The 55,751-nt window shown below is 35.1% G+C and overlaps 2 protein-coding genes across 8 annotated transcripts in view; one reads left to right on the forward strand and one right to left on the reverse strand.

The window, feature by feature from the left end:
• Positions 1–2,303, forward strand: part of LOC125658594 (uncharacterized) — a 2,613-nt gene extending 310 nt beyond the window's left edge. Inside the window, exons 2-4 of the mRNA XM_048889885.2 lie at positions 600–735; positions 964–1,040; positions 1,761–2,303. Coding sequence (XP_048745842.1) covers positions 600–735; positions 964–1,040; positions 1,761–2,047 — 500 coding nt within the window. The 3' untranslated portion in view covers positions 2,048–2,303. The remainder of the gene's footprint in view (positions 1–599; positions 736–963; positions 1,041–1,760) is intronic.
• Positions 2,304–15,802: 13,499 nt separating this feature from the next.
• On the reverse strand, positions 15,803–45,109 carry LOC125658584 (uncharacterized). Of its 7 annotated transcripts, none has more exons than XM_048889865.2 (16): positions 44,986–45,103; positions 36,923–37,031; positions 35,647–35,743; positions 29,482–29,642; positions 24,344–24,491; positions 24,085–24,239; positions 22,476–22,611; positions 20,887–20,982; positions 20,677–20,804; positions 19,919–20,001; positions 19,731–19,803; positions 19,253–19,324; positions 18,881–18,979; positions 18,596–18,757; positions 16,263–16,358; positions 15,803–16,080 (listed from the first exon to the last, which is right to left on the reverse strand). In XM_048889865.2, exons 2-16 carry the CDS (start codon positions 36,962–36,964, stop codon positions 16,021–16,023), a joined length of 1,608 nt encoding a protein of 535 aa, XP_048745822.2. In that variant the 5' UTR covers positions 36,965–37,031; positions 44,986–45,103; the 3' UTR covers positions 15,803–16,020. The 7 variants fall into 7 exon arrangements, with proteins under 7 accessions (XP_048745822.2, XP_056005226.1, XP_056005225.1 ...); XM_056149251.1 differs by having other exon boundaries at positions 36,923–36,973; positions 44,986–45,053; XM_056149250.1 differs by lacking the exon at positions 44,986–45,103 and adding an exon at positions 43,587–43,679 and having other exon boundaries at positions 36,923–36,973.
• Positions 45,110–55,751: the final 10,642 nt, after the last annotated feature.

Consider the following 55,751-nt stretch of genomic DNA (forward strand, 5'->3'; position numbering starts at 1 on the left):
AACCCACTTCACTCTATCATGGTAGAGAGAGAGAGAGAGAGAGATTTATATTTTTCCTGGAACATCATTATTGCATTGATTGTCGGATAAAAATATAAATTCAGATAGTTAGAGAGAGAGGGGGGGGGTGTTTAAAACTCCTGTAAGTTTAAAAATTGTCACCTGATATCGATTTTCACACACTGCATGATTATCATTATATTCAACATTCATAAAATTAATTAGTTTTAAGGGGGAGGGGGTGTTGATGAAAACTATGAGAATTTAGTTTTTTGATCCAGCAATAAACGTTGTTAATTCGTTTGTCATTTTAAATTCTTTTTAAAAGAGCACTTTTGATTGGTAGCTTAATCCTCTGGTTCACCCCCCCCCCCTTCGAAAAATTTCTAGATTCGCGCCTGTCGCCTGATACTGATAATAATAAAGGAAATATTCGCCTGTAGTATACCAACTCACAATTTAATCAATCGATTTTTGCAAATTTTTTAAATATAATTATGTTTCTCAATAAGTTTATATAAACCCGCGGCTTGTATCAATGTTTTAGCTTGCTTTGAAATGTGTTCTTGTGTAAAATCGAAATTCGTTTATCAATCTAGGAGTCGGGGAAATGTGTTTGAAAGAGGGGAAAGAACTCTACTGCGACACAGGGTATACCTGTTGTAACCAAGGGAACGGAAAATGTTGCGGTTCAGACTTTGTGTGCGGCATTGACGGAGCCTGTATTGCTTTGGCGTATACATATTTTTTCATTTCTCTCTATCCAACGTAACATATTAATTGAAATACATGTACATGTAGATGAGATGTGTATTAACTAGCTTTTTTAAAAGTACTTGATTTTCTTTTAAGACATGATTTAAACCGTTATCGATTTTAAATATTTTTGATGGTCAATGAATATTCATCATGATAATCTACATTTCTCGATTTCAATATCTTATTACTGTAAATTTATTTTAGGTACCTGATTTTTCCACCAATCATATCCGTCATTATCGTTGTCATCATATTGTGTTTCTGCTGTTACTGTTGCCGCAGTAAGTAGATATTTAACACAACAGACATCGACCATTTAAAAAAAGAGATATTTATAAATATACTTATATTTCCATACCGAATGTTACATAAACAACGAAATAAATCATAGGTCTTTTTCTAAAGAAATGTTTAAGTCAATGTCGACCAGTGATGCTTACTAAGAATATCTTTTCTGCAGGTATACCACGTATAATGTACTTATATTGTAATAGGTAAAGAGAAAATTTATGGCTGGCCCGAGAATTGAATACAGGACCCCCTCCATTACCACTAGCCAGGTGTTCTAACCACTAAGCCACCCAGACCGATACCCACTTTTACTGAGTCCGGTGGCGCCTAAGTAGTGGAAACGCAGATAATAATTTTAACATTTATTCCTCTTTAAAGATATCTCGTAAATTTTATAAGATATCTTATAAAAGATACGTTTTCTTTAGGATATCTTGTATGTTTTATACGCTTCTCCGTCGTTACCTTCCCATATTCATATACATGTACAGCAATATCTCGATTTGACTGGCTACTTAACATGGATACGTCAACAAACGAAATCATTTGACGCTGTGAATAATGAAATTCATAATTGATCCGTTCGTTTTCTTCACTTTTTTCATTGATGTCACTTCTCAAATAAGCGATATTGGTATATTATTATAAAGATGTCAACACCATTATGATATTTAGAAATGCGATTTTTAGAAAGAATCTTCATTTTGCAGAGGATAAGAAGAAAACGTCAGTCTTGGACAACGAGTATCCTTTCGCTATGAATGCCTACCCCCCTTCTCACAACGTTCCTCCCACTGGGGTTCCCCTCAGTATGATCTCCAAGCTGAACACGAGAAACCCAGTCACTCCCAAACAAACGAAACCGGTCTACAGAGCCGAACCTCTCCTCGCACCTTCCTCAAAGTCTAGGGACGATGGGGATGTTCCCAACTCCCCGGCTCCGCCCTATGTACAACCCCAGGGGAAAAACAAGGGGCGCTACAAAGATGTTTATTGACGAAAGGACTCCTAAAACAACGTATACCTTAGAGTGGCTTATCGATCTACTTGAATATCTCCTCAGATTTCCCCGTATTTATTATTTACACGTGCCTCACACTAATGTCCATTATGAAGCAGATTTGGAATATTCTATACACCTGTACATCTAATTTTAATGAGATATTCAGAAACACGTGGTTATGCTTATTTTCATACTAAATGTTTAACGTCGGTTGTTGTTGTTTTGAGAAATAAAAAAAGAGTACTGTTAACATTTCGGTTTTATTTCACAAGATACCTTCGTCAGTTACCCACGAGTGTTTCTCATCGATTCTCTTCATCATCTTCCCTCTCTGAGAGACCGTGTACGTGTGTGGACTCGATCAAGACCGTGGTTTGCGACCAGATCAAGAGATGTACACGGTCCCAATCCAGCAAACTTGCAAAATTTCAGTAATGATAATTAAGATAATTATATTCAAGATGGTTACATTATGACCAAATGTTTAAGTTTAAAGACTGAAGTTGCACATGCGTACTACTATCTCAATGACCATGATTGAGTCATTGAGATTCTTCTTTCGAAGTTTCGTTATTATCATCCGGAAATCATATTTTACTATATGCGTACTGTGACTGACTTTTGACCTGAAATAGACACTTTATGTAAAGTTTCATTGCTGAAGTTTGAAAATGCATTGAAGATATCACCCCATTGGCGGATCTAGGGGGAGTTATGGGGGTTCTAACCCCTCCCCCCTTTATTGTGAGAGAAAGAGAGGTATTTATATTTTTCGGAGAACTTCATTACTGCATTGATTGTCGGATAAAAATCTAAATTCAAATTGTTAGGGGGAGGGGAAGGTGGTTAAAACTGTATGATCCGATGTTCATGTAGTTAATTCATTTATCGTGAATGCATGGCTGTGCTCATTATTTCAATGATTGCGCGCATTTATTAAATTGAGGAGAGCAATACGTGCTTTGATGCCCGCATCAATTCACTTATTGCTTTCATGAATTCAATTGAAAACTGAAAAACTGAAAATCTTTTACAAACAAAGAAACAAAAAGCATCTTCTCTCATACCACAATCACAGTTAGGAGAATCGACAATGTTCTTTCGGTGTAAATCACAGTTAAGCAAACAGTTACTAGTATGTCTTAATTTAGTATGAATTATATTTACTATTCTTTTACCAAGAAGAAAATGTTTAGGCACTATTGAAATATTGATATTATTAGAAATGTTTTGGCGGGACTGACAGATAGAGGTATTGTTTTCGTTGTTAAAGAGTTCCATTTGCGAATGACATCTGGAAAAAAAGATTTATTATATATTTCTTGCTTATGACATCACAGGAGGATCAATCCACCTTAATATTCGTCAATATCTTACTGATGACTTTTGCAAGCTGTTAGTACAATCGCTAGTTACTAGCCATTTGGTTTATGTCAACAGCATCTTATCTGGATTGCCCAAAAGGCTGCAGTTCTTACAAAATCATGCAGCAAAGTTTCTTGTAAAGTGGAAGTCGGCTGACTACAGAGGTTTTAAAGCATTTCCACTGGTTACCTGTTCATTTTCGGATCAGGTTTAAAGTTGCATGTGTTGAATTTATATGTCTCAATGATAGCGAAAGCCCAGCATACTTACGAGAAATGCTGATCATTCAAACATCACTATACGGCATTCGCTCCCTAAACAGTGTAGCTAAAACACTAAATGTCTTTGGAGCTGAAATCATCCCGTTTATCATAAAGTTGAGTTGTTAGTTTGCCGTTAATACCTATTTAAGGTATTCCATGTATAATGTAAGGATAATGAACAATTTTGAAGGATTTAGATCAACATAAAAGTTTATTATTAAATAATGATGAAAGTGAAGTACATGAAATTCACATGACTGGTAAATGATTAGAAGCTGACCTTTTTGCACTTAAGACATTTTGGAAGAGTTTTCTGCCCTTTGTAAAAATAAGAAAAATCTAATTTTCTAAAAATGTGTATGGTCAATGATTAATTTTATTTGATATTTTCATAAAAAGAAAGTATCTGTAACTTTCTACCAAGAGATAATTATGAAAATATAATTTGGTTTTAAAATATTGTAATAAAACATGCTTTTCCCATATACTTCAATGTTAAATTCTAGGTGAAATAAATCAGGCAGTAAACAAAATTTTGAAAATTCCTATGGTGGATTATTTTTATTTGAAGGATCCTTCAAAATGATACCAAGATTACAAATATTCCACCATCCATTTCTTAGATATGAAATATGGTCATTATACATTGAATACCTTAAATAAAATATCTAAGTATGAAGCAAAAGTAGAGGACTCAGTGGCGTCTTTTATTTCGAGTTCACCGTCATACATCGAATCGACATGTGAATTGGTATTATTGTTAATAGATAAAACGTAGTCAATACATGGATATCTAAATGTCGAATTGCAGGTACAAGATATTTTTTCTTCTCACGTAAAAGTTTTTAAATGAAGTCTCCTTCTTTAGAATTTAAAAACAGGTCAGCTAAGTCAGGAACACAATTCGCACCCATGTGAATTTCAACAGACTGTTGGAAGACTTGATCTTCAAAGACTACGAAGATATTGTCAATGAAGAACAGCAGATATTAACTTGAAAACGGAGACCCTGTGTCAAAGTCAGTGTTTGTGTGATAGAGAACCGTACTGGTACAAGTATGTACTCCAGAGATAGAACAAAATCTGTGGCACTTTAGTACTTTACTAGTACAAGTCTGGACAAAATCTGTGGCACTTTAGTAACTTCCTGCGACGTCTGTATGGATACTCTAACCTTAACCTCTAAAAGAACGTAAAACAACAAACAACCCAATAAGACATCAACAATGCCAGCAAACCAATGCTAACCTTGGCTTGAAACCAGTCGACAGAAGTTTTATTGTACAGATAGCAATGACCTTGGAACGCTTCCCAGCCTCCTTCACAACCTCTAACACAAAAGATACATTTTAAACATGCATAGAAATATACATTTCTTTTGATCTGTAGTTTATGTTTCTATATTTACCTATCCATTTATCTAATAATCTATGTATCTATCTATCTGTAATATATCTATAATTTATCTTTCTATTTATTCATTTCTCTATCTATTCGTCTATCAATATATCTATATATTCATCTACAAACTTTGAAGCATTCTACTACACAGGTGGAAGGACGAACAAACACTGAACGGTTTAGGAAGGAGTGATTTTGATTGGGGAACGAACCGAATTTTAAACGGTTTGTAGAAAACGGAGAACGAATTGTTTGGGTAAAGGTGAAGACAACGAACAGCGACCAATCTCATAACTTCTATAAGCAATACAGAATAGGTAGTTGGGGAAACACGGACCCCTGGACACGCAATGGAATGAGAATTAGGAAGTTAAAAAGAAAAACTGGGGTCGCAATGGGCAATTAGATTTTGGAACGCAGTTCGCAGTTCACTATTCGCAATTCAATAGTGAACTGCATTCTAGAACGCAGTTCGCAATTCAAATTTCTATATGCATAAAACAACACCACACTGGAATTATAAGGATGGGGTGCCAGTTACCAACCTCAAACACTGTGAAGAAATGATTACCTCTCTAGTTACGGAGATCCGCCCCTCCAATTTTTATACATAACGCATTACACTAAGTGAATAAACATCGGGTTCGGAATCATCGAAGACCCCTACCCCGGGGACTGAAATTTTGGGGATAGGGTATTAGTGGTCCTCTCTCACCACCGTTAAAAAATAGTGATGGTACTTTCACTAGTTACGGAGATCCGCTCCTCCAACTTTTTTTTTAAATAACGCATTATACTTAGTGAATAAACTTCGTGTTCGGTATCATCGAAGATCCCTACCCCGGGGACTGAAATTTTGGGGATAGGGTATTAGTGGTCCTCTCTCACCACCGTTAAAAAATAGTGATGGTACTTTCACTAGTTACGGAGATCCGCTCCTCCAACTTTTTTTTAAAATAACGCATTATACTTAGTGAATAAACTTCGTGTTCGGTATCATCGAAGATCCCTACCCCGGGGACTGAAATTTTGGAGGTAGGGGACTGAAATTTTGGGGGTAGGGTATTAGTGGTCCTCTCCCACTACTATGAAGAAATGGAGATGTTACTCTCTGTAGTTACGGAGATCCGACCCTCCAATTTTTATGCATATTGCATTACACTAAGTGAATACACATCGGGTTCGGAATCATCGAAGACCCCTACCCAGGGGACTGAAATTTTGGGGGAAGGGTCAAAATGAGGACGAACTGTTTGACCTTGATATCAAATGATGCAATTTGGACGTGTTTGACACTTTTTACAGAGGTATTGTGAGAAAAACAGAAAAAGAAGAAATGGGGAGGATGATTTCTTGCATGTGTAGCGGTCAGCCGGTGGCCAGATAGCTCAGTTGGTACCCGGGTTCGAATCCTGGTCTGGTCCGTTGCCTTTTCTCCCTTCCTGTTACATTTGGTGCCGTGACCAGGATTTCCGTTACATATTTTTGGTGCCGTAGATCAGCCCCTGGAACTGACAGGTGAAAATGCCTGCCAGGGGAAAAATATCCTGGGTTGATGTCTTCAGGTGTGAAGACATTTAAGGAGGGAGGAATGTAGCGGTCAGCCGGGTTCGATCGCCAGTGGCCAGATAGCTCAGTTGGTAGAGCACCTGACTAGAGATTCAGGGGGCCCAGGTTCGAATCCTGGTCTGGTCCGTTGCATTTTCTCCCTACCTGTTACACATGAATTAAAGTTTATCGAGACGATGTTTTATTGACAATAATGCAAATGTTAAAATCTTATAGAGGAAAGAATGTGAATGAAAACAATCTAAAGCATGTCCAACTCCGTGTATGTGACTTAGAGTTCACTTGAAAGTTCTACCTATGTACGTTGATTCATTTATAACAGCTGTTTTTATACAAAAATCCTTTTTACTCCATAATTATGAAATAATCTTAATTCAGTTACTGAAGATATATCATTAAATAAGGAGAAACTTGTATATGTGTATAACTTGTATAAGCTTGTATATGTGTGACAACGTGAGAAGTTTGATCAACAGTTCGTGAATGTAAATTGTCAGAAGTTATGGTGAAGACACTGTATATTGTCAGACGTTATGGTGTGAAGACATTATAAATTGTCAGAAGTTATGGTGAAGACACTGTATATTGTCAGAAGTTATGGTGAAGACACTGTATATTGTCAGAAGTTATGGTGAAGACACTGTATATTGTCAGAAGTTATGGTGAAGACACTGTATATTGTCAGAAGTTATGGTGAAGACACTGTATATTGTCAGAAGTTATGGTGAAGACACTGTATATTGTCAGAAGTTATGGTGAAGACACTGTATATTGTCAGAAGTTATGGTGAAGACACTGTATATTGTCAGAAGTTATGGTGAAGACACTGTATATTGTCAGAAGTTATGGTGAAGACACTGTATATTGTCAGAAGTTATAGTCAACACAGTGTATATTGTCAGACGTTATGGTGAAGACATTGTAAATTGTCAGAAGCTATGGTGAAGACACTGTATATTGTCAGAAGTTATGGTGAAGACACTGTAAATTTTCAGAGGTTCTGGTGAAGACATTGTAAATTATTGTCAGAAGTTATGTGGAAGACATTGTAAATTGTCAGAAGTTATGTGGAAGACATTGTAAATTGTCAGAAGTTATGGTGAAGACATTGTAAATTGTCAAAAGCTATGGTGAAGACACTGTATATTGTCAGAAGTTATGTGGAAGACATTGTAAATTGTCAGAAGTTATGTGGAAGACATTGTAAATTGTCAGAAGTTATGGTGAAGACATTCTAAATTGTCAGAAGCTATGGTGAAGACACTGTATATTGTCAGAAGTTATGGTGAAGACACTGTAAATTTTCAGAGGTTCTGGTGAAGACATTGTAAATTGTCAGAAGTTATGTGGAAGACATTGTGAATTGTCAGAAGTTATGTGGAAGACATTGTGAATTGTCAGAAGTTATGTGGAAGACATTGTAAATTGTCAGTAGTTATGGTGAAGACATTGTAAATTGTCAGACGTAGTGAAGACATTGTCAATTGACAGAAATTGTGTGCGAGTGATTGACTGATGTTTTCAGCCACACTCAACAATTTTTCAGTTATATCTGGTGGCGCCCAGTTTTTATTGGTGGAAGAGAGAACCCAGATACAATATACCTGGGAAGAGACCACCGACCTTCCGAAAACTTTCTCACTTACCAGCGCGAGCGGGATTCGAACCCGCGCCAACAGAGGTGAGAGGCCGTGTGAGTTTGAGCGCGATGCTCTAACCACTCGTATGATAAAATATGTTCAAATCAAATCAAAAATTGTATACACAGTTTCCAAGGACATGACTAACTTGCGAACAGGTCAGCAAACAATAATAATCATTAAGTTTAATAATTATAATCATTTGAAATATGCGTAGACAATAACCAAAAATATAATTTACTGACCTGTTGGCGCTGCATAGTAATGCCATCCTGCATTTCCAGGATTTCTGTCCAAAGAGAGACTGTCTGAGAGAGTATATTGGAGAAGACGGCATTTATTTTCTTCAGAATTAAAAATCATTCCCATACATTTTTCCTCCATTGGACATTTCATAGCACAACAGATAGATAGGCATTCTTTGTATTCTGTGAGATAAATATTCTGCACACGTGGTAGAGCACCACTTTAAGTGAAATTCACGTGTGTATATCAGTTTACGATTTGATATAACTGTTGAATTAAATACCAACAGGATGATACAAATTTTTGGTGTAGTTGTTGCAGATTGCTGTATTGAAACGTAGTTGAATTACCCCTATCAAGTCTCCAATCTCTCACCAGAGGGCCCATTACGCTGCGCTACAACACCTCTGTCAACGTCTAAATGTCAAGATTCTTGGCAAAACTTACCTATACCTATAGCATCATGGATAATAATTTTATAAGTTTAAGTTTTATGCTTTAAATCTTAAAGTAGGTTCACAAAAACAACGAATTCCATGATTATACTAGTATTATTGAATGAATGAATATTTATATAAACCTTCTAATTCGCTCAGGTGTCTCATATTTACCATCTTCTGATTTTAAAAAATTCAGAGAAGTGTTTGATTTGCTCAGATATTATCATTACAGTTCGATATGCTAAGTTAGTTTTTGTACATTTTGATATAACTTTTTAGACGTTGACAGAGGTATTAGTGGAGCATAGCGGGAACGATAACTCTGGGCAGAGATTGTAAAGTCTCAAGTTGGAGAGCTAACCGGATATGCATTTTCTGTGTGGTTGCACGGACTACTTATACCAACAGTGAACATCACTATTGGTTACATGAAACATACACTGATAATGAACATAAAGTATTGAAAGCACCTACTAAATGAATTGATTGTGAAATGAATGAAATAATGACATACTTCTTATAGATAGTATTGGTGTAACATGCGTATGTACATGTATATATATGATATATTTGCGCTTTCTTGTTTTAGAGGACGTCGATGCAATTAACGCAAAAAATCAAATTTTATTTTATTTTAATATTGACGTTTTTGTTGTTTTTGTTGTTGTTTTTTTTAAATCTAAGATAGCATGGAGATTCAGGTGAAGTTTGATCTGATACAATTGTAAATTTAGAGGGTAAATGGTTAAAGCAAATCCACAATGTATCCATTATTCTTTGACTTCAATCTATTTTATTTCACTGTGCACATTGATTATAGAAGATATCCAATGTTTTGTTCTTGGATATAGAATTGAATTCACGAGCGAAACAGGATTTCTTAATTATATATTCACGAGTGCGAAGCATGAGTGAAAAAAACCCATTTCTCATGAATAAAACAAATTCTATATTCAACAACAAAACATTGAAAATTTATTTTTTTTCCCCGGCTTTTGCTTAAGCACTTTTAGCTGTCCCTGCATTGACGTTCAAAACAATATTGCGCAAAAATATAGTACCTTAAAATATGCAATATATAAAATTCAATACATTTGAACAATAAGGCAATTGATTTCATTCTATTTTGGGTATTCAAATAAGAACATGAAACATTCATATAACGTAACATGTAGGTGGTGGTATATATCGCGGATGAATTTCCGACAAGTTGTTCCGGTTGCTATTTCACGCTGTGAAAATAACACATTTCTTATTTTCACAGTGTAAAAATAACAACTGTGAAAATATTCATGTTTATTCAATGTGTTGCGGTTGAAAATGTAATAAATGTGTATATGTATATTATTTAGATGCAAAACTGATTAAAGAACTCGTATAGACTGTGTTCATCCTAAGAATGCTATTACCCGAATCTAGTAGAAATAGTTAATAGAAAGCTTTCAAGAGGTCCCCACTTGAGGTTTGGAGTAATGTCAATTTTTGGGAAGGGTATTTTTGATTTCTAAATGGAATAAGAATTAGGAAATTAAAAAGAAAAACTGGGATCGCAATGCACTACAACACATGTTATTGTCCCATAATCATATACTTCAACTCATCTGCTGTAGTCCTACAATTACTACCGTGTGTTGAACGCATTATATCGTTGTCCCTCAAACATGTACTGGAACATCCAACGTGATCAGGGTTAGAATAGGTCCTCAGTACCCCTTGTTTGTCGTAAGAGGCGACTAAATGGGGTGGTCCTTCGGATGAGAAAGCAAAAACCGAGGACCCGTGTCACAACAGGTGTGGCACGATAAAGATCTCCTTGCTCAAAGACCGTAAGCGCCGAGCATAGACCTAAATTTTGCAGCCCTTCACCAACAATGGGGACGTCTCCATATGAGTTAAAGATTCTCGAGAGGGACGTTAAACAATATTCAATCAATCAATCAATCCAATAAAATCATAATAAACAATGCATGAAAGGTGAAGGTAACGAACAGTGATCAATCTCATAACTCTATAAGCAATACAAAATACGAAGTTTGGCAAACACGGACCCATGGACACACCAGAGGTGGGATCAGGTGCCTAGGAGGAGTAAGCATCCCCTGTTGACCGGTCACACCCACTCTCAACCCTATATCCGGATCAGGTACACGAAGTTATCTGTAGTCAAAGTCAGTGTACTAAGGACGGCCTAACAATCAATATGAAACACGTCAGACAGCATTTGACCCAATGAGAGGTTGCATTGGCAAAGTAGATCGCTATAACAACCATGTAATTTGCGAAATGCTGACTTTCATTGAGACTGTTGAAACCCGTATACCATCAACTTGTTTTGTCAGTAGTTTGACTCGATTTAAAAACTGACAATACGTCGAACAAACTCTTGCGAATCGAATCATTTGAGAGATATAAACACCATATGCAGGTGATAATGGAATATTGCAACATAAATATGGAAAGTTGACGATGGTGAAGGTGAAATCATCCCGTTTATCATAAAGTTGGCTTGTTAGTTTGCCGTTAATATCTATTTCCAATAAAATATCACCCTTTGGGGGTGTCTTTTATTTTGAGTTCACAGGGATATATCGAATCGAAAGATAAATGAAAATTATTTTTGTCAATAAAACGTCGTCAATATATCGAGATGTCGAATTGAAGGCGAAAACAAGAGATTGTTTCTTCTCAAGTAGAAGTTTTAGAATAAATTCTGTCTCAGCTCTAGTAAATCAAAGATTTCATACAGCCAGATTCAGATTATGCATTCGCACAGAAATGAAATATTTCGTCAAGAAAAGAACATAGACCAAACAATAGTTAACCTATTTGAAACTTTATGAGGGGGGGGGGGGGGTAAGAACGGATTCATCAACAGTAATGTTAATAGTGCAATATTCGTTTGAGGAGAGGTCAGTGTTGTCAAGCCACACTTCTAGGGATGTTGGAAGATAGGAAGATGGTATTGTATAGAATTTTCATATGGCAGGCATTCTGATGCACTAGAACTTTCGATTGCTGTCACACGACAAACCGTTAAATGTGTAATGCATATATTGACTCTCGTCTTATACAGTCTTTATATCTAGCTTGGCGTTCTCATTATGTCAAAATACAAAGAACCATTAGTAGTTGGATTGATATTAAGAAAGGAGCTGGTCGTACACGGATTACTTCATAAGTGATACTTTATGGTTTTCATATCGATTTTTCCTTGTACAGTTAGACAGATGACAACACTTTAGCTTATTGGCATAAAATATTATGTCACCTCTAGGAAAATATTGCAAGAATAAAGCTATAATGGTATTGGATTGGTGTAAAGAAGTAAAATGTAGAAAAATCCATTAAGATCTGAAACAATTATCATTTGTTAAAACGCACGTGACAAGAATCTTATTTTCAAATTTAATGATGCCAAAATTTTGTCTTGAATAATCGCCATACATTTAAGAATATATTTAATTTGATAGTCATATCTATAGTCATTTGAGTGGAATTTGCAAATAGTCATATCAAATAAATCAAAAGGTTCAACAGATAAATTATTGAGCACATGGCTATTGAATAATTGTAGATAGTCTATACTTTTTCATACATGGTCTGCCAGACTGAGTTGGTTTTGAAGAATTAAGTTTTTGTATTGGATATTCTTATACTAGGGACATCTCCAAGATCATGACATAAACATACAGAAAATCTCTTTTGGAGTTAGCTGCAATATGAAAGTTGAAGATAACGAACAGTGATCAATCTTATAACTCCTACAAGCAATACAAAATAGATAGTTGGGCAAACACGGACCCCTGGACACACCAGAGGTGGGATACAGAAAGAACATTTAAAATACAAATTGGTAAAGATTTCACTCGTTTGGACGATTGTTTTATCAAGAAAAATATGGGCGGACATATAGTGATAATTCATTACAAATGTAGGCGAACATATTGTGCAGACGGACATATAGTGACAGTTTGGACAAAAAATCGGGCGGGCATTTAGTGCAGGCGGACATATAAGGATGGTCTGGTCAAAAATTGGGCAGACATTTAGTGCAGGCGGACATATTGTGCAGGCGGACATATAGGGACTCAACATGTATATCTAATCGTCTTAAAATCTATTTATCATAAAAAAGATTCACATCCTCACTTTCACACTTTAACAAAAATCACATATAATAGAAATCACCTGATATTTAGTGCTCTTTAATGAAGTACCTTGAACCGAAACATGAATTCGAGAAATTGGATTTCGTGAAGAAGGAAAACGTCAAGATCAAGCGTTTCCTTGGAATTAAAAATATATACCATATACATATGTTTCATTTCGACACACGATGGCAGAAATATTACCAAAACTGCGTAAAACTAAAAAAAAAAACATCAATCGGCATATTCTATCGCTCTACGTGGCAAATTATATAGAAGAAATATGTTGAATCTAAATATTCTTCTTCTCCTCATTATAATTCTACCATTTAGATTAAATAGAATACATTTATATTGCAAATCGCATTTTCCTCTATGGTTCATTTTACCAATTTCAGCGCACGACACAATCCGTTCATATTGACTAAGAACGGATTATGAACTAGTTTAAAGCAAGCGACTGAGAGAGCGTAATGATTTGAAAAAAATAAATGTGTTACAAAGATCTCGAAAAGTCACACCTCGGATTAAGATTGTGAACTTACGTGGATTATCATCCCAATCTTGTGGTCCCCTAGCTCCAAAATACAGTGCACCGTGCAATGTTGATAAAAGGCAGGGTAAGACGAAGTGTGACATCATATCTATGTTTTGACGTACGTCATAATACAACTGTGACATAGGTGGATCTTACGAGTTCGTTTTATGCAACGAAATATTTCCTGAGTTATTCAAGCAATGTAAACAAATGGTAATTTAGTAAATGAATATAAATATAAGAAATGAACATCGCGATTCACAGAATTTGCCTCAAATCCAAATCCGTTCATATTGACCATGAACAGGTCAAAAGTGATCGATATTCATTTCTTAAATGAACATATTTATCCAAATTAAATGAGAAGAGGAAGATAAATGCGATTTAGAATGAGAATGATACATACATGACCAGGTAGTCACAGAGGGATGTGGTTTTATCTGTACCTGAGGCAGCTAAAACTGGGGTTAATATGCGCCTCAAATGATCTGCGTGAGAGTGTGTTGTCCCCAGAAACGTCTTCAGACAAACTAATACTCTATGCCATTTTCAAAATGAGAGGTAAGAGTGTATGACATTTCCTATGGAAATGAATGTGGTCAAATTCAAATGTTAAGATATACTCTTTATTACAAGTCGCCTCTGTATGAACAAAGAAAAATAATCCCTACTGAACATTCGATTCACCATCACACATAAAAATATAAATGTCAGATCGAAACATGTTATCGGACATGCACATAAAAGTTTTTAAATAATGCAATACAGATGATGCACATGATAAGTGAGACACAGAAGTAATCACTGGACAGCACAGGTCCTCTTCTCCTGGGCACGTGACCCAATCTCTGGCGTCCTGGGCTCCGTGTTTGTCCTACTCCTAGTGTTGTGTTCTTTATAGGGTTAATGAAATTGATCACAGTTTGTTATCTTTATTTTCCCACACACAGGCAATACAAAACAAATGTCAGCATATAAACATAACAAACAAAAAAACCCAGCACAACCTTAATTGGCTGTGCGTGCTGCATTCATATCGCCATTCTAGGATGAGATTACTACGGATTACTCAGTGGGTGTGACCAGTCGACAGGGGATTCTTGCTCCTCCTGGGGTCCGTGTCTGCCCAACTTTCTATTTTTTATTCCTTATAGAATATATTATATTGATCACTGTTTGCTATCTTTACCTTTCATGAAATATTTAAACTGCAAAGAATTTATTTGACATCTAAAATTGTCGTCAGGCAACGAATTTCATAAACATCACGGCGGGTGTGACCGGTCGACAGGGGATGCTTACTCCCCTTAGGTACCTGATCCCATACAAAATAGGAAGTTGGGCAAATACAGGCCCCTGGATATACCAGAGGTGGGATAAGGTGCCTAAGAAGAGTAAACATCAACTGTCGACTGTCTGACCAGAGTCCGGCGACAATTCAGTTGTTAATGTATGCTAAATCAACGAGTGTTGTATATCTTCAGCCTGATATGGGTACCCAAAATAAATACCTTATATTTACTCCAAATATATAAGGATATATGATTTCAGTTTCTCCATCGTCAACATCCAAAATTTAGGTAGCAATATTCCATTATCACCTGCATATGATGTTTATATCTCTCAACTGATTCGGTACGCAAGAGCTTGTTCTGCGTATGGTCAGTTTTTAAATCAAGGAAGGCTATTGACAAAACAAGTTCATGGTGCAGGGATTTCAACAGTCTTGCTTAAAGTCAGCATTTCGCAAATTATATGGTCGTTATAACGATCTAGTTTGCTAATACAACCTATCACTGGGTGAAAAGCTGTCTGGCGTGTTTCATACTGGTCAATTGTTATGCCGTTCTTGGCACACTGATTTTGACTACAGGTAACTCCGTTTACCTGATAAAGAAAGAGGGCTCACGGTTGGTGTGACCGGTCGACAGGGGATGTTTACTCCTCCTAGGCACCTGATCTCACCTTTGGTGTGTCCAGGGGTCCATGTTTGCCCAACTCTCTATTTTGTTTTGCTTATAGGAGTTATGAGATTGATTACTGTTCGTTATCTTCATCTTTCATGACTAAAGTCACACACTTACATTACCAATATGAGGTAAATCTAGATGAATCTAATTGCAAGAATCAACTGCAAAAGTATACTATAATTTTACTTTCTTCATTTGTTTCAATACAACATTTTCTTATGATTTTTGACACCCAATTTTGAAGATCTTTCAAATTGTGTTGATGTCATACAAAGAAGATTGATATAAAACATACCATTACAACATCCCAATGATTAATTTCAAACGATAATTTTTAAAGATTGTAAAATCACGTTTTTTCCGTTGCAATTTTAAGTTCTGAGCAATCTAATTCAATTTCTTTGGAAACTGCTGCTGGAGGTAATATTCTGTTGATTTTCTTCCTTGCTGTAAAAGCAAATATTGAGTATCATGGTAGAATGTCTCTCCTTTGAAGGACTCTCAAAACGTAGAAAATTTTCGAAAGCAAGATAATCAACAATAACGGTATAAAGATAACATTAAAAAAGGGATTATCAGCAACGGAAGTTAATTTTCCCCTTCTGATAGCCTAGTTTTTACCATCTCACCTCAACTAGAAAGTCCTTGTCTTTGTCTTCCAGATCAAAGTCTGTGGTGGTGATGTAGGCAGTACTTATTCCTACTGTTCTCTCAATATCTTGATCCTAAAAAAATGAAGGAAAACTCAAGGAATTTTTTAAAAATGTTATAGTTATTGAGGTATTCGCAAGGTTTGCAAAAATGACTTTGATTAAACCAGGTTTAGCAATACAACTTTTCAAAAGTAAATCATAAATATGCATTCACTTTCTATACTCTATTATGAAGTTCATGCAGTGTCGTAAATGGGCGACATTCTTCAATTTAGAGTAGATGGGAACGATCATTTATATATTAAAATTCATTGCACCTAGACAATTCACCATTTGTTTTCACTACATCGTGTTTTAAGAAATGTGGGAAAATAAATTTTGGGCAATCTACTCCTTTGATGTATTTAAGATAAAAAGTTATTAATGACCAGATCCCTATGAATTGCATGTATAGTAGAATGAGGGGAATAATCCTCTCTTGAGCAGCAGAAGGAAATCACAACGAAGACATTAAATATAATGCTTACTTACTATATCTACAATGTCCATTTTAATCAGTTTTATCATTAGATGACCTTGAACTTTATAGGTGAAGGTCATTGCTGAACATGAATATTCTTTGTCATGATTTTGTTAAAGTCACGAATTGTAAGAAATTATGCGTAAATCAAAAGTAAACAAAATTCACGGTATAAATCAATGGGATGTAGTTAGCCTGGACAAGGATCTTCGTAAAAGGATACGTTTTTCAGACAAAATACCTTTATTCCAAAGAAACAAATTCATGTAGCCTTTTATTATTATGGACTTGAAATTGGTTACAAGCAATATTGCAATTAAATCACATGCAGAGAAAGGACATTTTGTAGTTTCTATAACCTGTCATTATTATACGAAAATCAAATATGAAAATAACACGATGTCAACATTGAGTATGAAAGGTGAAGATAACGAACAGTGATCAATCTGTAACCGGATTATTTGTTTAAGACTTCTACCAACAAAGTCTTGACTGAAGACTTATACTAACAAAGTCTTAATTATACTCAACTTGCGTTGTTTTCAGAGTTTATTTCTAACATAAACTCATTAACATTCAAATACAATACCAGGTTCTCTTCTGCTTTTGACTAATTTACAAACGTATATATATATTAAATGGGTACGTGATCACCATCATTGACACTACTGCGCTGTAATAAACACAGCTGCTGTAGTGTACATTTTTGGTAACAAAACTGCCCCAACTGCCAATCATCTATGGGTGATGCAGGTACTGGAATAACAGCATTGCGAGTTTTACTCATAAAGGTCGTACAAAACATGATGACTTTTATGTATTTGTTTGCAATGTAGGCATACATAATTTCATCAGCTAAAATGACTAAATATTATCAGTGCGATTCCACAGGCGTGCATCACTCACATACATTGTAAATTTGATAATATAATCGGTAATTAAGGCTAATATAATCGATAAAGATAATGCAAGACTAATATAAGCGATAATACAATCAATTCTTAAGGTCATCCGGTTACAAATCTCAAAACTCCTATAAGCAATACAAAATAGATAGTTGGGTAAACACGGACCCCTGGACACATCAGAGGTAGGATCAGGTGCCTAGGAGGAGTAAGCATCCCCTGTCGACCGGTCATACCCACCTTGGGCCCTATATTTTGATAAGGTAAACGGAGTTATCCGTAGTTAAAATCAGCGTGCCAAGAACGGCTTAACAATCGGTATGAAACACGTCAGACAGCATTTCACGCAATGATAGGTTGTATTGACCAACTAGATCGTTATAACGACCATACAATTTGCGAAATGCTGACTTCAATCGAGACTGTTGAAACCCCTGTACCATCAACTTGTTTGTCAGTAGTTTACCTCGATTGAAAAACTGACCATACACAGAACAAGCTATTGCGTATCGAATCAGTTGAGAAATATAAACATCATATGCAGATGATAATGGAATATTGCTACATAAATATGGGAAGTTGACGATGGAGAATCTGAAATCATCCCTTTTGTCATACAGTTGAGTTGTCAGTTTGTCGTTAATGTCTACTTTCAATAAAATAGCTAAGTATGAAGCAGAAGTGGACGACTCTGTGGTGTCTTTTATTTCGAGCTCATAGGGATAAATCGAATCGACATATGAATGAAAGTTATTATTATAAATAGACAAAACGTCGTCGATATATCTAAATGTCGAATTCTTTTCTATGAAAACTTCAGCCGTCATCTGTCCTGTTCTGGTAAATAAATATTTTGGATAGATAGACTTACAAATAAAACAAACCTGTTGGAAGATCCTTCCGATGTTTGTGAGTAGTAGACTCTGAAATGTCTGCCCAAAGGATATAACACCGGTTATTTCTCGCCGACTGTACCCCATATACCATTCACGTACACTGCGGCCAGTCTTTCTTTTTATGAACTTCAATATATCTCGAGCCAATATCTGAATCAAGTGTTCATGAATAATTCAACCAAGACATTGATGTATGTATCCTGTCTCCTCATTGGAGAGGGAAAACATTGAATCTAGTGGTGGTCAACTATACAGATATACAATGTACCTTACCGAATCGTTCTCAGTTTTCCCAAAGGCTTCCAACACTGCTTTAGCATTTCGAGGTACACTTCCAAAAATGATTTTGTACTGTTCATCTGTCAATGTTTCCTGGTCAAATAAAGGACATATATTCATGAATATTCACTTGCGTTCTTTTACAGGGAAAAGTAAAGATCGGGAACGTTGATCAATCTCATAACTCCTAAGAGCAATATAAAATAGAGAGTTGGGCAAACACGGACCCCTGGATATACCAGAGGTGGGATCAGTAAAACTTATTTGAACTATTGTTTATCATTGGTACACGTATTAAAAAACAAACAAATTCAATGTTTAAAAGAAATTTCCTCTGTTGTACCCTTATGCTCGTTAAACACATACGTCATCACAGGTTGCTTCCAGCTCATCTCTGGTGAGTACTCTGTCCAAATTTGCATTATGTCTCTTTAAAACCTTTTTAAAACAAATCATGCTTTTCATCAGTTTTGTCTTCATATTTCTTTCCCTAACAAGCTTAACAAAATATTTCAATTCTGAGTTAAATCTATAATGATATATATTTGTATACTGCAAATATTTTTCTAGCGTTTTATTTTTGAAGTAATACATATAGTGTAAGTTACGAAACCGCTTCTCGATGCGTTTGGGCGAGAATAACATGAAAGTAAATTTCTTGATATTACATATCCTTTCTTGGTACACAGATTTGCTTCCTGGACTCAAAATCGCTTTTCACCAGCATTCGTTCACAGGTCTTTTCTATGATTAGTTTTAAGACGTTTAAAGTGTTATGTAGAGACAGAGAACTGCAAAATTCCACCAGAAAAATAGAGAAATTCACTAATCAACTGATACATACCTCTAGAAAAACATCAATAGCATCCAGAATCTTACTACCCGCGTTGTAATGTTTTCTATTTTCCATTCTACTCCTACAAAATAACATCCAAATAGTTAATGCTATCTGAATGCTTTTAAATAGTATTGAGATGGACCATAGTTTCATATTCTTGATGAAGTGTGAGGAAACCTTAAATAGATATTCACCTTGCTAATTTGGTTCCCGGGAGTTCGTTGGGAGGTGGGAGCTCATGCACTGGTTTAAATATTTCGGACTCCTCATCGCTGTACTATAATCACCGTGACACATATCAATAAATGTAGACATCATTCAAATGGTTGCAATATTGCTCTTGATAGTCTCAATTGACTTCTGGATTATGTAGGAATTTATTTATATATTTCCAATCATAGACGCCGTACTCGGTAGTGTTACGTCAATGATTAAACTATCAAAGTGAAAAATGATACTTTATGAAATGATACTTTATGTATGGCAAATTTCGCCCCATTTTATCTATTTTCCTGTTCGCCATGTTTCTAAATGGTTGATCTTTTAAACTTTATTCATTACATTATAGTAGCTAGAAATAATTTTGATGGAATTCAAATGTGTGTGAAATCATTTTCCAAGACGAAAATAACACGCGAAAATCTTCCTGTATACCAAAGGAGCACAATTCATGCCTTTGGGAATTCCGTCAGACTGTTGTATACATTACTTAAATGACATTTAGTTACATGCAATACTTGTATTATATCAATGTTTATGATTTAGTGTGTTCCTATAGCCAATATACAGATTACATTTGATGAACCAGACCTTCAAGCAACTAATAAAACCTTATACCAGCATTTTCTGATAAGTGAACTTGGTCATTTCAACTTTAAAAATAATTTTCTTAAGAATCCAATAGATACAGAATGAGAAAATAGTTGCCCTATTGTATTTATACAAAACAAACCACAATGAAACCAAGTGTCCTGTTGTCTCCCGTTGGTGTAAACCTATCTTGTAGAATGGTCTTTAGTTCTCTGATTCTCGGTAACTTGAGAAAAAACGAATGTTCTTGGGACATTGAGAGAAACCAGCCTAAAACCATTAAAGACAGGATGGGTATACAGTATAAGAATTTTCTTATTTTGGATTTTACCAAGATTGTCTTTTCCCGTACCATCAAAACAGTGTATAGGATAATTGCAGGTCACCCCACCATCTACGTAGTAATCCAATTTCCCATCATTGTCTACCGTCTGTGTTTGAAATAAACCTGAAAATAACCAAATAATACAAACCGTATCTTGTTAGGTATGAGATATAGAGCTCACGACGGGTTTGACCGGTCGACAGGGGATGCTTACTCCTCCTGGACACATGATCCTACCTCTGGTATATCCAGGGATCCGTGTTAACCCAACTCTCTATTTTGTATGGCTTTAGGAGTTATGAGATTGATCACTGTTCGTTATCTTCACCTTTCATTATACATGCACTATATTGTTTACCGATTTATTTTATATGTAATACACATAGTGGATATTTCTATGTGCTGATAGAAACAAGGGTGAGATTTGATAAGCTCTACATGTGTGATGAAATTCAATGAACCTTAACACAGGTTCCACAAGAGATTTTCATGGTAAATTTGTAGTCTATAGTAAACGTAGATATTGACAATATGTTTGATGCAATAACGGAACCATCGGAACTTTATGATCGTACTGTTTGAATTTCAGATGTACAGGAATTAGATAAAAAGGGCGAGATATCGAACAGTGATCAATCTCTTATATCCTATACAGAGTATCAAATCAAATACAGGATAATTACGAATCCCTTAAAACACCAAAGGTGTGATAAGGTGCTTAAGAGGAGCAAGACCACCGTGCAGAACGCTCACACATATCACGAACCCTTTGTATTGATGAGTTGGTAAACGAAGTAATCTGAAGTCAAAACAGTATATATAAAGTATATACATGTATAAAGAACGGCCTAACAATTGGTATGAAACACACAAGAAAATGTTCAACCCAACGTCGACAGACTCTATTTGCAAATAAGATCATTATAACGACCATAGAAATAGTCTGCCTTGATCTTGAAATTGATGATACGCAGAACATGCTCTAGCGTATCGAATCAGACATAAACACCATACGCAGGTGATAATGGAATATTGCTACATAAATATTGAAAGTTAATGAAGGAATGAATATCATCTTTTAGATTTATCAATAATATGCACATTCTCGTATTTATTTGTGTATAACGTAAATATTGAAAGTTAGCCAAGAATGTACATCATTGTTGTGAATTTCATCATGTCTGAATATATACTTATTAGGCATTGGCCAAATCTGCTTTAAAGTATCATAGCTTCTTTTTATACATAGTATCCCTATGATGATAAACTTTCCAAATAAATCCAGAATGAGATAAGATTGAAAATGCTGCATAGTTAGAAAATATAGGTCTCTAAATTCTAAGAGTCTTAGATGCAAACCTTTTAAGGGAAGAATGAAGTATATAAACCATGGAGGCAATTTTGCACATATTACAGCATGTAAAACTTATACGGTACGAATTTTGATGCACCAGATGCACATTTCGACAAATAATATCTCTTCAATTACGATCAAGCCGAAATGATGGACATCCGAAATAACAATAAAATCCAGATGCATGCTACTATTGTTTGTTATATCCTTAATCATATAAACGAACCAGGCATTCATTCCTTTAATGAAAGGAGAACCATACCTGGGATGGACATAGATATCTGCACAGCCTTTCTGATGGAAAGATCTGGTGTTGTTTTGGGGTGGCAGTATTCTTCTAACTGGGAATTCAGACTTGTGATGATCACACACAGTTCTTTTCCAGTCGTGTCGTACAGCTGCAAATTATTTTTAATATTTCATACTTTGTCAGGTCTACTTTTTTGGACAGTTGTGACCCAAACCTGTGGACTTTAGTATACTTTTGGAGAAATTCATTTCCTTCCTCATCAGGATTATATACAATGTAACAGCCAGGGATAGTGTGCCCGTTTATTAACAACATAGGCTATATTTGCATATTCTATATCGATATACATATATTTAATGGATATTGTGTCTGTTTATTCCAATTGGTAGTCCTTGGATTATTCCGCTAAAACCAATGCAATGATCTCATAGTTTGGTTTATCCGAAACGTTTTGGGAGCTCCCTGGTTGGTTGATATAAGAATATTCATTAAGTAGAGGGCTTTATCAATCATACAACAACTGATATACCATGTTTTACATATGACAACAACAATCACAATACAATTTGTTTTTTTAAAAACTATTTTAAAGATATTCCACTTAAACTACATAATGAATTATCAAATCGGCTCAGAAAAACAGTTAGCCCTGCCTCTGTCTCACTCTGCTTGTCTATTTGTATATTATAAAACGTTGAGAATATCCCCGTTTTCAATTAGGATCCACAGAGTCAATTTCAGCCAAGCTTATCACTTATACATTAGTTAAGCAAATTTTAAAGAATATTCCACAAAAACAACAATCTTCTTGCAGGGAGGAACTTAATAAGAGATGTGGGAAAAAGAGTCGTGTTATTGCAAAGACACCAGACCAACTAGATAAAATAAAAACTCAAAAATTTACCATCAGTATCTTAATATGATGAAAAATTGAAGGTCATTCAAATCATGCTCACTGGAGCACTTTATACTAACCCAAAGTTTTGCTTAAGAATATATAAGAAATAACCTTGATTCTTAAACGTTAAAGGTCTAGATTTTTCAAACTAGCATGAGTAGCATGCACATCATAATATTCAATCAAAGTTCTACTAGCTTGGGACCATGATACATGAAAGGAATTTGGAATTGTTCGTTTAATTCATATAATATTAATGTAGTATAACAGACATACAGATATCCATCATTGAACACAAATTAGATGAGATTGGGAAACGAGTTAAAAAGCAAACCTTATGTGACATTGATTACCAAAGGAGGCAGACAGCTTTCTGAATTTGTAGAATGCATCGGGCCTAGTATCGACGACTACTTTATGCATCATTGACATATGGACTAGAAATTCTGCTTATAAAGGTCAAACTATTGATGTAAAACCTCATATTTGGTGTATCAGCAATACACTTGCTCGCATAAGAATTACCATGTATCAAGATTCGAGAAATAATGGTATCAGCAGATAAGGCGAGCAAAAATAAAGAAACACCAACTTTATAGTAATATTTGAGACGTGAATTTTATGTTATCAGATAAATTGGATAGTTTAAAAAGCAGTTATGACGGAAAAATATTCATAGTATATGTATACATGGTATATACGAATGTTCATATACAAATATACCTCTCGAAAAGTTAAATCCTTCTTTCCTTTTCCCGCTTTCTCCTCGATTGCCTTTCCCAGCCAAGCCAAAAAATTACTGGTTTCAAAAAATCCAAAGTAATTCAGCAAATTGTAGATTAATGTCGGGTATCTGTGAACTTCCCATTTACTAAAATCTGAAGAATAGTTTTATTGTATGATGTAACATCTGGATCAAAATATACATGTCATAATTACGAATTTGTTTTTGTTGAAATGAACTTGCAGAAGCAGGGCTTACTTATTAAGAGAGTATAGAAATTGGTTCCCAGCAGTTCCTTTAGCTCAGAGGAAGAGTATCCTAGTGCTAGAAATGTAGCACAAATGGCGCCAGCACTAGCTCCAGCAAATCGTTTGACATTTTTAATCATCTTGTATTTCTCTAGTACCTTAAAATAAAACAGATGGTACATTAATTAAACAGGAATATAATGCTATCAAATATTTGAGTTATAAATAAACTTTGGATGCTAACAGCTATGTCATTGTTTTAATCAGTTTGAGTAAATAACATTTCTGATCTAAATTTGCGGCGGCTCTACAACATTCATTAATGAGCATCGTATGACCCATGATGTTTCATTTCAATATATTATATACCCAAAAGGAAAAAGGAAAAGAAACATGTTATGACTAAATGAAAAAAACTTAAAGCATGCCTCAAACTTAAAAAATATGAAATCGCAATGCTACTAATTGGAGAAAGGAGAAATACGTTTGGTTTGTACGTATGAGATACTAATCGTATGTACAAAGTATCAACTCGTACACAGTACGACTGCACAGTTAGTAATCCTACATATACTCCAGCTATCCTTTCAAAAGATGAAATTGTTCAAAACCATGCTTCAATTTTAAACAGATTTGATATTTCAGTCAATGGAACGAATGAATAAGTCCTAAACTTCACAAAATCCTTACACAGATACACTGCTGGACCCATTTAATGTTTTACCAAGCCCCGATATTTGCTTCTCACGAAAATATTAATTGCTGTGAAGGAGAAATTTCCAACGTTTTGTGCCACAACATATAGAAGAAGGGGTGAAAATAAAATGTGGATTCCGAAATCAACAGCATGAAAATATACTAATTTTCAAAACATTACACAGCACTTCCTCACGATAAATTAAAGATCAGGCTTTTTTGACATCATAGACAGCTGCTTCTTCAATACAAATGGAACGCGGATATATTCATATCTTGAGTTCAGTCATCCAAAATTATTTTGTTGAACATCACTCTAATTCCATGCAAAAGAACTCTGATGTCGATTTCATCGTTGACAATATTACGATTGGTGATCAAGTGTTGGATTTTCATGGGTACAAGTTGTGCTCCTTTGTTAGCTGACCTGTTTTTATATCCACATGGGGCAGAATTCATTCAAACCCTCTTACACGAGAAGCAAAAAAATTCTTGCTGTGGCCTTCAACTCGACATTTAGATATATGAATTACGTTTTATTTAATAACAACAGTCATTTTCATTCACATGTCAATTCGATGTATCCCAGTAAACTCGAAATAAAAGACACCATCAAGTCTTCCGTATCTGTTTCATATCTGGGTATTCATTTCAACATGGATGCCAACCGCAAAGTAACAACAAACAAAGAGATGACTTCAGCTTCTCCATCGTCAACTTCCCATACTTATGTAGCAATATTCCGTTATCACCAGCATATGCGGTTGATATTTCTCAATACCTACGCGAGAGCATGTTCCGCGTATGATCAATTCTAAATCAAGGCATGCTACTGGCTAATACGTTGGTGTTACTGGGATTTCAATTGTCTCGTTAAAAGTCAGGATTTCGCAAAGTATATGGTTGTCATAATGATGAAAGGTGAAGATAACTAACAGTGATCAATCTTATTGTAATCTGATATAATTTCCAAATACATGCTAATACTGGGCCAAACGGTGCCTGGCATCTTTCCATTCCCATTGTTAGGTCGTTTTGCTTTACATACTGATTTTGACTACGGATTACTCTGTTTACCAGATAAAGATATAAGGTTCACGGTTCACGGCATCAGTGCCTCGGAGGAGCAAGCATCATCTGTTCACCGGTTACACCAGCCGTGAGCCCTACATCTTGATCAAGTAAACGGGGTAATCCGTAGTCAAAATCAATGTGCCAAGAACGTCCTAACAATAGGTATGAAACACGTCAGATAGTATTTAACCCAATGATAGGTTGTATTGGCAAACTAGATCGTTATAACGACCATAGAATTTGCGAAATGCTGACTTTAAACAAGAGTAATGACACCCCTGTAACATCAACTTTTTTGTCAGAAGTCTGCCTCGATTTAAAGGGGAAGGCAACCCAAAAGATTTTCAAATGATGAATGACAGTATTACAGTGTAACTACATTGTATATCATAAAAGATTATAATACTATTTTGTTGATATATGACCTAGATAAGCTTCGGTACTAATTTGAGAACGTTAAAAATTGAAATTCCCGCCATCTCTAGAGGCTGCCATGATGTGGAACTCTTTTGTATTTAAGACAATCTAATTAAAATTGGATGTTAGATCCGCTCATATACTGTGTAGCGAGTATGTGAGAGGATCTAACATCTAATTTTAATTAGATTGTATTTAAGACTACAAAAATCAATAATTTTGACGTCACACCGTCTGTTCCGGTTTTGATGAGATTCTAAGATCATCAAAGATGTACATGTGGTAGATTTTACGAATAAAGAGGATGATGCCTTTCTGTCAAACTGTTAATTGCATTAATGCGAAGGGGGAAAGTGAACAAAGATATTTTTGAAATTCCTGTCCCAACCAAGTCATCTGAAAAGAAAAGACTATGTTAACTGTGGATCCATTATTTGCGTAATAACAAGTGGAAGTCGAGACATTTGTATGTAGAAATGTGTACCGTCTGCCTGGTCGGCGACTCGACTGAACGTCTTCTTTTCTCAATTTCTTCTTGCCAAAGAATGGGCTCAAATTTATACTGTTCCAACTTAACTGTTCGTGACTTGTCATGTTTACAGTGCTGCTGATGAAATAAACCGCAACCGATGGTGTGACGTCATAAATTAAACTTCAATGGCCGATCTCTTAGAGGAGTGCAATTCAAAATATATGATAGATAAATATTGATTTGATCGTTAAGAAAGGATTTTTGTTGTTAAAGACTGTCATTTACGATATCAGAAAGTAATACTTTATTCATAAAAGGGTTGCCTTTCTTTTTAGCAAAAGTACCGCAAACGGTACATAATACGCCTGTGAAAATGGTTACAGAGGGTGTTTTTCATAAGCCATGGTTTGTAGAAATTTGCTTCATTTAGTATCAGGTGGAGGCATACTTTCTTAGCATAATATGAATAAAAGGTCATAGCTTAAGACTGTGACAGGAGGTAGATAGACCAACCAAGAGTTCTATGTGTAAAATATTTTCCCAAATTGGACCAAGTTCAACAACCTCTCACCATTGAAAATGTCAAAGAAAATAAAAAATTGTTGAGAATCAAAATCTTGCACTATGCACATCTTTAAGGTATTTACAAATACCATAGCTTCTACACGTTGAGAGGAATTATAATGACATACCATGTCCTTTCTTTAATATAATATTATCTCAAAATGGACTAAGTTCGACAACCTGCAATTTTCTTAAAACTCAAACAAATCAAAATCCTTGCCACCTGCACATCTGTCATACCCATACAAATACTCTGCAAAGTAAGAAGGTCCTTACTTGAAAACTATGGAAGGAAAAATAAAAGACAATCCATGTACTCTTTATGCAATATTTCATAAAGACTGACTAAATTCAAGAACCTGTATTTTTTTTTAAAATTGAAGAAAATCAGAATCCTTGCCACACACACATATCTTTCATATCCATGCAAATACTCGGTAAAATAAGAAGGTCCTTACTTGAAAACTGTGGAAGGAAAAACAGACAAACTTTGTACTCTCTATGCAATATTTTCTCAAAGCACACAAAGTTCAAGAATCTGTAATTTTCTACAAAATTGAAGAAAATCATGCACACTTTCAACACCCATATAAACACTCTGTAAAATAAGAAAGTCCTTACTTGAAAACTTTGGAAGGAGTTCACCGAACAAATCATTTATTCTCTTTATAATATTTCTTCAAAACGGACTAAGTTAAACAACCGGCATTTTTCTTAAAACATATGCACGTCTTCAATATCCATACAAACACTCTGTAAAACAAGATTGTCCTCGCTTGAAAATTGTGGGTGGACAAATTATGTACCCTCCATACAGCAATAATTTTCAAATAGAGGGGCACAGACCCTGCAAGAGAGGTCAAAATGGATCAAAATTGCAATATGATCTATAATGATCCACAAGGAAGCTACATAGCAAGTTTCAACTTGATATGTGACAGAGAAATGAAACTACAAACAGAAAACCCCGAGCAGACGGATGGACGGACATCGCTGTAACATAATTCGGCCTGTCTGAAGACGGACGTATAAAAACTGATCATACGCAGAATAATTTCATATAATACATATAACAGGATTAGGCAGCAGGCATTATATAATACTTTTCTGAGCCTTTGTTTACCCATGAATGGAATCACTATAAGCATTAGTCTCAGATTACCATGACAGCTATAAAATCAGCTAGGGGGAGGAGTATGTTGGGCGTTATCTTTTAAAAACCTCCTATATCGGTAAAATCTCAATTCAAACTCATCATGAGCTTTATGAATAGGTGTTCCGATTCATAAATACTCGTGTTTCACAGCATCATATTTCAATTTAGCACTACACTACAAATGCAAAGATTTCTTTTTTACATCAAGCCCGAGAGGACTTTAACACAGTCGAGCACAGCGCAATTTTCACGAAGCATAAAATTGTGTTACTTCTACTTTGCATAAAACTTGAAACATAAAGTTTAACGACACTAGATGTTCATTAAACTTGGAGCATACAGTTTAATGGCATTTGAATTTTTATAAAGTTTGATACCGGACTTCGAATTATTGGTGATTGTGTCTGTAAGATTAATTGTGCATTAAATTCCAGAGATATTTGCAACTTAAAGTATAATAAACATTTAATCAAATGTTATTTTATCAAACGCCATTTTTTATGCAGTGTTACAAGCCTTCTGACCCAGTAAATAAATTTCAACATCATCGAATTTGAAAAAAGCACACACCGCCTGTTCGTGCTTAAATCCTTACAGTGTTTGTTGTTGTACTTCCCTTCGAGAATGTTTCAGTCATATTGAGAACTCCACAATCTAGACCGCTCCGTGGCGTAATGTATTGTTTGCTGGAACAGTTAGTTTTACCTAATTAGCCCCACAATATGCCAGCCTTTTGACTCCACTTCCTCTAAAAACCATCTAGTTTTACCTCAATAGCCCCACAATATGCCAGCCCTTTGACTCCACCTCCTCTAAAAACCAGGTTTTCGAATTTCTCTTCCATTGGAAATGTTTCTAAGGTTAAGGAACGAGGTGAACACATATTTATAGTAAGTGGTGCCATCTGTCCTTGCATGTTTGATGCATTCCCTGGAAAGTAAACATAACAAAAGATTATAAAATTATCTTTTGACTGTACATGAACACAGTAAGAATTAACCAACTAGTTCTAATTGTAACGGGGACCGTTACATATGTTCCCCAAACCTCCCCCAATTAAAAAGTGATGTCATTGTAAACCTATAGCGAATAAAGTGCACCGCCACGGCACATGATACGCCCGTCACATATTGTTAACATGAACATATCACCATGAAGAGATAGGTATGCATGGAACCAAATGTCAACCTTCCTTTAAGAATCTTACCCACTTTATGGCCTCATGTGACATTGCTTCAAATATTGATAATGTAAGCTTAATGATTTTTAAAAGGATATAAAAACATTTTCCCAAATGGTTTCAATGAAATGATTAAAGTGCAAGATAGCCCTTTATCCAAGCAAACAACTTACAATAAATGGGAGTACTCAAAAAGGTTGATTTATTCAACTTATCAAAAAATACATATATCAGTATCTGCCTTTGTCAAATCTTCAAGTATAAAAGTAAAATATGCATGGTGATGTCAATATAAATAAATATAGATTAAAAACGGTTATTTCAAATACTGGTGCATCTCCTATGGTGTAGTTATTAATTAGAAAAAAATAATATATCATATATTTCTCAACTGGTTGTGTTAGACTTGAGAAATGCACATCTGCAGCTTTGCTCATTGTATTTTAAGGAATGAAGAACAATGCACAGCGTAATAAAACATCAAACATTAGTCATTATGTTTATTCTTAGACTGTAAAACTGTCATCTTAGTGAGACATGACAATCTGCACCTTGTTGTTGAGATATAAAATAAAAATATATTTTACAATATCATATTAATTCTTAAACTTTATACCAAATTAACTTTCAAAGTAATGGCTACCAATTAGAACTGTTCTAAAATTTGACAGATCAATTAGAAGGCCAGATTCCTCTGCCCAATTCCCGATTGCAAGAGATATAGATAGCACCTCCTTGATCAGATTGCTGTAACAGAAATCTTCTAAACTCATTAATTAATCTGTAATTTGACAGAATGCAATTTTTCTGTTAGCAAAATGCCTCCTGAATTGCTTGATAATTACACCCATGGGACAAGGGAAATTTCTCTTGTTACTGACACAAAAGAAATAATTTGTTTGTTATATACTGCTGTATAGTACAGTGTATATAATGAAGAATGTGTAGTTTCTTGAATTAACATTTTTAATATGGTTATTGCAATACTATTTCATCTGTTCAGATTTACACAAATGCCCAATCTGCAGCTTTGTTCATTGTATATCTTTTTTCTGAACAATGCCACAGCCATAACAAAACATCAAAATACTAATCATTAAAATAGGCCTTTATACATATTGCAACCATTTGTTGTCTTAGTGAGAAATGATACTCTGCATATAGGTTGCTGAGAAAAAAAATAAAAAATTATATAGTACAATGTCAAATTAATTTTGAAAATAAAGACTAACCACAACAAACAAATTCACTTTCACAAATAATTTCTGGTATATCTGCAATTAAGAGGCTAAGATCTCTCTGCCCAATTCCCTAGAGATAAAGATAACACCTGCTTGATCATGTTGATCAGAGATGCTCTACACAAAACTCATTAATTAGTCTTGTCAAAATGCCCTTTGCATGCTACTCCCATGGGACAAGTGGAATTTCTCATGTTATTGTTAGAAACGAAGGAAACATTACATAGGCTAAAAAAAAAGCTGTACAGTATATCATAAAAAAAATATGTGTTTTCTTGATGTAACATTTTTGAATGAGGTTTTCTACAAAACTCTTATATGAGTAGGGATTGTACCAATTATAACATACTTTTTTCAAAAAATCACTTCAACTAAATGTCACAGTGACCTTAAAGTACAGTGCGACACACCTTCTACCTAAGATGCATAAGATGACCAAGTTTCATGATTCTAGATCAAATAGTTTTCAAGTTATGAGCCGGACAGGGTTTTACCATATTTGGCCATATCTTCTTAATTAAAAGTCACAACGACCTGGTTTTAATGTGCGGCACACCTTCTACCCAAGATGTATCAACTGACAAAGTTTGATTATTCTAGGCCTTATAGTATTTAAGTTATGAGCCGGACACGAAAAAGCTAACAGACGGACGGACAGACGGACAGACGGACAGACGGACGGACATGAAGGCCATAATATAATACGGCCCGTCTTAAGACGGGCGTATAAAAATCATTTTATTTTAGCTTTTAATTACATGTAGTTCGTATAATATGGTCATTTCGGTACCAAGAAATGAAAGAAAGTAGTGTACGTGCATACACGCGCACGCGAGTATGATTCTGCACTTTTATTAATATTATTGAACAGGCCTTTATATCATATACCCACAGTATGAAGTTCATGATGTTTTCATAAAATATAAAGAAGTTATAGTGATTTTAAAATTGTCCAATCACAATTCAGCACACGTGCATATGCTGAGTAGCCATTTTATCCACAGCAGTTTGTAAGGAGTACCAAGACACACGTTGAACCTCAAAATCAAAAGAATTTGATAGAAAACAAAAACGTTATCGTCCTTTAAAAAATTAAGTTTTGAAAGACGACGCACGCGCATGCGCGTGTGTGTTGGCATTTTTTGTTACACCAATATATAGATACACATATTATCTAACTATGCTGTGAATATTAACTCATTCGCTTAAAAAATAACATAGTTACAAACGTTTTAGTAATATCCAATCAAAAAGAAGCGCACGTACATGCGCGTGTAGATTGGTAATTTTGACCAAGCAGATCAGTTAAGGATCTCAATATCTACCTATGATATGAATATCAAACCATTTCAATGAACAACAAAAAAGTTACACTGATTACAAAGTTAGTGTACGAAAATTGTGATGCATGCGCGTGCAGACAAAATGAATAACATTTTTAACATCTACAAATGATATACTATCATCTATCAAGGTTTCATATCGATCCCTTGTGCATTCCGATTTCGTACATTTTGTACCAAAATTGCAATGCACGTGCGCGTGCGTGCATGCACATGCAGTCAAATTGACTATCGTTCTGCGCATCTACAAACGCTATACTATCATCCTGGAAAATTTCATATCGATACCTTTTGTAATTTCTGAGAACACTCCCGGACACAAAAGTACCGGAGAAAAATAATAACTAGACACTCATTACTAGTAATGAGTAGGTCTTCCGTTTGATCACTTCCGGTAAAGAGCTTTCTGTTCCTACGAAAACCATTCAAATATATCAGAGAATGTACTTTAACAATAAATGAGAAGTGTATTATCGAATTTTTTACTCATTTCTTGTAACTTCCGGTGACGACCGGAAGTACTAGTCAGATGTGTTTTCCTATAAATGACAGCGACTCTTTACTGTCTATATTTCCTGAAAATTTCACGTCTCTATCTGAAAGAGTTCTCAACAAAAGGAAGTAAACTAAAGAAAGAAAAAGTAGTAGGTTACTACCGACCGGAAATCAATTTTGAAAAACAAAATTGTCAAAACTCTAGAAGTTGATACTATTCTTAAGACATGTGAAAATCATATCAAACACATAAAATATAAGCGAGATTTATGGGACAAAGAGACGAAAAGTAAAAAGTATTTTATCAAGAAACCGGAAGTAGTCCTTTTGACTACCGACGGGGTCAATATTCTTTTGACACTTTGAAAGAGACTTGATAAACTAGTATAGGTTTCAATTTAAAAGAAATTTTTTGAAATTTACAATTATTTCAATCACTTCCGGTGACGACAGGAAGTGACGCTCGACATGCTCGACACCCTATTGCATGCTTACAAACAGAGATTGATCATCCCTGAATATTTGATGAACCTATCTTTTACCCTTTCCAAGAAAAATGCTGGACAAAATCTCGTTTGAGAAACAGAAAATCGGCCAGATTTTCCGACCGGAAGTGAATTTTGGAAAAACAAAATAACCACAGCAAAGTCATTTCATAAGACATTATTCCTGAAAATTTCAAGAAAATCTACCCAGCCATCTCTGAGAAATCACTCGAAGAAATCGGAAAATCTTCATTTTTTTTTCTCAAATACTTCCGGTATAGAGCGGAAGTGACGGACGAAAAAAATTGAAAATATGCGTACAATGGCCTAATGCTAGTTGATCAACCCTACAAGATTCAAGCGTCTATATATATATTCATTATTGAGAAACTGAAAAAACAAAGTTTGAATTTGTCTACCCTCTATCTCACGACTGGAAGTAAATTTTAAAAAATATTTAAAGTTACTCTAGACATTTATAGTGTCTACAATATATTTTAAATACAAGTCAAACACTTGTTTAGTAAACGAGATTTAAGGCATTGAAAAAGGAGAATTTGAAAAGTTTTTCCATAATTACCGGAAGTCGACGTTTCGACTTCCGGTGGGGTCAACAGTTTTCATTACTCCAAAAGATACCTGATAAAGTGGTATAGGTTTCGATTCAACTGCTACAACTTTAATTTTTCGATTCATTTTATCACTTCCGGTGACGACCGGAAGTGACGGCCGACATTCTGAACCCCCAACAGCACGCCTACAAAGTGAGATCTATCAACTCTGAAAATTTGGTGACTCTATCTTTTACCGTTTCTGAGAAAACACTGGACAACGAAAACATCTAATAAGCCATATTTGCCGACCGGAAGTAAATTTTGAAAAAATGAAAAACAACGTCCGAGGTATTTTCATTCTCTATCATTCCTGAAAATTTCAAGAAAATCCATTCAGCCATCTCTGAGAAATCAAGGGAAAAAAATGATAATAATAAACAATAGAATCACTATAAGGTCTTCCGTCTGGAACAGAAGACCTTAACTAGAAACTCATTACTAATAATGAGTAGGTCTTCCGTTATACTACTTCCTGTCGAGATTGGAAGTTCAAAAGCCATTCAGTACAATTGAATTTTCATTTTCTTCACACATTATCCGTTGATATTAAGGCCATCAGTGTTGGAAATAAACTGCAGTTCTGATTGCTTTATTCATATTCGGTTCCAGTCTTCAATTAAACCTTGCTGTGTAGTTGCTCTATAGAAATCAGTCAGTCCATCCATTCGATATCACGTAACAAGAGCATATTGTTATTCATCATTAGTACTCCTCAAGGTCTATTACATATATAGTTTGATGTCTTCATCTTTTCCGGTTTCTAAATACGCATGTTTGAAGAGAACTTCCGGTTTTTCGATCGGCACTCCCGGTGGAAATAGTTTACATGGACATCACCTGTACGATTTTGATATTAGCCCAACATTTCTGTAGAAACACCCCCGAAAAAAACACTTGAAATATTCACCTTTTCTTCACATGTCCTCCTGTCACGACTGAAAGTGACGGCAAGGTACGATATTAATATGATGCCGATAGCCTGACGACTGACTATCAGTCCTCACATTTTTGACTCCGTCTTGTATTGTTGCTTAGCACTTGCAAGAACAAAGTCTCATTTTAAGAACAGGAAAACGTACGACCGGAAGTAGATTTAACAAAAATATTCGACTTTTATCTAGACATCCTAATTGTCAGTAACATATAAAAATCAATTGAATTACTTTACTTGCAAGCCAGATTTACGGGTAATTTAAAACACCAAAATTTAGCTGTTTTTCTCTTAAAACTGGAAGTTGTCATTTTGTTTCCAATGAATTTTCATTCCTGAAAGTTTGATGTCTTAATCTTTTACTGTTTCCAACATCTTGCGGTTTTTGCGGTTGATATTAAAAAAATGGAAATAGGACATAATTATCGACAGAAAAGAAAATATCCAGCCATCTCTGAGAAATCGTGTCGACAAAAAAAGGGGGAAACTCTATTAAAAAAGTGAAAAGTCTTATTTTCCGAATTACTTTCCTGTTGTCTTTATTCACTTCCGGTCATGATCGGAAGAGCTCCAATCGAATAAATATTTCATTCTACACCTTAATGATTCTCAACTAATCATACTTTTAACTTTCGACAAAAATACCCATGTTTGAGACAACTTCCGGTTTTTCGGTCGGCACTTCCGGTGGACATATTGTACATGAACAAGACCTAATCATCATCCATATTAGCCCCAATATCTGTCAAAACAAAAAACAAACTTCAAAAAATTACATTTTTTATATCGCTTCCTGTCATGACTAGAAGTGACGGCTATGTACGATTCTCACATGATGCAAACACACTGATGACTGACTATCAGTCTTGAAGACTTGAGACTTCAGTCGTTCACATTTACAGAGTATTAGCTTGAACAAATTCTCATTTTGAAGACTGGAAATCTCGCGACCGGAAGTAGATTTCACCAAAATATTTTACGTTACTCTAGACATTTGCAATGTCAATAACATACAAGAAAATCATTTGTAATACTCCATATACAAGCGAGACTTAAGGCAAAGTCAAAAACTAAATTTTTCCAGTTTTTCTCTTAAAAAAAGGTTTCGTGTCTCTATGACTTTCCGTTAAGTAGGAGTAGCAATAACAAGGTTTTCAATGCGAGTCTCCGAAATTCACAGAAGGGTCAAAGTTCAAAGTCATAATACATACAATCGGAACCAATCAAGAAGTCAATACTTACTTATATAATATTTCAACGCTATCTTAAGCAGGAAAGGGAGTATAAAAAATGCTATTTTCCCTCTTTTCTGATGACCTTGACCTTTGACCCTGACCTAATTTTCAAGGTAAAAGGTCAACAATTCTTTTTCAGTTGGTCTCATGTCTCTACGAGAAACCGTTCTCAAGTTCGACATGTTTTACGAATAAATCGAAAAACATAAGATGCATTAATTCCCTTTAGGGGAACCGAATCCCTTCATTGAAATTTCTTCGATTCTACTAATTACCCTCTATGCTTTAGCAAAGGTTTCATTCTCCTATCATTTACGGTTAAAAAGTAGTAGCGATAACAATGATTTTTGCGAAAGGTCCCATAACTCCGTAAGGGGTCAAAGTTCAATTACGCAGGGTGAAATATATTCGTTTCTCAAGAAGTACTATATGATGGACTATAAAGTTTTTCGACAAGTCTTAAGACGAAATTTTTTTTTGACGGCAGGAAAATAGTAATAAACAGAACAATATCAATAGGACTTTCCACAGAAAGGTGGAAAGCCCTAATAATAATAATAAACAGTAGAATCACTATAAGGTCTTCCGTCTGGAACGGAAGACCTTAATAATAAGAAACAGTAAAAACAACATGTTCCCAAACTTTGTTTGGGGAACATAATCAAATTAATTAAAATAAAACTTACCTGAATCGATGCCGACGTAAGGAATTGGTTCCTTGGCTTCATCTGTATTATCTGACGAGGAGGATGAAAATGTATTACCCATGATGGCTTATAGAATGTAAATATCAACCTGCAACGATGGGAAATACAGTCATATATTAATTTCATTCTTTAGTATCATCCTTTCGATAAGTAGTTACATTTCTAATGTTTTTGCGCTTGATATCTTTACAAATTGCGCTGACAGTCAAACCTTCGTGAACGCATTGCAGTTGTAAACAATTCCCTATTGAATATACGTATATTTCAACAGTTGGGAATTCTGACAGAAGTGAAAGTAGGAATAAATTTTCATGAAAATACCTAGGGACGAACTGCAATGCTTCATTAAGTTCAGGTAGCAGGGGACAGTTTCGCACTATAGGCCCGGAAAAAATGGAATTGCCCCGTATTTGAAGTGATATTACATGTGTAAAAATGTATACAATAATTTTAGGATGCATGTCAAATGTAGCTGATTGCTTAGTAAAAATGTTGATGTACAACATGTAGGTGTCACCATGATTCCTAGCATATAGATGGGTGCAAATACGAAACTAAGACACGTGGTCAGTTGCTGAAGAAATTCCGGTGAAAACATGCAGGGTCTAGCAAAAGGTCTGTAGCTGTGAGGGAAGGTGGATGGCCCCATATGAGAGGTAGATTTTTGAGAAGGGCAGATAGGGTTCTTGATTGTGCACAGTGTCTAAATCCCCATGTTTGGTACTGTGATGGTGTGGGGGTGGTGCGGATTAGCCCAAAATGAGGGAAAAGCAAAGCAAAAAAGGGGAACCTGCTCAGGGCATGTTTTGTGCACCAGCACCAGTATTTATAGATTACATGTAATTTAGGGTCATAGTTTATTAACTACACTAATATGAAATACAAGTATTGACATAAAAGGGAAATATGATTTTTCATTAGTCTGTCATAATCTGACTTTGGTGTATACCCCCTATCCACATGTTTCAAAACCAAAGAAACTGTCCCCTGCCACCTTTAAGAGAATGGCATTTTTTGAAACCCATGGAATTCAGTCAATTTCATTAATATTATCAAGATAAATGTATTAGATATGTAACACAACCCTTTATTTCAATAGATGTATCACATTAGTGTCACAATGGTAGACAACAGAGTCAAGGGGGGTAAGCTATGCTTTAGTACTATGGAAAACCAGAATCTGGTTAAGTATCATAGTGACATGTAAGTACATGTAAATAAGCTTAGTGGTTAAAATAATGTTATTTGGGGTACTTCATATACTGTGTATTCTTTTTACATAGATTACATGTAGTTTTACATGTTCTACATGTAATTAACAAATTGTACTGATTGACAGGTCTCGGGTACAGTAGATCACATTTCTTCTCAGCACCATGATACATATTTATGAAAAAATACTTGCAGATAGAGAAATAAGTCATTTTAGAGACATTTTGAACACAAAAAACACAGTTAACACCATTTTCTCATTTATGGGTGGTACTTGTAAACAAGCCACCTCCCCTTTGACATTTGGCTGAATTGCATGAATCTTTAGTTTTCACTATTAGGATGGAATAGAATAGAATGTAAGAAGAGAACAGGTATTCAAAATCTTGTTGGGGAGTTGTTTACATAATTAGAGCATATTTCAGGTCTATACATATACAGTATGTAAAGAAGTAGACAGTGAAGTGGGAAATTTTCTTGATTTTAAGAGCAGTAATGTCCCTTTATCTCTCTCTAATCCATCATTTTCTACACAGGTTCTCATGATTACATGTTCAGCATGTAGCACCACATATAAGGTCACTTTTACCATAGATACAATATACTTGTAATATTATTTGTTAGGCACAGGGATCTTACTCGAACACTCTCATCACTCTAAAATGACAACATCATACACAGAAATGTAGGGTTTTTAAATAATTTTATTGCGTACACATTTAGGGCGGTCGACATGATGTATTGGTGTAGTTTCACTCAGAATAAGTCAGATTTGTCAAAAATGGGAGTTGACGTCAATGACATGAGATGTCAGAATTCTTAAAGGTAGCAGGGGACAGTTTCGCACTATAGGCCCGGTCAACTTTTTCAAAAAATGGAATTGTCCCGTATTTGAAGTGATATTACATGTGTAAAAATGTATACAATAATTTTAGGATGCATGTCAAATGTAGCTGATTGCTTAGTAAAAATGTTGATGTACAACATGTAGGTATCACCATGATTCCTAGCATATAGATGGGTGCAAATACGAAACTAAGACACGTGGTCAGTTGCTGAAGAAATTCCGGTGAAAACATGCAGGGTCTAGCAAAAGGTCTGTAGCTGTGAGGGAAGGTGGATGGCCCCATATGAGAGGTAGATTTTTGAGAAGGGCAGATAGGGTTCTTGATTGTGCACAGTGTCTAAATCCCCATGTTTGGTACTGTGATGGTGTGGGGGTGGTGCAGATTAGCCCAAAATGAGGGAAAAGCAAAGCAAAAAAGGGGAACCTGCTCAGGGCATGTTTTGTGCACCAGTATTTATAGATTACATATAATTTAGGGTCATAGTTTATTAACTACACTAATATGAAATACAAGTATTGACATAAAAGGGAAATATGATTTTTCATTAGTTTGTCATAATCTGACTTTGGTGTATACCCCCTATCCACTGTTTCAAAACCAAAGAAACTGTCCCCTGCCACCTCAGATTGGGATGCTTTTCATGAAGCGCAAACGCACTTCGTGAAGTATGCCGACGTGAACCGAAGCGTTCCAGATCATACTAAGCAGCCACTAACCAGCAGCCAATAAAACAATCCATCGAAGTACTGAGAGTACTCAGACGGAATGCTAAAAATAAGCAAATAATCCATCAGATTGATAGTATTTCAAACAATGAATGGCTTTATACTTGAAGTCAATTAAGGTCACCTGAAAATTTCTAATGTTACATCACATAGGGTCATATTGCAGGTAAAACAGCTTAATCTTTCAAGAGTCTACTTTCAGCTCTCAGTTTGGGGTTGTAGGGGTACTACGTGGGGCCTCCCGAGGATGAAATAACTTATCAGACCTCTCTAATGATTAAATATGAGTTGATCGAATGCAACAAAACTTATAAAGGGATATAGAACAACAGTCGCAAATGTAGAACTCTAAAAAGGGTTTACATAGGCCTTTAAAGGCAATTGAGCTCACCTGAAATTCTACATCGTGTGGAATCATAATGGAGGTAAATAATAACTTCGTCTTTCAAGAGTCCAAAAAAGGAGTGTAGAGACAAGGTAGGAGACCCCTTGGTATATTATTTGCCGTCCTCATTTGTAACTGTAGGGGTACCACCTGGGGAACGGACATGTCCATATGAGTGTATAGTTCTCGAGCAGGACGTTAAACACAATACAACCGACCAACCTCCTGAGGATGGGGTAACTTTTCAGATCTTTGTAATTATCAAATATGGAGTCATTAATAAATATCACTGATGAGGAGATAGAAAACAATGTAAACAAACCCACATAACCCTGGAAAGGGGTCACAACGCCGTTAAGGGCAGTGGTACTGACCTAAAAGTTCCTAATTTTACATCAAATAGGGTTGTTCCATATGCAGGTTAATAATATCTTAATCTTTGAAGAATCTATCAATAGAGTAAGCAGGCAAGATAGGGGATCCTTAGGACTATCATTTCATGTCCTAAGATTGGGGCCGTAAGGATATCTCCTTAGGGTTTGGAAACTCTAGAAATCTCTATAACTATTAGATATGAAGTGATACAATGAAATTAATATGTTCAAGAGACTTTACCACAAGGGAAGACTAACCTGTAAAACCATAAAATAGCAACACCGTATATACATAGAAGGGGTCTCATTGTCCCATAAGGCAATGTAGCTCACCTGAAAGTTCCTAATTGTACTTTTCATACAGTGATAATGAAGATTAATAATAAGCGAGGTCAACTGCAAGTTCTTTCCCACCTACCCATATGCTTGTCTGCCTACCTACTTATTTACATGTTTGGATGGATGGATAGACAGATGGAATGTATTTTTAAGTTTCTTGAATTTTGTTTAATATGATCGATAAGCACCACTTGTACCAAAAACACTGACAATATTTTTGAAACAAAGAAAAAGTTCAAACTGTCTGCACATTGATACTAGTATTTCTTTCATTTGGAAAGAAAAGCACTCTGCGATATTGGTTTTCCGAACTCAGGTTCTCGTGAGACTTTTGACGAAATTACTTAGTGACACTTTTTGACAATAAACGACGACAAGAAATAGTTACCAGTGACCCATGGAACAGCGGAGTAATGCTTAGTAACCAAATATGTCCATTTGATAGACCTAAAGATTTTGAGAAAGGCGACGATAGCGAACAGTGATCAATCTCATAACTCCTATAAAGAATACAAAATTAATAGTTGGGCAAACATGGACCCCCTAAACATACCAGAGGTGGGATCAGGCGCCTAGGTGGAGTAAGCATCCATTGTCCAACGGTCAGCCCTATGTCCAGGTAAACGGAAAACTTCAAAAGTAGTGTACCAAGAACGGTATAACAATAGGTATGAAACACGTCAGACAACATTTCACCCAATGATAGGCTATATGGGTAAAATAGATCATTATAACGACCATAGAATTCGTGAAATGCTGATTTTAAACGAGACGGTTGAAACCTCTGTAACATCAACTTGTGTGTTAGTAGCCTTCCTCTATTTACAAACTGATCATACGCAAATCAAACTCTTGCGTATCGGACCAGTAAAGTGATATAAACACCACATGCAGATGATAATGGAATATTGCTACATGAATATGTGAAGTTGACGATAGAAAAGGTGAAATCATGCCGATTGTCATAAAGATGAATTGCTAGAAAATATCTGAGCATGAAGCAGAAGTGGAGGACTCCGTGGTGTCTTTTATCTCGAGTTCACAGGGATATATCCAATTGATATATGAAAGAAAATGAGTAGTAAAAATATTTAGCAAATGTATGCGCCGATGAGAAATATATGGTAGCATGTAAAACTTATACGGTACCAATTTTGATGCACCAGATGCGCATTTCGACAAATAATGTCTCTTCAGTGATGCTCAACCGAAATGTTTGAAATCCGAAATAAAATAAAATTACGCACTAAGGGTGCCATCTTCATTCAGGGAACCTAGAGAGAGTAAAAAAACCCAAGAGACAAGTAACCTATGCAAATATATGCTAAACGGGTCAAAAGACATGGGGCCTCTGACCAATGTACAATGACCCATCAACCACAATCAAAAATCGGAGCGGCAATTTTGCAGCCCAATGTAAGTATGATGTAAGTGGGAGATTCAAATTAAAAAAAATATGTAAACATAGCTGGTACTTTTAACACATAAAAAAGTACAGCTGGTACTTCGAACACATGGAGAGCACAGGTGGTGCATCAAACACAGGAAAACACATGCACTTCACATAATAATATATGGAAGCATAGGTGGTGCTTTAAAGACAAGACATTTTACAGGTGGTGGTCAAAAGACATGAAAAGCACATGTGTTGCTTCAAAGACATTAAAAACGCAGGTGGTGCTTCAAACACGAAATGTATGGAAGCACAAATGGTACTTCATATACAAAATCCATGGAAAAAAGAGACCGTGCTTAAAACACAAATCAGATTTAAAAGCATAAGTGGCAAGTTGTTATTTACCTTCATTACGACCCTGGTTCATGTAAAATTAAGAATTTTCAGGCGAGTTCAATTGCCCTTAAAGGCCTCTTTGACACCTTGCTAGGGCTCTACATCACCAACCATGTTGTTCTCCATGATTTCATCAGTTTTGTTTTATTCTATCACCCCATATTCAATCATTTGAGAGGTCTGAAAAGTGACACGACCCTCGGGAGGCCCCAGGTGATACTCCTACCGCCCCATACCGAGGGCGAAAAATGATAGTCATAGGGGTTCTCTAAAGATACCTTGCCTGCATACTTTTTGCGAACTCTTCAAAGATTAGGTTATTATTAACCATCATTATGACCTACCATTAGGAACTTTCAGGTGAGCTCAATCGCTGTTAAAGGTCTATGTTACAATTTTAAGGGTTCTTCATATTTCTGTAATTAACAAGCAATCGTTGATTTTTTTTATTTGCCTTTTTAGATATAGAGGTTTAGGTTTATAACCCACATTTATAAATGATATTGTCCAGGGGTTGGTCTAGCTTATCATAATTCTGAACTCTTGATTTTGGAGTAAATGCATTCTAGTTTTCTCTAAAAAGGAACAAACATTATGTCTGTAAGACACACCGCTATTTAGTAATTATGAGAACGAATTCTAATAACAAACAAAACAAAAAACAACAGTATATGAATTATGTGCAATTTTCTCTTCGTTACCCATTTTTGAGTGTGCTTCAAAACATATTCTCGTAAAATGTGGTAAATCATCACAATTTTAGCAAGACTTATAGAGAGCAAGTTTTCAGTGAATACAGATGTATATGTATACGGGTTTGTAGACGAAGGAAGGGTATTTTTAATTTAGATTACAACACCGTTTAAACAATGAAATAAAAAATCAAACGCATAAGCACATTACAAATTGTAGAGTACCATGAAATTATGATAAATACCAGTTCTGTTATGCGAGACAATTCTACTTACAAACAAACATTGGTGCTGATAAGAATGGCTATTTCTATTGCTGTTCGAAATGATTTGTTGAATGAACGCAAGTCCTGCTATCAGTATCCTTTTATTGTTAACAATCGGGATTATTCGCACTCTTATCAGCTTAATGTGCATAGTTAAGGCATTTCAAACGTTGTAATATTTATGGCATGTCATGTACAACGTTTATCTATATATATTAATTACAAATTTTGGATACTAGCATCTACCTTACGATTTATTAGGATCAAAACGAAATCGCAAAACAAATTGATTTAGTAGGTCGATGGCCTTGTTTAATAAAACTTTATAATAAAAATCTAGTACGACCTAAACGTGCATTTTGGTGTAAGTATCTTCAAAACTGTGTTACATTTACTCAATTAATTTATTTGTCTAGTTCATCTACACGTTAGTCGATGCAGTGTTGAGTAGGGAGTTAAACGGCTTGTTTGACCTAGGCTATTAATCTTTATTCTTGATTGCAACGCGAGCACACTGATCACCGAGAGGTTGAATCTGTAAGATAACATTTAAGAGATGAAATGTATTTTGTTTTGGGAATAAATAACATAACAATTTGCCATATCATACATGCCTAGTTAAATTAAGACAAGTCCGTTATTTCTATTTTTCCGTCGATTGCATAATAAGCAACACCATTTGTTTCTAGATACTCTAGGGTCCATGAAATTGTGAAGGGGGCCACTTTTTCGCTAAACAAGTAGGGGTTTCACCTCCAGAGATGATAAAAATAAACATTTGTCTTTTGCTTAAATGATATCCAACTACGCAACCGTCCCTCTTGATCCCCCACTGATACTGTCCCTGTATATTGGTTAATGAGATCGAAAACTTAGTTGTATATATGTGTGTGTTTTGCATAGAAATTAAAATTAGCCTGAGTAATTAATACATGGAGCTAAGTGATAGCCATATTTGCTTCGTGACCTTGATGTCGTGTGTTCATGCCCCGTGTGTGTGCTAAGGCGACCTATCCTAGGCCTATTGATTGCTTCACCAAAAGCTTGCCATTTAAGAAGTCTGTAGGATCTGACCTACAAACGGATGACCAGTGTTGCTGCAGGCTTTGATAAGTTAAAGAACCCCCATTGCCACGTATGTCTAATATATGTGCACTAAAAATTCTTAAACGGATAGTTCCATGAATTGTATTGAGGTCATCTCCTACATGTAAGACACAATCCAAATCTGATATTGAATAACATACGGTACAACCGATGCACGTTGTTCACAACTTTTCTTTTTTCAAAAATATAGGATTTCTCGTGCTTTATCCAAACAACAGGAAAATCGCATTCATTAATATGAATCGGCTAACATCGTAAAATTCTAACACGATATTGTTTTATTTTAGGAGCAGTGCACTTACCTGTCTTGTCGATTCCTCGGGTTTATTTTCTTGTCACTGTAATTAGGTGGACGAATTGGCCAGACATTAATTTAAATGTATGTCCTGCAAAGAATTACACAACATGCATTTGTTGCAGCCAATGAAAACTCGTTCAGATGTTTTGCATAATTCAAATAAAGGTAGGGACAATATAAACATGTTTTAAATTGAAGTCAGACAGATATACGAGTTCTCTTTATGGGATAGCTTGTGGTGCAAGCAGTATCTGCGAAAAAGCAAAATCCAAAATATAAAATCATTTTTTTTTATCTGTAATTTGTGTATACAATACAAAAACCGTGACAACCATTGAGGCGAGTGAGGAATTTCCCCCACTTACAACTTAGGGATAATGAAAGTTTGGAGAGGAAATCTTCTCTAATTGTATGATGAAGAAGAGCACACCAGGTTTCAATGCGTCCGTGTCACTTTCCAGTAACACGTCAAGGAGTTCTGATTTCAAGAGAATACAGAATAGACACGTTTTATGGGGGGGGGGGGGGGGGGGTACCACCTATGAGTATAGTTTTAAAACAAATAAATTTCATTTCTTTTTAGAAATAAGCGAGAGGATATAAACTACGAAGCTTTATTACAAAGTAGGCCGGCGTGAAGCGTTTCTGTTCATACCCTCATGTACTTTCAAAAATGAAATTTATTTCCTTTATTCATTTTTTTCATATTTACCAGTACATTCTACTTTTATTTCTCTCGGAGAATTCCCTACCATTTAAATAGTCGTACTATATTTACCAAGATTCATACGCATAACGTTCACGTTCATGAGGAAATCGTTATCATTTCAATCGCCATCATTTCAAATGGTAAAGATATTGAAGGCCAACACATTGGAAATGGTAACGATATAGAAGGAAAAAAAACCCACATTGGAAATATAATTGAAATGATAGAAATTACCTCATGAATGTGGAGAATGTGCGTATGAATCTTGATTATAGTACAACTATTTTAACGACTGTGAATATTCTGACAGAAATAAAAATAAGATATAAATTTACAAAATAAATTTCGTTTTTGAAAAACATGAGGGTGGGTTACTGTGACTAAAACCCGGTCTTCAGTCACAATTTTTTATTCGATAAAAAAGAATATATAAAAAAGTTACGAAACTTGGCAGCAGCTCTTCTGTGATAGAGGTACGTTCAGTGTTCTATTGAACGCTTGAGTGGGTACAAGATGTATACATATACTATAGACTAGCTATGTTAATACGGATAAAAGTAATGAAAGTAATGAAAGTGTAAATTTTCTTGATATCAGCCGTTGGAATACATTAAACTGACCATATCAAGAATAATATTTGATTGAATTAGGCTATGGCGTGTAAAACGTTGCTATATTCGATAATCTTATGATGTATGTTCAATATCTTGTGATGTATGTTCAACATCTTGTGATTTATGTTCTATATCTTGTGATGCATGTTCGATAATCTTGTGATGTATGTTCAATATCTTGTGATGTATGTTCAATAATCTTGTGATGCATATTCTATATCTTGTGATGTATATTCGATAATCTTGTGATGTGTGTTCAATATCTTGTGATGTATATTTAATAATTTTGTGATGTATATTCTATATACATGTATTGTGATGTATGTTCGAAAATCCAGGGATTGAAGCTGGCTTTTTATGTCACCAGTCCAACCGGACTGATGGGGTATAATATTAACCAGTTCACAGAAAAAATTACCAGTCCGGCAGAGTTTTCCACAAGATTATCGAATATACATCACAAGATTATCAAACATACATCACAAGATATTGAACATACATCACAAGATATTGAACATACATCATTAACACTGCTTGTTATAAAGTGATGTGTTCTATTTTTAGAAGTGACTGTACTCTGGGAAAGGCCGCTAAACATATTTTTCTTAGGGAATTTAATCAAGATTTTGATAGAAATCTGTAGGTTTTTCAATATTAAGATGTGGTATTGGGAATTAAATTATCTTTTTTATTTCCTCTTCTGCATGAGTGGAAAAATGAAAGTTTGTAAAGAAAAATGGTGATTATAGATTTTTAATTGTTTGAGCTATTTTATTATTAAATACTAATAAATTTACTGATATTGTGTGTCCCTGCAGTTTGGGTGGTTGCATGATGTCTGATAATCGGCCTTTAGGCAATATATCAAGGCAGCGATAAGCATCTGTATCCACCATGTGTGGACGATAGTATGTTTTACGTCTAACTGTGCTTAAGAGTTCCCCAAAGGGAAAAAAACTTTAGGACAACTCAGAAATTGCATTCATTTTAAAAATATGTGAAAACTCCGTGACCGGTGGAACCGACAACTAAAACAGTACTAAAAGTCGGTTTTGGTCTCGACAATTCCCCTCAATAGCCGTTTACCCTACTTTTTCAGAAAAAGATAAGAATGTGAAAGGGCAGTGGAATATATTTACTCAATGATATCCTCGTATATGAACATGTGTGCTTTATTTTAATTCCAATTCAGGTTAGAATCGATCTTGACATTATCTCCCTAATGAACTCGTTCCACTACCTTTTCATACGGAGATAAAAGGTAAAATATGTGTACTTATCAGCATGTGTTGGTTTCTTATTTACTGATAGTGTTTTGAAATATATTTCATTTTTACCGTTCAGGTCAAACATCTCCGATTTGATAAACATCTCCCAGTTGATAAACATCTCCCAGCTGATAAACATCACCCAGTTGATAAACATTTCCCAGTTGATAAACATCTCCCAGTTGTTGATATAGTTTTCATAAAACAAAGCTATAAGAATGTTTATTCTTCTTTTTTAGTCACTACCCAACAATGCGCTTCATGAAATATGTCAGCGAGAAGCGTTGCAGTTCATACCCTCATGTACATGTACTTTCAAAAATGATATTGCTTTCATCTGCAACAATGAATGAATGTTTTTAGCAAAGTAGTTCGATCTGGTTTTTTTAGTACCACTTGTCTGTGTAATCCTTACCAAATATGCAGCGTCATCAAGATCAAAGGGTTGATTGGCTGTTCCGTTTAACGTAGCTAATGGGTCAACCATATTATATTTTAGTACTTAAATCTAGTTTATATTTTAAAACAATACATATAAATATTAATAATAAAATGCCTTTCTTTGATGTTTTCATCTCGGGTCATGATTTTCCCCCCTACAATGCTAGCTACCTTTATCACCTGATGAAACAACAAAGAAAGCATTTTATTGTTTAAATCGGACCCAGATTGTCAAAGTGAAGGAAACGAAGACTGGTGCCACTGAGTTGGGCTGCGGTGTCCCCCAGGGATCGGTCCTCGGGCCCGTTCTGTTCAACGTCTACACAGCATCCCTGGGGACGCTTCTCAGAAAGAACAATGTCTTGTACCACGTGTATGCTGGTGATAATGAACTGTATATCAGCTTTAAAGTCCAACATGTATATATATCATATATTTGGTGTAACATGTGTGTGTACATGTATATATATGATATATTTGGTGTAACATGTGTATGTACATATATATATATATGATATATTTGGTGTAACATGTGTATGTACATGTATATATATGATATATTTGGTGTAACATGTGTATGTACATGTATATATATGATATATTTGGTGTAACATGTGTATGTACATGTATATATATATGATATATTTGGTGTAACATGTGTATGTACATGTATATATATATGATATATTTGGTGTAACATGTGTATGTACATGTATATATATGATATATTTGGTGTAACATGTGTATGTACATGTATATATATGATATATTTGGTGTAACATGTGTATGTACATGTATATATATGTTATATTTGGTGTAACATGTGTATGTACATGTATATATATATGATATATTTGGTGTAACATGTGTATGTACATGTATATATATATGATATATTTGGTGTAACATGTGTATGTACATGTATATATATGATATATTTGGTGTAACATGTGTATGTACATGTATATATATGATGTATTTGCGCTTTGTTATTTTAGAGGATGTCGATGCAATCAACGCAAAAAAATATCAGATTTAAGGGTTTTTTTTTAAATATTGATTTTTTTTATCCAAAATATATTGTTTTCCGATCACGAAGATAGCATAAAGATTCAGGTGAAGTTTCATCTGATACATTTGTAAATTTAGAGGGTAAATGGTTAAAACAAATCCACAATGTATCCATTATTCTTTGACTTCAATCTATTTTATTTCACTGTGCACATTGATTATAGAAGATATCCAATGTTTTGTTGTTGGATATAGAATTTATTTCACGAGCGAAACATGATTTCTTAATGATATATTCACGAGTGTGAAGCATTAGTGAAAAAAACCCAACATTTCTCACGGATAAAACAAATTCTATATTCAACAAAAAAACATTAAAAATTTTTGCTTAAGCACTTTTAGTTGACCCTACATTGACGTTCAAAACAATATTGCGCAAAAATATAGTACCTTAAAGTATGCAATATATAAAATTCAATACATTTGAACAATAAGGCAATTGATTTCATTCTATTTTGGGTATTCAAATAAGAACATGAAACATTCATATAACGTAACATGTTGGTGGTGGTATATATCGCGGATGAATTATCCGACAAGTTGTTCCGGTTGCTATTTCACGCTGTGAAAATAACACATTTCTTATTTTCACAGTGTAAAAATAACAACTGTGAAAATATTCATTTTTATTCGATGTGTTGCTGTTGAAAATGTAATAAATGTGTATATTATTTAGATGGAAAACTGATTAAAGAAGTCGTATAGACTGTGTTCATCCTAAGGATCCTATTACCCGAATCTAGTAGAAATAGTTAATAGAAAGCTTTCAAGAGGTCCACACTTGAGATTTGGAGTAATGTCAACTTTTGGGAAGGGTATTTTTGATTTCTAAATGGAATGAGAATTAAGAAATTAAAAAGAAAAACTGGAATCGCAATGCATGTTATTGACCTACAGTATTCTAAACATGACCTTTATGCACTTAAAATTGACTCAAAACTTATTCAATTAAACTTGATTTGTATGTTGGTGTTGGTGTAAATACAACATAACGAGCACAAATCAATCATTACATAAAATAGATACATAACAATATCTTCTAACAATACAGATAAAAAAGTTTACATTTAATGAAAAATAAATAATGATATCAAATTATTAGGAGTAATGTCAATTTCTAAAACTCAAAAAAAAAAAACAAAAAAAAAAAACAAAAACAAAAAAAAACAACAAGGAATTGTCTTAAATTCTAAAATGGAACTAAACAGGTGGGAGTTAGAGATCAATTTGTTTTTTAGATTAAACACTGAATTTTTATACAAAATTTTGAGTAAATTAATTCAAACTTTATAAAGAGTTGATCCATGTTTGGAAAAACATACTAACCTTAATAAATTACATTTGAACCAGTTCCAAGTATCAACTACGATATATTGGATGAAACAGAAACTGTAATATCCTGCAGATTTAGACCTTTTTGATTAATCAATCCCTTCGCCACAAAATATAGTCCCTGCCAAACACTTTCAAAATTTGAACTGACACAATTTTTTCAGGTAGGGTTTACTAGTAGATGTGTAATATGTTTCAATCAATGATATTAACATTCGACCAGTATATACTTAGTTGTAGCATCCAGCGTAGTTGTGCTCAAATGCTCAGGAGCTAACTTCTTTAACGCTGGCACCGTTGTTTCGAAACAAAATATGTATCATACCTGCACACCCATGCACTACAACACATGTTATTGTCCCATAATCATATACTTCAAAGTATCTGCTGTAGTCCTACAATTACTACTGTGCGTTTAACGCATTATATCGGTGTCCCTCAAACATGTACTGGAACATCCAACGTGATCAGGGTTAGAATAGGTCCTCAGTACCCCTTGCTTGTCGTAAGAGGCGACTTCTAAATGGGGTGGTCCTTCGGATGAGAAAGCAAAAACCGAGGTCCCCTGTCACAGCAGGTGTGGCACAATAAAGACCCCTCTGCTCAAAGACCGCAAGCGCCAATCATAGGCCTAAATTATGCAGCCCTTCACCGACCATGGGGACGTCTCCATATGAGTAAAAGATTCTCGAGAGGGACGTTAAACAATATTCAATCAATCTAACAAAATCATAATAAACAATGCATGTAAGGTGAAGATAACGAACAGTGATCAATCTCATCACTCTATAAGCAATACAAAATAGGAAGTTGGGCAAACACGGACCCCTGGACACACCAGAGGTGGGATCAGGTATCTAGGAGGAATAAGCATCCCCTGTTGACCGGTCACACCCACCCTCAACCCTATATCCGGATCAGGTAAACGGAGTTATCCTTAGTCAAAATCAGTGCACTAAGAACGATATAACAATCACGTCAGACAGCATTTGACCCAATTATAGGTTGTATTGGCAAACTAGATCGCTATAACAACCATGTTAAGGAGAAGAACTCGTAAGTTGCAAGAACTTGTTTCTAATCCTTTTGTATATAGTATATACAATAAAATATGTTCAAATCAAATCAACAACCATGTAATTTGCGAAATGCTGACTTTCATCGAGACTGTTGAAACCCCTGTACCATCAACTTGTTTGTCAGTAGCTTGCCTCGATTTAAAAACTGACTATACGCCGAACAAGCTCTTGTGTATCGAATCAGTTGTGACATATAAACACAATATGCAAGTGATAATGGAATATTGCAACATAAATATGGAAAGTAGACGATGGTGAAGGTGAAATCATCCCGATTATCATAAATTTGACTTGTTAGTTTGCCGTTAATATCTATTTTCAATAAAATATATAAGTATGACGCAGAAGTGGACGACTTTGGGGGGTCTTTTATTTTGCGTTCACAGGGATATATCGAATCGACATATGAATGAAAATTATTTTTGTCAATGAAACGTCGTCAATATATCGAGATGTCGAATTGAAGGTGAAAACAAGATATTATTTCTTCTCACGTAGAAGTTTTAGAATAAATTCTGTCTCAGCTCTAGTAAGTCAAAGATTTCATACAGCCAGATTCAAATTATGCATTCGCACAGAAATGAAATATTTCGTCAAGAAAAGAACATAGACCAAACAATAGTTGACCTATTTAAAACTGGGGGGGGGGGGTAAGAACGGATTCATCAACAGTAATGTTAATAATGCAATACTCGCTTGAGGAGAGGTCAGTGTTGTCAAGCCACACTTCTAGGGATGTTGGAAGATAGGAAGATGGTATTGTATAGAATTTTCATATGGCAGGCATTCTGATGCACTAGAACTTTCGATTGCGGTCACACGACAAACATTTAACTGTGTAATGCATATATTGACCCTCGTCTTATGCAGTCTAACTCGGCGTTCTCATCATGTCAAAATACAATGGACCATTAGTAGTTGGACTGATATTAAGAAAGGAGCTGGTCGTACACGGATTTTTCCGTATCAATATTTCATAAGTGATACTTTATGGTTTCATCTCGATTTTTCCTTGTACAATTAGACAGATGACAACACTTTAGCTTATCGGCATAAAATACTATGTCACCTCTAGTAAAATATGCAAGAACAAAGCTATAATGGTATTGGATTGATTTAAAGAAGTAAAATGTAGAAAAATCCATTAAGATCTGAAACAATTATAATTTGTTAAAACGTACGTGACAAGAATCTTATTTTCAAATTTAATGATGCCCAAATTTTGTCTTGCACAACCACCATGCTTTTAAGAATACATTTGATTTGATAGTCATTTGAGTGGAATTTGCAAAAAGTCATATCAAATAAATAAAAAGGTTCAACATATAAATTATTGAGCACATGGCTATTGAATAATTGTAGATAGTCTATACTTTTTCATACATGGTCTGTCAGACTGAGTTGGTTTTGAAGATTGAAGTTTTGGTATTAGATATTCTTATGCTAAGGAAATCTCCACGATTATGACGTAAACATATAGAAAATCTGTTTTGGAGTTTGCTGCAGTATGAAAGGTGAAGATAACGAACAGTGATCAATCTCATAACTCCTATAAGCAATAGAAAATGAATAGTTGGGTAAACACGGACCCCTGGACACACCAGGGGTGGGATCAGGTGCCTAAGAGGAGCAAGCATCCCCTGTCGACCGGTCACACCCGCCGTGATGTTTATGAAATTCGTTACCTGACGACAATTTTAGATGTCAAATAAATTCTTTGCAGTTTATTTTTTCAAAGCATTCTGCTTTGTCAGTCGCTTGCTTTAAACTAGTTCATAATCCGTTCTTAGTCAATGTGAACGGATTGTGTCGCGCGCTGAAATTGATGAAATGAACCATAGAGGAAAATGCGAGTTGCAATATAAATATATTCTAATTAATCTAAATGGTAGAATTATTATGATGAAAAGAATATTTAGATTCAACATATTTCGTATATAAAATTTGTCACATAGAGCGACAGAGTGTGCCGAATGATTAATTTGGAGTTTTACGCAGTTTTGGTAATATTTCTGCAATTTTACCGCGTGTGTCGAAATGAAACAAATATATATTCCAAGGAAACGCTTGATCTTGACGTTTTCCTTCTTCACGAAATCCAATGTCTCGAATTCATGTTTCGGTTCAAGGTACTTCATTAAAGAACACTACATATCAGGTGATTTCTGTTGTATGTGATTTTTGTTAAAGTGTGAAAGCGAGAATATGAATCTTTTCTATGATAAATAGATTTTAAGATTATTATCGCAATTCACCTTTGAATTAGAACGCTTTACCCGATATAGTATTGCGTTGTGTGACGACACAATTGAATGAGACGATTGAACAATTTGAATGACATGTTTGATGTAATACAAAAAGAGTTTTCATTGGCCGATTACAGCCCGCCCACTTTCTCGAGCGGATTCAGTGTAGCTGGAGAACTGTACATGTACATAGCTCTTTGAAAAGATCCACCTCTTATAAAAACCTTTGATTTACGGGTCACAAAAAGCTGCGGACGGTTGAGGTCTGAAATCGGTGTATTCTTGTGTTGCTGTCTCATAAACTCAATATAAAAAAATCTTAACATATTTTCCTACTATATACTTGCGTCCAAACATACCTTCAAATATTCATTAAAGTCACACACCACCCGAAAACTCGCAGCTTCAAATCATTTCGTTTGTTGACGTAGCCATGTTAGGTAGCCGGTCAATTCGAACTCTTGCTATTGGTATCTATTCATAAAATCGGTTGTAAGTTATGTATTCGCTCTTCATTTATTATCAACACGAATAATTAATAGAAATTAAAACATTTTTGTACCAGTTTTTGTAAAGGTAAAATAAGCTCTAGATGAACGAAAATGCTACATAAGCCCATTAGATGGAGATCGGCCGGCGCGGCCGCTCATGACTAATGAAAGCCGCACTGCCGTGAGTTTAGCTATTTGAATAGTTATCATTTAATAGGACTGGAATGGTATATTATTTAAACAATTTAGCTAAAATATTTGTGGGGTGTTAGTACACATCTAGACGCTATTGTGCCAATATGAAAATGAACCGGGATTCGAATTGACTGGCTACCTAACATGGCTACGTCTACGAACGAAATCATCAAAAGCTGTGATCGAGTTTTTGGGTCGTATGGGGCTTTAATAAATATTTGAAGGTATGTTTGGACACAAGTATAGTAGGAAAATATGTTAGGAATTTTTTTAATATTAAATTTATGAGACAACAACACAAGAATACAACTTTTTCTCTTTCTTCCTTTGAAGTTTTTTTTTCCATCTAGCATCTGGCCGTCATGTTTTCAAATGCTGACTACTCCCGTATAAGGGAATTTGGGCGGACTTATACATATGGACGAATGAGAGTTTCTGTTGCATTTCGCAATTGTATTACAAACAGATTCAATTGTGTCGTCACACAACGCAATACTATATCGGCCAAAGCGTTCTAATTCAAAGGTGAATTGCGATAAATATACATGTTGAGTCCCTATATGTCCGCCTGCATAATATGTCCGCCTGCACTAAATGTCCGCCCAATTTTGGACCAAACTGTCCTTATATGTCCGCCTACACTAAATGTCCGCCCAATGTTTTGTCCAAACTGTCACTATATGTCCGCCTGCACAATATGTCAGCCTACATTTGTAACGAATGGTCACTATATGTCCGCCCATATTTTTCTTCATAAAACAATCGTCCAAACGAGTGAAATCTTTACCAATTTGTATTTTAAATGTTCTTTCTGTATATATATAAGCAATACTGCAAAACTATAATAATAATTTTAAGATGAATAACGGAAGTTGGGAGATCAAATATCAAAGTAAACTAAAAGCAAATGTATCGAAGCGTCACCTGTGGGATTTTTTACGACTACCATGACAATGACGAAGGAATGGGTTGGATGGTAGGTCTATTCATCTTACAACAGTATATTGAAACGATCCGCTGCAGACGACCTTACAAAGGGTCAAGATAAATCCGCATCATCAACGTCACAAAGTGCAGTAGTCCAGACACCATCAACGTCACGAAGTGCAGTAGTCCAGACACCATCAACGTCACAAAGTGCAGTAGTCCAGACACCATCAACGTCACAAAGTACAGTAGTCCAGACAACATCAACGTCACAAAGTGCAGTATTACAGACACCATCAACGTCACAAAGTGCAGTAATCTGAATTAACGCCAAAACTGGACACGGATGAGTCCATATTTAACAGACGGCAGAGTTTCACTTTACCGCAGTGTACAC

Source organism: Ostrea edulis, chromosome 9 (genome assembly GCF_947568905.1).
Source record: "Ostrea edulis chromosome 9, xbOstEdul1.1, whole genome shotgun sequence".
NCBI classification, from domain to species: domain Eukaryota; kingdom Metazoa; phylum Mollusca; class Bivalvia; order Ostreida; family Ostreidae; genus Ostrea; species Ostrea edulis.

What these genes read in the sequence shown, in the direction of transcription:
- LOC125658584 (XM_048889865.2), bottom strand. Translation starts at nt 36,964, where the DNA reads ATGAAGCCAAGGAACCAATTCCTTACGTCGGCATCGATTCAG. An exon ending in AGGATTTAACTTTTCGAGAG is followed by an intron (nt 22,612 to 24,084) that starts GTATATTTGTAT and finishes AATAATTTGCAG; the next exon opens with CTGTACGACACGACTGGAAA. An exon ending in GGAAAACTGAGAACGATTCG is followed by an intron (nt 18,758 to 18,880) that starts GTAAGGTACATT and finishes CACTTGATTCAG; the next exon opens with ATATTGGCTCGAGATATATT.